Below are 72,089 nucleotides of genomic sequence, written 5' to 3'. Positions count from 1 at the left end.
TACCACACGCATTAATGGATCTGCCTAGGTTGCTGCACACCCCTAACCATAACACAGTTCTCTCGTCGGGGAATCTGAAATCTCGTTGCCTTAAAGAAATGGGAGAGCTTAGTAAGAAATTCCAAATCAGGTTGTAAGGCATGGGTATGCAGGGCCAGCCTTCACCTTGGGAGCTCACCCAAGCAATAGTGATAGGAGTTCTAGAAGTTAAGCTGTTTGAACGAAGCTTTCCTCTGAAAACGTGCTTTATGTAACCAAGTGTAAGGAAAACAAATGCTGTATATAACTATGAAGCTTTGCCTCCTCAATAATCGTGTTCCCCCCACCCCGATGACTAATTTAACCAAGCAACGTATGCACACTGATTTCCCAATGCGCTATCATCCCCACGTAAAACTTGAATAATGCAAAAATAAATAAATAAACAGAATTCCACTGGGATTTTTCTGCACGGGTTACCACTGAGGGCCAGTTTACGCAGTCTGCGGAAACAAGCAGTAAAGCTTTTTCAGGACTGTACTAATTCAAGCCACTTGTGGGGGTGGTGAAGTTGGGGGGGAGGAATACCCCCCCTCCGCAGTAGCCTGTCGAGCAGAAGGATTTGACCTAGCGTCCCCCTTCCACTGTTATTGTTCTCCACGTCTTCTATGTGCTGCAGGAGAAACAGCCCCCTCCCAGTCTGCAGCCCAAAGTGAGACAACGGTTCCCACTCTGTCTGGCTGATGTTATCCCCTGATCTGCTCAAGGAAACGCCGCGTGGCTCTCTCGTGCACCAGAGGAGCTGCGCCCGATGCACCGCGCTCTTTGTGCAGACCGGGCCCAGCCGCTTCCTGAAAGTAAAGGGATAGCATCGCAGAGCAGGAAGGGCGGAGAAAATACCTGAGCACCATTTCTTTTTCTCTCCAATCTATCCAAATGCAGTATATGCCAAAACACATCCATATTTCCCCCTCAAATAACTATGGAGAGCCAGCGTGGTGTAGTGGTTAGGAGCAGTGGTTTGGAGCGGTGAAGTCAGATCTGGGGAACCGAGTTCGTTTCCCTGCTCCTCCACACGAAGCCAACTGGGTGACCTTGGGCGAGTCACACTCTCTCCACCCCACCTACCTCACAGGGTGTCTGTTGTGGGGAGGGGAAGGGAAGGCGACTGTAAGCCGGTTTGAGTCTTCCTTAAGTGGCAGAGAAAGTCGGCATATAAAAACCAACTCTTCTTCTTCTATCCGTTTCGTTACAAAAAAGAGAAGAGCCCAACAACAACAACAAAAAGTATTCCAGGCTCAAAAACCTTTGAATTTGGGGAAAGTTAAGCACCCCTCCGTTTCTTAGGGCTGGTTTACATGTGGAGCGTGACATACAGAAATGCCTCCGTGGAGTAACCTGTCCCCATTATTGGGGTAGCACCACTGATACAGGCATCCTACTTCCTCATCCTATGGAGCCTACTCATGCATCTCACCCGGGAGGAAGAGCCACTTATCTGCATCCTGGGACCAAGAAAAGGGGGGTGCTTGCTGGGGCGAGATCCAGCCAGGGAAGAATCTCTCGTGTGCCTTCACATCGTTCTTCTCTGGTACCGCCATCTTCCCCTCTTTCCTTTGATATTGCCCCCTTCCACTATTAAAAGCCAGCTGGTAAACTCATTAGGTTAAGGACTTGTCCTATTTTGAAAAAATGTCACTTCTGAAAAGCGTTTGGTATGCCGATGGCATTGAACACACAACGTAACGGCACGGGAGGGAGGCAGCGCAGTCAAAGGAATGACACAGACGCATTTCTGTGTGGCAAATGCAACATGTCAACTGCCCCCCCCCCCGCCCTACCACTGTTGAAGCTAAAACTATAGAGATATAGTTACAGGCATACCTCGGAGATATTGCAGGTTTGGTTCCAGACCGCCGCGATAAAGCGAATAATGCAATTCACACAAATGTTTTGGTTTCCCAGTGCATATAAAAGTTATGTTTACGCTATACTGTAGTCTATTAAGTGTGCAAGCAAGCCCCACGGCGCAGAGTGTTAAGCTGCAGTACTGCAGTCCAAGCTCTGCTCACAACCTGAGTTCGATCCCAACGGAAGTTGGTTTCATGCAGCCGGCTCAAGGTTGATGCAGCCTTCCATCCTTACGAGGTCGGTCAAATGAGGGCCCAGCTTGCTGGGGGTAAAGGGGAGATGACTGGGGAAGGCACTGGCAAACCACCCCGTAAACAAAATCTGCCTAGGAAATGTTGGGATGTGACATCACCCCATGGGTCAGGAATGACCCGGTGCTTGCACAGGGGACCTTTACCTTTTTTGCAATAGCATTATGTCAAAAAATGTACATATGTTAATTAAAATACTTTATTGCTAAAAAAATATATATGTAACCATCACCTGAGCCTTCAGCAAGTCGTATTCGTTGTGCTGATGGAGGGACTTGCCTCAGCTGTAAAAAACAAACCCGCAATATCTGCGAGGCTCAGTAAAATGAGGTATGCCTGTATGTACTCTCTAAGCTTGAGTACACAACTGGAAGAATGCAATATTCCAAAGTTTTCCGTATATCATTTCCTCAGTATGGGATGAAAGAAAATCCCTTTTCTTGTAACTTTCTCCACCTCAGTTCTCACAACAGCACTTTGGCGCATTCATGGGTCACTTTTGTGGATTCTTTTCTTCTTCCATGAATCACTACATTGAAGTATTGCAGTTGTACAGTGGTAATCTTGATCTCGCCTTACTTTGCTGTAATCTTTTGTTTGTTTTTTAATGTATTTTGTACTGCATAGATTTTATATATTGTGAAAATGTTCCTATGCAACAAGCGGGGGGGGGGGGGACACACCCAGACGACTAACAAATGTCAAATGTCAACTTATATGCATGGTTAGTGATATTTGCATTTCTCAATAAAATTAATGATCAAGAAAGAGACATTTATTGACGTGGGCGCACAGATCGGGTATCGAATCAGGCACATGGGGTAGATCCATTCTCTCTTCGTCATTTAATACTCTTCCCCCAGTGACCCTGTGAAATATACTGACGAGGGGCAGAAAGCTACAGATCTCTAGCAGAATATTTCCGGTGACAGACCCTATAGGGGGAAGAGGTCGTAGCTCAGAGCATCTGCTTGGCATGCAGAAGGTCTCAAGTTTGGCCTAACCATGGTGATCCATGCGACGGTCACCTCTAGGCTGGATTACTGCAACTCACTCTACATAGGGCTGCCCTTGAGACTGACATGGCAGCTCCAGCTGGTTCAAAATGAGGCGGTGAGGCTCCTTACGAGAGCCTCGCCCAGGAAGCGCATACAGCCAGTGCTTTACCACTTGCGCTGGCTCCAGCTGGACCATCGAGTCAGGTTCAAGGTGCTGGTTTTGACCTTTAAAGCCTTACATGGTCTGGGACCCTCATACCTTCGGGACTGCCTCTCCTGGTATATCCCCCAAAGGATGCTAAGATTGTTGGATCAGAACTTGCTGGTGGTCCCTGGCCCTAAGAGTGTGTGGCTGTCCCCGACAAGAGTCAGGGCTTTCTTGGCTCTCTTGCCCTCTGAATATGGATAAATAACATGGACTGGAAGGAGTGATATCTGTACGGCGCTCACAGTATATTTTGGTAATCGGTGCGCCATCTTTGTTGTGGGGTACTAGGGTTTCACTGCTGATTTTATAAGTGATTTTATGTGTTATTGATTGCTGCGTTGCATTATGTTTTTAAACGATGTTACCCACCCTGAGCCGGCTTGCTGGGGAGGGAGGGCTACCAATCTGAAAAATAAAATAAATCTCCAGGATCTCCAGTTAAAAGGATCAGGTAGTAGGTGATGGGAAGGACCTCCACCTGCCCTTATGCTCTGAGTAGACAATGCTGACCTGGATGGACCAGTGGTCTGATTCAGCATTAGGCAGCTTCGTGTATTCAAATACTGTGAAGAGGCAAATTTATCTGGAAGACCTTCTGCGCCAAACCCAGTGAGATCAACGAAAGCCATGCGAGAGCATTTCTGTGCCTTTCTTTCAATGAGACTTGAACATTCAGGCTACTATCAAAGGGCCTTGTACTCAAGGGAACACACTTCTGGGTGTTGTTTCCTGGGATAAGAGGAACAGGAATTCTCCTTTCTAGAACTCTTTCTTCCATGGGAAACGTCCGAGCGCGGGTTTCCTCCACTATCGCAACCCAGATACGATACAGCTCGCAGCTTCCACGCCCCAAACACCCACACATTTGAACACACACGCCGTTGGCAGGGAGATCAGTGTGAGTTTTTGCCTTGCCCTTGACTCAACACTTTATCATTAACTGCCGAGAGCTTTGGCCCGCATCCATCTGTGCCGGAGATAATGAACGTGGGACTGGCAACGGGGTGTTCCGTAAGGTTAGCTGCGCCTCTGGTTTTCAAGGAAACAGCCCCAGAGTGTGTCCACCTGCTGATCACTGGAGACCAATTAAAGCTACAAGGAACACAACAGTACAGGAAACAATGATGGAACATTGGAGCGGAGACTGAAACACAATGGAGGTGTGGGGGGGACACCACCACAAGAGCTCCAACCGTCTCAGCATCCTTCCCCAACTGATCAGAAGGGGGAGGAGAGCTTGAATGGGAGAGCGGGCCTTCCTCCTTGGGGTCGGAGAGCAAGAATGATCTTGTGGGGAGCCAGAACGCAACCTGCCTAAAGCGGATCAGCAAAGAGAAGCTGAAGACCCCCACCCCTCTCTCTCTCTCTCTCTTTCACACACACACACACACATAATTGTAGGGCATTCAGGAAAGAAAAAAAGACCTGGAGGCTAATAAACACAGCCCCGCTAGAGGTGACTTGGCATAACAATCAATATAAACTTAATTGCTCAACATAACAAGAGAGAGCGTGCGCGCGCTTTCAAAGCATTGTAGCTGCCACATCAGAAAGTTAACCGCACTATTAACCTGCCCAACCTGATCAGGGCAGAGGAGGCTTTCGAACGGCTTTGGCTGGCTCTCTTTGGCAGAAGCAAGCGCTCCTTTGGGCACCAAAGGGCGGGGCAGTGGATGGGGAAATGGGAATGTGCTGAGGAACAAAAAAACCCACAACCACTCAACTGAACTGGCACACCTTCTTCTACCTTTTGTGCCTACGTTAACCACTTGGAATCTGTTAGAAACATCTGCTCAGTTTTCCCAGCATGGTGTCGTGGTTAAGAGCGGCGGTTTGGAGCGGTGGACTTTGATCTGGAGAACTGTGCTTGATTCCCCACTCCTCCACATGAAGCCAGCTGGGTGACATTGGGCTAGTCACAGCTCTCTCAGCCCCACCAACCTCACAGGGCGTCTGTTGTGGGGAGGGGAAGGTGATTGTAAGCTGGTTTGAGTCTCCCTTAAGTGGTAGAGAAAGTCGGCATATAAAAAACCAACTCCTCTTCTTCTTTCCTTTTCTTTTGCCATCAGGTTTCTGCCGACTTATGGAGACCCGTTGGGGTTTCAAGGCAGGAGATGAACAGAGGTGGTTTGCCATTACCTGCCTCATCACCCTTTAAATAGGAAAAGGGGGGGTAAATGTACAGCAAACACCAACCTGCCCTCTAACAGTTGCAGGGAGGACTAGGGGAGTTTGGGGAGGAGAGGAACCTCAGCAGGGTATAATGCCACAGAGTCCACCTAGCCATATTCTCTAGGGGAACTGAGCTCCATAGCACGGAGATCAGTTGTAAGACCAGGAGAGCTCTAGGTCCCACTTGGAGTCTGGCAACACTAGCTTTGGCACCCACCCACCCCCAGCTATGTGAAAACACTGATCTAGAGCTCTTGGTCTTGGGAAATCCAGTAGCTTTGCACCATTTCTTCTTAGCTAGTGGGTTAATGTGTCTTTGAGAGGTGAATGTTTGCAGTTTCCCAGGCTTTGCTCTTGCGGGTAGCTCAGCAAATGAGTCATTCTTGCGAGATCCTGGAGACAAAATTGCATGGACACCAAACAGAACAGAACAACAGCAACCGGAGGTTATAAACCCCTCCCCTTTCTCCCCCGCTCCCCGCTAACCTCCTATTACACAAAGCACATTTCATATAAACGTTCTTTACATACCAAAAGAGTCCAAGTGGGACAGAAACAAAAGTCAGCCCAACAAGAGCTACTTGGCTTATATTTTTCCAGCACTGTTTGTCCGACTTTCCCCGCAGCTGGGAAATCGGCCAAGGGGCACATGAGATATGATCTGTCCACCAATTCCCCACGGTTTCCCCCCTCTTCTGAAAAACTAAATTTGTAGCTTCTGATTTCTACTAACAGCCTATATATTTACGCTTGATTATAAGGCACAGGGGAGGGGATGTGGCATGGAATGGCCCAATCTATATCTCGTCAGATCTCGGAAGCTAAGCAGGGTCGGTACTTGGAAGGGAGACCACTGAGGAAGTCCAAGGTCGCTACGCAGAGGCAGGCAGTGGCAAACGGCCTCTGCTTCTCACTTTCCTTGAAAGCCCCTCGCTGGGGTCACCATAAATCGGCTGCAAATTGACGGCACTTTACACACACACATATGGCAATGAGGGGATAGAAAGGCATAGAATCATAGAGTTGGAATGTACCACCAGGGTCATCTAGTCCAACCCCCCGCACAATGCAAGAAACTCACAACTACCTCCCCCATACACACCCAGTGGCCAGAAGATGGCCAAGATGCCCCCCTCCATTGAACTGCCCAAGTTCATGGAATCAGCATTGCTGACAGATGGCCATCTAGCCTCTGCTTAAAAACCTCCAGGGAAGGAGGGTTCACCACCTCCCGAGGAAGCCCGTTCCACTGAGGAACCGCTGTTAGAAAATTCTTCCTAATGTCTAGACGGAAACTCTTTTGATTTAATTTCAACCCGTTGGTTCTGGTCCGACCTTCTGGGGCAACAGAAAACCACTCGGCACCATCCTCTACAAGACAGCCCTTCAAATACTTGAAGATGGTGATTATATCCCCTCTTGGTCTTCTCCTTTTCAGGCTAAACATACCCAGCTCCTTCAACCTTTCCTCATAGGACTTGGGTCTCCAGACCCCTCACCATCTTTGTCGCCGAGGGCTGGGTCGGGGTGGTTCTCTCCCCCCCCCCCCCCGCACAAGAACACAGCAGGAAATCTGGCGGGGCAGAAGGAGAAGGATTCTGCCCTGCGAGTCAATATTGGCCTTTGCATTTATCCACTCCAGGAAAAACTAGTATGGGAAAGTTAGTAGGCTGTGGAACTTTCCCTTTCCCTCCTCCAGCAAGCGCACCATTACACACCTTGTTTTCATAGTGATGCGTCATACTTCTTGAACACGAAACTATCCCTTCTCAGCCCGGCAATCTCAACGGTTTTGAAGAGGACATGAAACGTTTCATTTGGAAGACAGAACCTATCTCCCCTCATCTGTGGCTAAAAGAATACTTGAGTTAACTGTTGGGAAGGAAACAGAAAACAAATCCCGAGGAACATTTCTCCTCTTACACACACACACACACAGAGGGCTTCCTCATGGATTAATTGCCCCAAGTTCAATGTCTTTTGGGGAAAGGATTTTTTTACCCTGCTTCCTCACATGTCATAGTGCATTCGTGCACTTTTGGGGTTTCCTTGGCTTTTCTCTGATCTTTCTCAAACCTGCTTTGCTCCAAAGATCACAGAAAAAGGGGGAAATCACAGGGGGGAACCTTGGATGGTTGCTATGTGGGTGGAAAAATTTAGATTTTCCAGCCCACATTGCAGCCATTTTCCCTGACCCTGTCTCTAAGGCAGTGATTTCTCCCCACCACTGGGGGGTCCCAGCGAACGCCAACGCATCTGTTGGAGAGGGGCCATGGCTCAGCAGTTGAGCAACTATCTTGAATGCTGAAGGTTCCAAGTTCAATCCATGGCTTCTCCAGTTCTCCAGAAACAGGTGCTGTGAAAAGACCTCCACCTGAGACCCTGGAGAGCTGCTGCCAGTCTGGGTAGGCAATACTGATCTTGACGGACCAATGGTCTGATTCAGTACAAGGCAGCTTCATGTGTAAGAACACCAAATCTGAAGGTCTCCGGTTTGCACAAGGAAAGCCTGCTGCAGCCTTGATCCAAATGACAGGGGTTGCCACCCAAAGCTACATATGGTGCAGCCCAAAGTGTGAAACCCCTAGGGTTGCCAACCTCCAGGTGGTGCCTGGAGATCTCCCAGAATTGCAAGCTGCTTTAGAAGGTAGACTCTATGGCCTTATACCCTGCTGAGTTCCTTCCCCCTCCCCCAACCCCAAAATTTCCAGGAATTTCCCAACCAGAGCTGGCAACTCTAGTAACCCCCGAAGTCATCTTTCAGCAGCTGCTGGCCAGGACAGGTTAGAAAAGGCACTTTTACTTGGCCTTTAATGAGAAGTCCATCCTAAGAGAGTTACAATAACAAAGCTATTGAGCGCTGCCCAGCAAGGATGGGCAAGGCCTATAAAATGGGCATTCTGGGAAGAAGGGCCATGGGAAAAGCCATGTCGAAAACCGTACCACAGCGAAGGAAATGAAACCCAGCTGTACGAAATCCACTCAGACCCATGATTAAGCAGCTTTTGCACGGGCGGGGTGGGGGGATTCGCTCTGCAAAAGCATATTGAGTCATGAGGGCTCCGAATTACCCGGAGATGTTGCACAAGGCCTTTTTTCCCTAAGCAGCACCGCAAAAGGGGGTTTCCTCCACGGTCTGTTGGGAGGCTAACAGCTCCACCTGGTGGGCCAAAACAAAGAATCTCTCGACTCTTTCTTACAGGAAGGGCGTAATCCTGGTCTTCCTCATGCTTGTGGGCCAACTCTCCTTGTTTACCGTCAACTGTTATCGCTCCAGCCGCTTCCTTCCCTAAAGCTCTTATCATTGCTCTGCCCTGCACTTGAAATGTACAGTGTAAACTCAATGGGGCTTGTCTATTTTGTGCATTCACGAATTCAGAACACTGGATGCCCCTTAGGGGGACGCATAGAAACATAGGACTCTTATCTCACTAAAGGTCAAGGTAGTCCCCTGTGCAATAAAGGAAGCCACAGCCCTCAATTTGCAAGGTATGAGCAAGGCTGTCAAAGATAGGACATTTTGGAGGACTTTGATTCATAGGGTCGCCATAGGGAAGCGACTTGATGGCACTTAACACACACACACACTGTGCAAGCACCGGGTCATTCCTGACCCATGGGGTGACGTCACATCCCGACGTTTACTAGGCAAACTAGGTTTACGGGGGGGGGGTTGTCAGTGCCTTCTCCAGTCATCTTCCCTTTACCCCCAGCAAGCTGGGTCCTCATTTCACTGACCTCGGAAGGATGGGAGGCTGAGTCAACCTCGAGCCGGCTACCTGAAACTGACTTCCGTCGGGATCGAACTCAGGTTGTGAGCAGAGCTTTTGACCGCAGTATTGCAACCTACCACTCTGCACCACGGGGGTCTATTCTTGTGTGTGTGTGTTAAGTGCCATCAAGTTGCTTCCGACTCATGGCAGCCCTATGAATCAATGTCCTACAAAATATCCTATCTTTAACAGCCTTGCCCAGGTCTTGCAAAAGGAGGGCTGTGGCTTCCTTTATTGAGTCAATCCATCTCTTGTTGGCTCTATTCTTATCTCACTACAAATGCTAATCTGCTGCCTCTAAGCATTTCTCCACCCTGACCTGGATGGCCCAGGCTAGTCCCATAATATCGCAAATTAATGTAAACACACACACACCCCACACACAAAAACCCTTTAATGCATATTTGTTTCATTTACTAACAGCACAATTCTGTTGGTGCAGAACCATTCCGAGTATGAACACTTCCGCATGTATAATTAGCAACCAATGGAGACTTCGATGTCTGAAAGTTTAACGGCATAATAGACAGACTCATCCTTCAGGTGGCTCGGGTAAGGACAGTCCGTCATTTCCTCTCGGCACAAAAAACGCCTTGTCGATTGTCCAAAAACAAGGATGTCATGGAAGAACTCAAAGGAACGACTCACTAAGGAGCCATTTTCTGGAGTGGCATCAAGGAGTCCAGAAGCCACAGCATCTGTTGGCACCACGTTGGGGATTCATGGTGTAAACGAATCGAAGGTGGGTTCAGGGGCTGTTGAAACCACGCTCTGATAAGTGGTTTGTGTACGGGAGCTAACAGGTTAAAGAAAAATCTCCCCCCACCCCAAGCTTTCTTCTTCCTCATCATAGTTTTATGTAAGGCCAGGTCTTGGCACCCAAAATGTGATGATAACGATGACTCAAGCACCATCTTAGGGAAGTTTCCCAATTCCACAGAAAGCTTAACCAACCTCACTGAGTCATCTGTGTTCGACGAGACAGAAAACACCCACTTGCTGGGTTGTAAACAAGGTTGACAAAATGGAATTTAAAAAACAAGGGGCATAAGACTCACACACATCCTCATTTATTAATTTCGGAGACTGTGGCAATAAATCCATCGTGACTACTAGCTAGCTGCGACAAAGGACAGAGGGAAGCCAAAAGCATAACAAGCTCTCCCTGAGGTGTGCTGGATCATCTAGCCCAGCAAAATGTTCCATACATTGGCCAGTCAGATGCCCGTAGAAGGCCTACAAGGACAGCATAAAGACCAAAGCTGCCCTCCATGGTGGTCTATCAGCATATCCTGTTATAAGGCTCCTGTCTAGAGAAGCCTGTTGAAAAGGACAGGGAGAACGAAACTGTGGCTGACGGCATTTGCTAGCAACTAAGACCTGGCCTAGGCTTCCGATCTCGGAAGCTAAGCAGGGCCAGTGCTCGGAAGGGAGGCCACCAAGGAAGGGAGACCACCTCTGCTGTCATATAGAGGATGGTGCTGAGTTGTTTTCTGTTGCCCCAGAAGATCGGACCAGAACCAACGGGCTGAAATTAAATCAAAAGAGTTTCCATCTAGACATTAGGAAGAACTTTCTAACAGAGTGGTTCCTCAGTGGAACAGGCTTCCTTGGGAGGTGGTGAGCTCTCCCTCCCTGGAGGTTTTAAAGCAGAGGCTAGATGGCCATCTGTCAGCAACGCTGATTCGATGACCTTAGGCAGGTCATGAGAGGGAGGGCATCATGGCCATCTTCTGGGCATGGAGTAAGGGTCACTGGGGGTGTGGGGGTGGGGAGGTAGTTGTGAAATTCTTGCATTGTGCAGGGGGTTGGACTAGATGACCCTGGTGGTCCATTCCAACTCTATGATTCTATGAAGACTCTGAAGAGGAAGGCAATGGGAGACCACCTCTGCTGCTTCTCACTTGCCTTGAAAGCCTCTTGCTGGGATCACCAAGGGCAAACCCCTTGCTGAGACCACCAAGGAAGATTCTGCAGAGGAAGGCAGTGGCAAACCACCTCTGCTTCTCACTTGCCTCGAAAGCCCCTTGCTGGGATCACCATAAGTCAGCTGTGACTTGCCCGCAATTATGTACATTACACACATAAGGCCTAGCCTACAGGTCCAGCAGGGTGTGGTGGAAGAATCCCGAGGACATAGAGTGGAGCGGACGTCTCTGCGCTGAGGACTGCCATTTCCCGCCCCCCTAAAATGCTCCCACTCGTTTAAAAAACAAACCAACCACTCCCTGTACTCCAAAAGGATCAGCACAAAGAAACGTCCTAAGCCAATCCACCCACGGTTGTGCTAATTTCCTTTCTGAAAATAATTTCATGTTATAGGCTCGAATCCGTCAGCTCCCTGTCTTCATTCTACACTCTCCTGCCCCATCAAAGTTCAAAGTAAATCTTTCCACTTTAAAATGTCAAGTTTCTCCTGCTGCAGACCGGATCCTGAGACCCAGGAATGGAGCAGAACGTGGCTCCATGCATTTCTTTGGCATCTTGACCCCTTTTATAGCACCTGAAAAAATGCACGCTGCGTTTGCCTGCGCCACATCAGACAAACCCAAAAACCGTTCCAGAGAAATATTGGCTTCACCTTTACTTTGCTTCCCCCCATGAACATATATAATCTTCAAATTAAAAAACAACAAGCGAAAACAGAAGCCAAACAAGAGAGCTCTTTATGGGGAACGGGTGGTTCCACTGCAGTCAGCAATCCGAGAGGGTCATCTGATCATAGGCTGGATGCTAATTCCCGGTGCCTTTATCTAGTGAATTGAGGAGTCTTCTGGCACCAGTTTAATAACAGCCTAGCGCAGAAGTCCTCCAGGGAATATTCCATGCGCCAAACGGAACCCTCCCTTGTAAATCATTACAACCACTTAACTCTTTCGTGCAGCGAATGCTCTCTCTCTTCCTCCCTCTCCTTTCCATCCTTCTTCTCTTTACTACAAATGGCACAATGCCATTCTTCTTCCCTGGAATGCCCAAGAGGAATAAAGCATGGCTCGGAGAAAGAGCTTTGACAGGTTACAGGTTGGTCTTTGTGTCCTGCCAACAGGGACCCAGCTTGAGTCTGCAAGATGATGAGAGGGAGGGCATCTTGATGAGGGCAGATGATGAGAGGGAGGGCATCTTGGCCATCTTCTGGGCATGGAGCAGGGGTCACTGGAAGAGGAGGTAGTTGTGAATTTCCTGCATTGTGCAGGATGTTGGACTAGATGACCCTGGTGGTCCCTTCCAACTCTACGATTCTAAGATCTTCATGGTTGAGTCTCTTTCTCCACAGGCAGGTGATCAGAAAGAGGTGCCAACTGTAGCAGGAACCCTTTGGGAGTTTCACAAGCATCAAGATTTTCTTCGGTGGTCCTTCTCAGGAAGATAAGGGGTGATGATTACGGGACAGGTATTTTTGAGGTTGGTGCCACACCTCTAGAACATCCTTTCCCCAAGACTTTTGCCAGACACCTTTGCTGATGGCATCTACTAGATGCCAAGCGAAGACTGTTTCCTCCCGCTTCAGCCACCCTTTGGTTGGGTGTTATTTTGGAGGAAAGGCAAGAAGGTGGGAATGAATGACTGGAGAGGAAGGAGCACCTGAGGGAAGGAAACGAGAAAGGCAGGTGGGAGGGATGGAAGGAAAGACAGCAGAGAATGTGGAAATGGCATGTGGAGGGAGAGAATGAGATATACCCAGCTATTTTAAGGGTCAGCTGCTTTGGACAGCTTTATAACTGGGAAAGCATGATAAAAAAGACTTTTAATAAGGAAGTTTGAAACAGCCTTCCCTAGAGAGGTGAACTCAGCATTCTTTCTTTATGGAATATCACACACAACTGCACCAATAGAAATATGTGCATTTTGAACACTTACAGCTACTTTGTTAATTCTTAATAGGATCTTTCTCTGTCAGTCAGAGTCTCAATTTATTAATGTTTTAGTCACAGACCTTAACAATGTCAGAGACAGAATGCTTAGAAAGGCCATACAGTAAAGACACACCAGATTTTCTCCCAAAGCTGGGACCCACTTTGGGAAAAGGGAAGACGGAAGTCTTTGTAACTCATATATATTACATATATATCACACAGACACACAGAGACGGATCTAGATGAAACTGCCTAGTACAATGTTGGATAACGAATAAGCAAATACGTAGCCATAAAAAATTTGAATCCATACAGGTCTCCCAGCTCCATGCTTAGGCTGTGACAGAGCAAAAGCAGAAATGTGAGGATTTTTTTAAACACAAAAAAGTCCTCATTCCCAGAGTCACAAAGAGACTGGTAACCAAGGCCCTGAACCATTTCCCTTCCCTTCACCAATGGAAACTCCACCCAAGTAAAAAATTTCCTCCTAGAGGTACAGTTGCTGTTAAAACACATACACACCCTTTCCAAACTAACAGGAATAGTCTTACGAATCTCATAGGTCTGGCCTATACCAGGTCTCGCCCCAACCTGACCTCAAAGTCCTGATAATTCTGGTATTTAAGAGGGGTGATTCTGGTCCCCCAGCTGTCTGACAAACTCTCACCTCTCTCCTTGTATGACCCTTTCTCGTCATGGCTTTCTGGGCCACTGTAGAAGACCCAACTGTTGATTTGCAGTTGACTTCTTTATCTTGGGGTTCCAGGGATCTGCAGACAAAGCTAAACCCCTACGGCTACCCTCTGAGCATTATAAAAAGGGAAGCAGAAGAGAAGAAAAATATTTTCGGCACAGGAATTATTTATACAAAGATGGCTCTTATTTACAAAATATTGGAATAATATTAAACAAAAAGGATCAATGCAGCCCTGGGCATTATCATTTCGAGATTTATATTTCAATTTAGAGGTTTGGATAATATTATAAAGATGTTTGTCTATTTGTTTTGATAACATAGATTTCTGTAATAGAAAAATGGTTGTAATGTCTTCTTAAATAAGCTTTATCAATATTAAAATTTAATTAAAAAAATAAAAAAGAACTCACACAAGACGATATTTTACAAATAAGTTAATTTTATTGAATAGGTATCGGAGCTTCTCTCTATTTCAAACAATGGAGAAGCCAATCACACAGATTACAGATCTATCAGCAACTTGTAGCAATCTTTCATAAAAGAAAGAAATGAATTAACAGTTCTATAAAAAACAGCGACAGTCATAACTGGAAGTTTTTTTTCTTTCCTGAAACAAAAGCCAGATTTCATAATGACTATTGCAAAAAAGATTGGTTTTAGTGCTCTCGTATTTTACAAAACGATTCCCCACTGCTAAAAACGGCTCATACACATCTTCTTTTTGTCAAAGAATGGAGCATATTAAAAAATAACATTTAATCATAACCAGAAGGAAGATTGCACATATAAAAATTTCAAGGAGACACACATCCCACAAGAAAAGCCACATTCGTTACCTGTTTGTATTATTTAGCGTCCTCGCTTCTTTGAAGAGTTAATTCAGTATGATATGAGGTGACATAAAAAACTAACGCACTTTGGCTCAGACCCAAAGAACTGATTCGTTCAAGATACCCAAAGGGAACCTTTAAACTTCAGCTCCCCCATCATTAGTACTCTGTGCTGTATAGCACACCTCCTCAAAAGTAGTTTGTGACACAGCTTGGGGTGGGGGGTGTTCCCACAATTTACAGGGAAGAAGTCAACAATTCCACTGATCTTGTCCGATCAATGCTTTGGATCTGAGCCTTTTTGAAGGGTAACCATCTGATAGGTCGTAGACCGGCCGAAAGCACTACTGGGACATTCACACTAGCGTTCCAGGTGCGAACCTTTAGGAAAGGGGCCGAGAGACTAAGGAGAACCAATCAAACTTCTTCGCAAGGATTAACGTCCATCTAGACATAATGAAGTGCAACGTTGGCAGAGAACCTCAAGAGGCGCGTGTTTTGCTCTTACCTTTTTTGCCCCAATACAATCCACTGCTGAAGGCGTTAAACTTCAACGAAGGCCAAAACTATCTGCTAAGATAATCTTCTGCAGATAAGGTGATTTTTTTTTTTGCACATCAACTTAATTAAAGAGCAGCTCATCTCTTTTATAACTACACATTTCTTTACAAACGCACTGGCATCTACACAGACCTTTGAACACCCAAGTTCATCAGGTCACCTCTTACTCTTTTTTAATATGGCTTTGGTGAATGGAGAACTCTAAGCTAATTGCAATAGGTATTTGTCATGAAGAATCACTGGACTGGGAGGCAGGGACACAAACATCTGATCCAAACTTGATCCAAGGGTGAGCATTCTATAAGCAAATAGCATACCTTAGTTGGTAACAAGATTATCGAAGACATTTGCTTTCCTAAGAAAGGGCAGGGTATATATTCGGGCACATAATGACAGTTCCCTAATCTCCACTAGTCTGCTAGGGACCTCCTCACACGTCCATGTTTGTGCCTTAGCGGAAATGGGAGATCTCAAAAAGGTACTATGCTGATCGAGATGGGATGTCTTATTGCTCTCTATGGTTTCCAACACATGTAGGGACGCTGCAATCCCTTTGGGCAGCGCCCCCTGCCCCCCTGTTCTGGTCTAGGGCTGTTTCTGAGGGACCTTAGGCACTGAATACAGACTTCTTCCCCACATGGACATATGCTATGGGTGAAGACCTCCCTTTCAACAGAATTCACTCTCCACTGAAGACTTGCCATTCTGTTTCTACTCAAGTAAAACCACCTATAGGGGCAAATCACGGATGCGCTCTTGGGAGTTGCATTTGTATCTAAAGATCTGCAGCGTGAGCTACAGTGCATGCACCTGTCCCGGCACTGGCAAGACACATAAGGCAAATGTCCACAGGTAGCATTGGAGTTTATACGCCCCTGCCACTATAGGCAACATAACTGAGGCGTGAAACTTTGGACATGAGCGCATTCTAACATAAAATAATTCCTACGTCTTGCACAACCAGAGAGTGAAAATACCCCTAACTATCTGCCATTGCTAAGTCCCCACCCCTACTGACAACAACCTACCTACATGATTTCTGTCACCCGCTTGGGGGGGTGTCTCCTGCCACAGTGTGTGTGTGTAAAGTGCCCGTCAAGTCGCAGCCAACTTATGGCGACCCCTTTTTTGGGGGTTTCATGGCAAGAGACTAACAGAGGTGGTTTGCCAGTGCCTTCCTCTGCACAGCAACCCTGGTATTCCTTGGTGGTCTCCCATCCAAATACAAACCAGGGCTGACCCTGCTTAGCTTCTGAGATCTGACGAGATCAGGCTAGCCTGGGCCATCCAGGTCAGGGCCCTGCCACAGTGTGTGTGTCTTAAGTGCGGTCAAGTCGCTTCCGACTCATGGCGACCCTATGAATGAAAGTCCTGCCACAGTAGTTGGGGGCAAAATGACTTTGCTCGAAATTAGCAACATGGTGCAACAGAAACATACGTAAACGATTATCCTAACCCTCCCAAAAGCCCTCCTTTTCCTTTCACCTCCTCACTCTTCCAGTGTCTCTGGGATCAATGACCTTGGGCTGTCTAGGGATGAGCAAAACATTCCTGAGAAACTGGCTCCTTCTCTTGAAATTCCTCAAATGCTTTGCCTGAGGCTGGCTCCAACAAACTTTGTTCCTGGTGGCTCTCTCTACCTTTGGCTGGCCTGCTCTCATCACAGTGGGGTCAGATTATCAAGGAGGCTCAGGGCACCTCTGGTTACCTTTGGATCAGCTGCTCTGATGTCAGAGAAGGGCGTGAGCCAGGCAGCTGGTTGCTTAAAGAGGGCTTTGGGGACCTCAGAACCTGAACCCCATAGTCCATGATCAAACTTTTGCTATATTAAACTATATCATCTAAGGCACTGCATCTTTATAGGAAGGAATTACAATCACCGAGATGAAGAATTGAACCAATGCAACTGTCAACATCAACGTCAACATCTATTTCTCAAACTCGGGCACGGGCAAACACTTCACAGACTTTCCGTAGCGAATCGTGGAGAAACGACTCTACCAGAACAAACAGAAATCAGGTCACCAAAGATCTCTATAGGCGACACTGCGTAAGAAGCCAAGTTCACTTTGCCCCAATAAGGTTTTATTAAAACCAAAGGCTCACAGCCCCTGTCCCCTTCTAAAATAACTCTTGGCAATGAAGTAATGGAGCCCCACAATAGTTGGAAAGACACGCGAGGCATCCGGGCTAGGGGCTCCTCTTCCCTGGGGAGACAGCGGCCTTTGAAATTAAGAATTCCGCCTCCTCTAAAACTCCCCGTTTCCATCGTTACTAAATTATCCACCTAATTATCACAAGTCCTTTTCAAGCTCTCCTTCTCGTCCACTGAGGGTTTCAGCCACTCTGGCAGCCATCAAAGATCTGTAGCTTTCAAAACATATTATTTTTAAGCACTACACAATTAAGGGGCCCACGGAGTAAGATATAATTTAAGAAGACTATGAGCAGGCTACAGAAATGTACATGAAAGCAACACAGTCCCCCAAACAACCACAGTTTTACTGTGAGCGGGAAGAGGACTGGCGCACAGGTAAATGCATACTAGCCATTGGGAGCTCACCTGCCACACTACATGTTTCCAGGTTACAAGCTGCATGAATTGATCAAGCATATTAAACAGAGATGGTAAGCAGTATATGGTAACTGCCTTCCCTACTAGGAATTTCTTGATGTACTGACCATCTCTGGTCTTCATTATGGAAAAATCAGGTCACTACAGACTATGAAACTGGCCCTGGGAAGTTTCATGGCGGGTTGATCCGAAGACCATTCTCTTGGTGCAGGGAAGTGAGTTGTCGTTTGGTGGCTTTTTGGGTGAAGGGGCTGAATTATGTTTAAAGCCTTCGTGACACTGAAACTGCTTACAAAAGAGGGTTCCGTAGAGAAATAAAAAGTCGAAGAAAGGTTATTTCTTTTACCAAAATATATAAACCAGCATACAAAGCTTTTCAATAGAAATCATTCTGTATTTCAACCTTCAACCACAGACACTGGTGTACATAAAGAGCATTCAGAAAGCATCAGAACATTTACGGAGCTTTCTTTACAAGGTTACAATGACCAAGTTTCCCACAACGGTCTACTGAAAGGACAAAATCTCCCTATAACAAAGGCGCAAAATATTGCTTTGTAGCCCATTTTGAAATTAATATAAAAATAATTTCTTATCTCATAATTTAAACTCGGCCTGGAAAATTGCAACGTAATACAGCCTTTTTAAGTCTACAAACAGAGCTCACAAACACCTTTCGTCACGGGTTTCTTTTCTTTTTTTTAAAAAAAGGTCAGTCACGTACGCAGGAATGTACAAGTGCAAGGAAACTACTGAAGTCATTTTAGTTCTCTGCCACGTTCTGTCATCTGGCAATAACCCTACAGAGTTTGCCATTCCTTCGAACACAGAGAGTGGAGCTGGACAATGCAAAAGAATGAAACAGGGAAAAGTGACTGACAGTCAAGGTTGTAGGATCGGATCTTCCCCTCTCTGATTCCGCCACAGTTAAGTACTTCTGCTCCCCTTTACAATAAACTACTTCATGTTTAAAATTTGCATGCCTTGGACTACGGTCTATTTTGGGATGTGGCGGGAAATCAACACCTACTGGCAAAGGCAAGGCTATGATTTGTCTTCAGTGGACAAAACCGCATGCGTGGGCTAGAACATGGGCGGTCACTTTTTACTGAGTGAAGCCCAGCTTGTAGAGTGACTTTATTTCAATTTGATGGTCAACTGAATGAAACCGCGTAAGGACAATGGGGGCAATTTGACTTCAAACTGCTTTGCCGATTCCCTTGCGGCAATATAACCGAAAGCAGTTAAGACGACCAAGAAAAGCGAGACAGAGAACCCCTCCGTGTGATGGTGCCATGGCCATGAAGGTTTTACACCCAATCTGGACTCAGCATTCAAAGCAATACAAGTCTCTGGTTCCGTTAGAGCGAGTCGAAAAGATGCAGACACACTTCCTTAAGCTTCTGTAAGTCATCTCTACAAGCAGGACTGTTTGTATGACTTTCTGCCGAAGTACTGAAATTCTGCAACCAGCAAAAAACTATCCCACCTGTATAGAGCGGACACATCAAGCAAATTTGCCTAACTGCTCTTAGTTTGCATAATTTATTCTGCTTTTTTTTTTTTTTACTATTTTTGCATACATTTATTTTGAGGTTGCTAGTCATCAAGGTTGTGGAAATAGAACTCTGCAGTCTGACTTTTCGCATTTCAGTAGGCACTGCCCACACACTTTCGAGCATATCTTTGCCAACGTACAGGAGAGAAACTCCCCCCCCCTCAATGAAAGCTGTGATTCTCAGGAAGCTGAACTCTGTGTTCGATACCACATTCCACATCCCTTGCACATTTACAGAACTGTAGCGCATACATCCACAGCTCTGAGTTCTTTGGGGGGAAGCACTGCGCCTCTCGCATTGGGCCCCAAAAGCTTTTCACCCTCTTGATGGTCTATATTTTTACTGATGTCAAACACCTGTTTTCCAGGAGATATCGATGAAAACTGTTGCAACATTAAATGCAGGGGAGCAGGAACCTACTGAGCCCAGTACTTCCCCTGCATAGCTGCTGTTCAGGGTTTTCCACCTATCATTTCGATGAAACGTTTTCACCTTCTTCTAAATGTAGGAAGAAGTGAGAGGGAAGATGCATGCGGGGCAAGAAACCAGGAGTGAAGGCTGCAGGTACAGGAAACAAGATACCCATTATCCATATCATGTTGCAGCAGCCCGTTTCTGAGGACCCGATGTAAGTTGGACAGGGTGTTTTGCTCCCAATTTTAAACACAAAGTTGAATTGGAGAAAGGAAATCTTTGGATTTCAGAAGGATAGGGGCACACCCCAGCCTTGCTTTGCAAGAACAGCAATGGATTAACTGATTGGACTAGGGACGGTGGAGTGATGGCCACGCTGTTCAATAGCTTTCAGGGGCTTACCTCCTCTTGCAGAGCTTTCTGCCGACATGCTTAAAAAGCCACCTACAACACACCTTTATCTGTAAACACGAGCGCTTCACGTTTTATTCATTCATTAGCCCTTTTTTTAGACTTCTTTTAAATGCATTGTTATTACAAAGAGTGAGAATGTTTATATAACCATTTTCTTATTAACCCTCAGACCCTTTATTCCACAGAAGAAAACAATTTGCATATTTTCTTGTCTTTTAACAACTTTTGGGTTAGTGGCTTGAACAATTTCAGCAAGCAGTCTTAAACCCCCACCCCACCCCTTCCCCGATACACTTTCTTCTTCTGATGTCTATTAGCAATTCATATTCTCCGTAGATACTTATTTGTAACCATAAAGCATTTTTAAACATTTGTAAAACATCACTTTTTTAAAAACCGAGAACAGTTAGCAACACTTAATACATTCAACCACTGTTCCATGTTTTGTACTTTTGAGACACTGAACAAAGGACTTGATCCACCTGCACTCCACCTGCACAAGCCTCATTGAAATCAGCAAAGCAACACTCTTGCTTGTGTCTGGCTTCCCTTCGTTTCAATAGGGCTTGTCCAGGGGAACTTCTCAATAAATTGTGCCTCTGCTCTACTAAAAACAAGGGCTTCAATCCAAGACCAAAATCCCCCTGCATACCAAGGAATCTAATCTTTGTCCAGGCCTAACTTCCTGACTTGGACCAAGCCCCTTACCCCACCCTTTAGCCCTTTACATATCGAATGGTCTTCAGTACCTACTTACCACCCCACCGAGAACCCCAAACCCACCAATTGCTGGCACAAGCATGAAAAACGCTGAACTAAATGAGACAGCCGGCATGTATTATATAAAGTGATACGCGTAGAGAGAGAGAGTTCAGGCAAAACCTATTTTGGCTTTCGACATCAGCACGCCACTAAAAATGCTCCCAGGAACTAGCAATTTTTTAATGGACTTTTAAATTTCTGGTAATAAAGAAGTAGACAACTGGATAGGTTTCACTGCTGCTTCAATTAACCAATAAGCAACTATTGTTCAGAACAGTTAAACCAACACTAAGATTGAGATCTTTCGTAAGTGACATCTGCCCCTTGTTTAATAAGGTCACACCCCGGTCTCTGGCTGCATTCAGATGCCTTGGCAAGCTGCAATCAAACTGCCATCAGGCACAGACAAACTTCCCGCTGAGCTCCCCACGCTCCTTCCACCTGCTTTCATGCACGCAGCATGATTCCCAACTTGCAGGTTTGGTCACACTCCAATTTGCTTAGACGTCCAAACACAAATGCCTTGGCAAACCGGAGTTTGCTTACTCCCCCACGAGCTGGGATTCAAAACCTCGGTTTACTCCCAATTCAGAACCGTATTTTATGGAATGTAACAAGCTCCAGTTCACAGATGCATGTTCATTCAGATGGCACCGCAAACAGGAGCTTGATCAATCCAGGAATGCAAGGGGGAAGGGGGGGGGGACTACACATCAGTACAGCCCCCAAGCTGGGCATCAACTCCTGGTGGTTTAACTGCAGCTTGCTGTGATATTTGAATGCAAGTGTGCGAACCACAGGATTGCCACAGATCCTCGCCACCTGCAACTTCCTACCTTGCGACAGTATGATAAAAGAATCAGCGGTAACTGGCCAAAGCAATTTGAATGTGCAAACCAGCCCAGTCATTTCTCCGGCTCTACAAGGGCCTGAACAAAGAACCCTGAAACTCAGATTGAGGTACTGATCTTAACCTACTGAACTACCATGGGGTTGTTGTTGTTTTTTACACTCCAAACTCAGGCATCAGACGACTCTGGAATTAGATAAAGGCACAAAGCCTCTGGAATAGCCAGGCCCGGAAGAAACACAAGGAACCTCCTCTTCTGCCTTTGCGTAGTCAGCAGAAGAGTCCCTGCTGCACACCTGAGACCCCAGCCCTCCAGGTGAAATCTAACAGCTGACCTTTTGAGGTGACGGATACTCATGTCATGTCTGGATCTGGATTCAGTCACCCAGGCCGTCATTCCTCCTTATACTTCTGTGCCGGAAGCATCTCAATTGCAGAGGGTGGGGAAGATGATTTAAAGCCTTGTGAGGTGCCCTGCTACCTAAATTAGGGCTGTTTCCATTCCATATCTAAAGGTTCTTGCTTGAACTGAGGAGCAAATGGACCCCACCCACCAAAGCTACTCATCGCTTCTCGGCCTTTTGGCTAAGATCAAGTGTAGTATCGTATTTCTATGTGTCTAAATGGTTTCAAGATTAGGGTCTCAAACAAGGACCAGACTGGAGTGCGGGTTCCACGAAAACAACCAGCTCTCAGGCAGCACAGATGTGGCATTGATTTAAGCAGCTAATCATAGTAATGGATATTGAGGTCTGGGCAACTCCTCAAGGTGGAATCTCATTTCTCTGGGTTCTGTTTGCTTTTTAAAAATTATCTAGTACCATGTTAGCCTAAGCAATTATTCTGCTTGCTAAAAACTTAAATTTCCTGACACAGATTGCTTAGTAATGTTTTTTTTAAGTATACTACACTGCAATACTTTTTAAAAGTAACACAGACAGATCTTTTTAAAAAAGCTTTCTATCCAAATATACCTGAATCACAGGGGAAAACAGAAATTGTTGTTAGTGGCAATTTTGTCATGCCTATCTTCACCTAGGGAAGCATTCCTGGGAATATTCCTGGGAATATCAAGGGCTACTCTTAACACTAATGCATTAGTAATCAGTAATATTTGCTTTCTTAAAACAAACAAAAAAACAAAAAACACCATTCCTGATTTCTCTCTCTCTCTCTCTCTCTCTAACAAATACAATCACAGGTAACTCCATCTGATACCACAGATTTCTTTGGCCAAAGAAACAGATGAGCAAATGACCACACCTTACCCAGCCAAATCCAGCAATACAGTACTGTATAAAAGGGAGAACAAATCCAAGATTGTTACAACTGAACCACACCAAAACGTTAAGGGGGTTATAATCCACACAGGAACCGCCCGCCGCATTCACTTTGCACATCGGTTCTCAACAGGAAGCACAGAAAGGGCAAGGAAAAGGGTCCCTTAAAGGAGGAAGGAGGGGAGGGAGCCCCGTGGAGCCCCCCCCCTTTTCCCTGCTCTGAAATAAATGGCAATGCTGGCCATAAAGACAGCCAATACGCCAAAGTCAGGGCCAACCCGCCGCTGATCCTCGCCTTTGTGGGGGCGTCCCACAATGGAAGGAAGACCCGCGTGGCGGCCAGAACCCCTCTGCACACCCATTGTAAAAAATCTCCCTGTGTGAGTGTACCTTTAGGTGTGGGAACACAACTTCCCCTGGGAAAAGAAGGGATCCTAATTCAGAAGCACTACAAAGTACTGCAGATTCCCACAAACGTGCAAACTACAAGCCTGGATTCACGGAGAGCTGTTGGGTAAGCAATGTTTTATATGGTCCCGTTTCTTCCCCACCCTCCCACAGAGATTCTTCTGAAGGGGCCACTGGTTTCATTTCGTACTGAAGGGTCGCTGCAACGAATGTGTATGTTTTTGTCCGTATCACCACCTGTTTTTTTCTCCCCTCTTCCATCTAAAATAGCTCACTTATTTGTTTGGAAGGGAGAAACCGCACCCTTTTATTTTCTGACATAACAATTAAACCAGATCTGCTCAATTTATGAGTCACATGTAAGGAGAGGAGAGAGGGACGTGGGGAAGAAGAACTGACTTCATTCCAAACATCACAAACACCAGAGGTTTCCAGTACATGTGAATCATGCCTGTACTGCCACGAGCAATTTTTGTTTCTGTTTTGTTGTTATGATTCACTATGTTACGGGGGGCTTTTTTTTTTTTTTTTTTAAGTTGTCCTGAACTTCTGGTTGAATGTGGCACTAATATTTTCTTAAGCAAACCAGCCTCTTCTCAGCAACAATAAAATACATTCCGCAGACTGGTACCCATGTACGAAACTGACAAATGAAGTTGCCAAGGGATACATGCTTCATGAATAAAACTTTTTTGCAAGGGACTAAAGGGAAGGTTACTGAGAGCCCACCCCAGGCTAACCTCACAGTGTCTTCCTGCCAACTGGCAAAGATCCCACACATAAGTTCCTCTGGTTCTTCACCTTTTTTCTCCTCCCACTTCCTGCCAGAAGTCTTGAGAAACTACCACAAACAACACCCACCGTTTCCCTGAACTGGAAAAGGCCGGGGCAGCAGGTTGTTGGCTTCTGGACTCTCTCTACCAGCTTTCTTGGACTGTGGATCACGCTATTTACAGCCTCGGCAAGTAGTCTGCCAGGAAAAGATTCTAGGGGAGGGAAGACAGTGGCCTCTACAAATGACAAATGAAATCTGATCCGCAGCTGCATTTTCAGCTCAATGAGTTCTAGAGATTATCAAAACAATCTGACTGCTGGTTCCCAAACAACAGCAGTCCTGGCTTTGAGATTCTGCAATACCGCTTAAATGGAACTCAGATTTTGTCCTCAATTGAATGTATTTGAGAAGGCTAAAATCCGAGGGCAGCTTTTCCAAAATAAAAATTGAACAGAGATGCATGTACAAATAGAAAAGAGCTAAATGGGGTGTGTGTGCTCTACTAAGTAGCAGCAGCTCTTCATGAGGCTGGATCGATAATTTAAAAAAATAAAATCTTACATGCATCAACATTCCACTGTGCACTTAGGAATTGATGCAGCTCATGAATCAGGGATCCAACAACCGGTATTGCTAAAACCTGCCAGGGCACTGAAATGGGACTTGCATGGCTGCAATCGTTCCGCCACGAAAGGCTGCACCACACTTTTAAATTGCGAAGCGCCTATTTTAAACACGGGCCCCAGAAAACTGCTCAAAAGAATAAAACAGGTGTTTGGCTTTTTTTTTTTTTTTACCAGGGGTATGTAATTTGGAGGACGTGTTAGGTGGAAAGCCCTTTAGGTTCTTGAAGATCCCGCAAAGTACAAGACTAGAATTTGATTATATCCATCCTCCCCGAGAATCTGCCTGACTTAAGTAAAGCCGTGCTCATGAATCCAGGCCTTCATTTGTATATCTGTGGGGAAAAGTGTAGTACCGAAGGAATACAAACACTTATAGGGTAAGGGTTTGAGCATGTTAGAATGTACTGTATGCAAAATTACCAAGCCCCCTTTTCTTTGAAAAGAGGGAAAAGAGCAATGGGAAAGTTACATTAAAAAAACACAAAAAACAGCAACTGAGATGGCTCTATAGAATGAGGCATACACTATCTTATTACAATACCGTATTCTCCAGTTATGACTTTTTCCCTATCTTTCTACTACCTGAGTGATGTCAGTGTAAATTCAGGCACCATTAGTAAAAATTTGACCACACATATACACAGCACTGACAAAGGAGTACACAACCTTTCAGCTCACCAGTATATGTATAAAAAAAAGACACTGACAAAATGGAAAATAATAAATTCTTTATGATAAATTAATCCTTCCCCCCCCCAACTCCCCCAGAGAAGGGGGGGGACGAGCTAGACCTTTCTCCCCATAGATCCTGTTTTCCTTCTTCCTACAATCCATCATCACGCACTTGGGTAAGTAAGAAAATGGAGGAAATAAATATTCGTGGGAAGCGCTTCACTGTCTTCAATGCCGATGGCCCTTGCTTTCACGCTCCCTGCGCTTCAGCTCCTCCTTATAGCAGTAGGAACAATAGTTCTCGGTCTCAGGGCGACCGTAAAAGGAGCAGTTCTCCTTCTTGCAGCGGTTCTGCTGGATCGTATAGATCGGGCAAACGGTGCTTCTGCCTCGGTTTTTGTCATTGTTCAACCAGGTCTGAGGGGCCTCCTCGTCGGCGTATTCTAAGCAGTCCCTAATGTCATTGGTATTAAACCCGTTGGTGTATGTCTGCGACTTGTGGTCCGTGGGCATAGCGTAGGTCAGGGATTCTACCGTGTTGACAGTACGGATGCCGGCTATCCGGGCCGGACTGTAACTCTGCGAAGACAACGACCGGTTCTGTTGGGGATACGTGGCGCATGTTTTTAAGGTGCCAACCACCGGCTTGTAGGTATCGTCTTGGAAGCTCGACGGCTTGGAGTTGACATCATGCAAATGGATGACACTTTGCCTTTGAACGGGAGGCGTATGGCTATAGTGGGCAGATACGGGAATGGGTCCGCTTTTCTTTGCACCATTGCTAGGCGAAGAAAACGACACCGGCGTGGGACTAGTGCGGTCTTTAAACTTTAAGACCAGTTGCGTTGTATGGCTTTGAGGCAGGACGGGTGACGCCCTTCCCTGAGGAGATGAATCCAGCTTCTCTTTTGAGTAGGCTTCTTGCTCCAGCTTCCGACAAGACAACCCGTTGAGAGCAGCCTTCTTCTCCGCCTCTTTCCTCTTCTGTTCCTGTTCAGCACTGAAGCGCTCTTGAGCACTGGTCAAGTAGTAGCCAATCATCTCCTCGTGGAACTGATGTCTATGGCTGGTCAGAAGGAGGCCAGCGAAAATGAACTTGCGCTCCCCTTGCATGGCCGCTCGCAAAATGTTGAGGCTCAGCTTCACATCAGTGCTGTACTTCCAGGGGTCCGATTGCTTATCTGAAGGAGATTTAGAGTTCGTTTTTTCCACAGGCGAGATGCTCGCCTTCTCGGTGGGAGAGGGAGTGGTCTTTTCGGAGGGGGAAGTGCTTGCAGACTGGCCGGAATCCTCTTTGCTTCCTTTCCGTGACTTGGACTTTTTCTCTTTGACTTTTTCGACTATCTCCCCGTTTTTCCCGTTCCCCGAATTCGCTCTGCTCATTTTGCCGTGCACCAGTCCCCCCAGCCCCCCCATGTTCTTCTTCAGCTTGATGCCGAGGGTTTTACTGAGACTCCCGAGTTTGTTCGCCACTGAATCGGCACGGTTTTTGTCTTTGTCCTTCCTCTGTTTTTCTTTTTCCTTCCCGTTTTTGCCGCTATTGCCGTTAGAATTACTACAAATGGAATCCCTGTCAGAATCCATGGAGTCAGCCAGAGACTGAACATCTTCTCCAGCTGACGCTGTGGGAGACTCCGGCTGAGCTAGAGGGGCCTATCGGGAGAAGCAAGTTAACAATTAGAAACAATGAGGATTCCTAACACAAAGGGTATCTTTGATAAGAGTCCCATATCTACATTCTAATGTGATGTCTACATAGGAAAAATGAAATAATCTTTAAAAGCCTGGCTCCACACACAAGGTTAATGCCCTGATGAACCAAGACCAGACTAATTAATTTAAATCTGATCTTTATGAGAAATTTCCTCGAGACCGTAGATTCCCAATCAAATGTCTTTTGGAAAGTTACTGTCTTGAAATTATTGCTGCTGTATGCCCTGTACAGGAGGAAGCAAGATTTAAGCTAATTTTCCCTCTCCTTAATCTAACAAAGGACAGCTCTGAGAAAGGGAGGCTGAGGAATCTCCTATGGGAAGGGTCAGCCCAGACAATGAAACAAGTAGCTAAATTCTGTGCTGCAATATACAAGATCCCCCAAAGCGGGGCTTTGGCAATCTAGCCTAAAATGGAAAATGTTATTATTAATTTGAGGGTTTTAGCTCATAGTAACTTGTTCATTTTATTTAAGAATTATATATCCCATAGTTTTAGATACTGTACCTTTTAATTCTATTTTGTAATTGATTTGAATATTTTAATGGCTTTGCTGTTTTAATAAATCTGACAGATCTAATTAATTTAACTCTGATCTTTATGAGAAATTTCCTTGAGACTGTAGACTCCCAATCGAATGTCTTTTGGGAAGTTACTGTCTTGAAAGTATTGCTGCGGTGTGTCATGCACGGGAGGGGCTACGGCTCAGTGGAAGCGCCTCTGTTTTGCACGCAGAGGGTAACAGGTTCAATCCCCAGCATATCCAGTTAAAAGAATCAGGCAGAAGGTGATGCAAAAGACCTCTACCTGCATTGTGCAGGGGGTTGGACTAGATGACCCTGGTGGTCCCTTCCAACTCTATGATTCTACTAAGTCAAACCCTTGGTCTACCAAGGTCATCACTTTCTACAGTGATTGGCAGCAGCTCTCCAGGGCCTTCTTTCACACCACTGACTACCTGATCCTTTTAGAGAATCTTAAAATGGCATCAGCCCAGACGTCGGGCTCTGTTGCCGCACAGGGCTGGCTCTAGCGACCACTAAGGTAAGTTTAAGGACCTCTTGGCAGCCTTGTCTCGCCGATCACTTTCCCATCTCCCCAAAGCCCACTGTGCAGCATGCACCCTTGTGCCAGAGCTTCTCTGGAGCGATACCACAGCCGCAACAGAGAGAGGACACAACAAACCCGCTTGTACTGGGAGACCCGTGCAGAATCTTGTGCCTCCCTGACCTCCACCAGGAGCACAAACTCACACAGCAGGCTCCCATTCCCTTAAGCAGTTGACGCGGGAAAAAAAAGCAGAGGTTACCCGTGTTTCCGAAGGTATGCGTATCCAGGTTACATTCATGTAACTGTGCAGAAGGTTAAGCTTTGCCTCCAGAGAGAGAATCAAACTGAGAAAGGGGGAAGGGGGAGAGAGACAGAGAGATAAAGAGAGAGAAAGAGAAAGGAAAAATCCACACACCACATGATTACTGAAACAGTACAGCCATAGAACGCTTGCGCATAATCAAGAGGAATGGAGACGCAGCGTTTTTCGCAAGGGCACATTCAGACTGCAGGTGCCCGCTCTGCTGGCTCTCCAAAAGGAAACATGTCAGCAAAAAACAGGTGGGACTTCTCTTGGACTGGTAAGAGTCTGATCTGGAGAACTGGGTTTGATTCCACATGAGCGGCGGAGGCTAATCTGGTGAACTGGATTTGTTTCCCCAGTCCTACACACGAAGCCAGCTGGGTGACCTTGGGCAAGTTACAGCTCTGCTAGAGCTCTTTCAGCCTCACCTCCCTCGCAGGGGAGGGGAAGGTGATTGTAAGCCGGTTTGAGTCTCCCTTAAGTGGTGGAGAAAGTCAGCATATAAAAACCATCTCTTCTTCTTCTTGGCAGACCTTGGAGCTCACCAGGGAAGCCAGCTCCACACGAAGCCCGGCTAGCGCCAGGCCCAAACTTGCTCTTGTTAATCACAAGGGCGTCAAGGTGGGCTGAAGGATACCATCACAGGAGTGTGGAACTGCACGACCCACCGGCCCTGCAAGAACCGTGTGTGGCTCAAAGACCTCTGCGCAGCTTTTTGATCTAGGGCTGCTACAGAGAATGCGTTGAAACAGAAGGACTTTACACTGTCTCGTAACCTCTCCAGAGGGGGACAGGACTAGTGAGTCAGAGAGATAGAGGGGACCAGACACAGGGCATCCTTTCTCTATTGCTCTGAGCTATCCTTTTGATGTGTAGATTGCTACTCTTAGGGAAAACTCCCTTCCTTCCTGCTTCTTCCTCACCTCTGCACCCACACTGGCACTCTTCTCACCATGAGGGAAGGACACACATCCTGGATCTCCCTCCATACTAGTTAGCTAGAATAGATAGGCAACTATACTGTATCCTATCCAGAAATGGATTTCCTATAAAAAAGGCAGTATATTCTTTAAACAGACAAAAGGCTCCTAGCAATTTTGTTCCTGGCACACGCAGAGGTTTGGGTGAGCTTCTCTGCGCACAATAGCCTTTGTGCCCTCTGCTAACCTAACAAGGATTTGGAAATAATGAAGGCCTCATAATCCAACAGAATGCAAGCTAAGCAATGGCCCAGCTACGACATCAACCAGTAAACCAATGCCTTTCCGTTAAGCTGATGCTGAAATCTTATCGATTAAAAAAAAGAATAGGTCTTACTTGGCCAGCTTGATGTTATCATTGTCATCCTTCCCCCACTCCCAGTCTTTCCCGGGATCAACCGCAAAGTGCAAAGGCAGTAACTTGTGTTCAGAGTCAGTCAAAGGGATCACCGCTGAAGGAAAGAAGAGAAAGGCCAGAAAGGAAGAAATGAGTTTAGCTGGGACAGGTGGAGGAGAAATAAGAATCATCAGGAGAACAGTGTGTGTGTGTGGGGGGGGGGAGAGAGAGCATTTTAAAAGCATCGCAAGGTCAAAGGGGCTCTCTGCTTGGTGTCCAACCTTTCTTCCCTTTGTCAACTCGCTCTGATATCACACAAATCTGCAGTGAAGAAAAGTACCCACCGGTTGTGAATGCGTGAAGCTGCCTTCTGCCGATTCAGACCCTTGGTCTATTGAGGCCAGTCTTGCCTCCTCTGGCTGGCAGAGGAGGCGGAAGTCTTTCGTACCACCTACTACCTGATCCTTTCCTGGAGACTGAACCTGCGACCTGCTGCATGCAAGGCAAAGGCTACTGAACCACAGGCCCCTCTCCGCAGACGGCAGTTTTTGTATCTAGATATGTTACCGACCGCTCCAACTCCCAAGACTCAGGATGAGTGACGGCAGTTTCTCATCTGGGGATGTCTCAGTTTAACACTGTGAGGCAGGCTACGTCTCCTCCCACCCAGCAGACTGCAAACGGAGGCTGATGGGCTTTCCCAGTGGCGACATCCTATCCAGTGTTCATGATTCAAATCAGATAAAAGGAAGTATTTTTTCACACAACGCATCGTTAAATTGTGGAACTCCCTGCCCCAGGATGTGGTGATGGCTGCCAGCTTGGAGGGCTTTAAGAGGGGAGTGGACATATTCATGGAGGAAAGGGGTATTCATGGCTGTTAGTTAGAATGGATACTAGTCATGCTGCATACCTATTCTCTCTAGTATCAGAGGAGCAGGCCTATTATTTTGGGTGCTGTGGAACACAGGCAGGACGGTGCTGCTGCAGTCATCTTGTTTGGGGTGCTTCCTAGAGGCACCTGGTTGGTCACTGTGTGAGCAGACTGCTGGACTTGATGGGCCTTGGTCTGATCCAGCAAGGCCTTTCTTATGTTCTCAATTGCTTTAGGATACCTTTAGGTGTTCTGTACATTCCTCACTTTCCACATCTCATTTCCGGCTCTCCTACGTACTCACAATGACTTATCCCGTGAATAAGGTCTTGTCATGGCTCAATGCTGCCCTCTGCATACCACTGGCCATTTTACACTGATGGAAAACAAGTCCCCAATCTATAGATGTCTTCCCTAGTTTTTCCCCAAAGTATAGGTCTTGAGACTGAGCCAAAGGCAGATTTGAAGTCTACAAAAGCAGCATACAAGGATACAGTGAAGAATATTTAGCTATTGGGTGGTCTAATATTGCGCACTGATCTGTGGTCGACCTCCCCTCTCTAAACCCTCCTTACCCTTCTGCTAAATATTTACATTGTTCCAGCATGGTATATTGGTTAACAGCAGTGGTTTGGCATGGAGGATTCTGATCTGGAGAACCGGGTTTGATTCCCCACTCCCTCCACATGAGCGGAGGACACTAATCTGGTGAACCAGGTTGGTTTCCCCACTCCACACAAAGCCAGCTGGGTGACCTTGGGCTAGTCACACACTCTCAGCCTCACCTACCTCACAGGGTGTCTGTTGTGGGGAAGGGAAGGTGATTGTAAGCCGGTTTGAGTCTCCCTTAAGTGGTAGAGAAAGTCGGCATATAAAAACCAACTCTTCTTCTTCCAACCGTTCCTTAAGCTTCCACTGCAGGTGTTTTGCATACAGCTTACTGTACTTAATAAACTTATCGGCCTCTAGTTAGCTGGATCGTTTTTATCACCCTTCTTATATATGGGAGCTACTATTGCTACCTCCCACCCTTTGGGGATCCTTCCAGTTTTATCTATTGTTGTAAGTAAGGTAGTCAAAACTGGGGCCCACCAATCAATGTTTCTCTTGATTAAATCTGGAGGTATTAAATCTATTCCAGGCCAAGGCATCCAGCAGATTCTCTTTTATTATTTGCCCGCAACATATCTGCTATACGCCTTTTCCTTCTCCCGGTGCCTCAATTTGTGCAGAACTTGGCCCCAGACGGTTCTTAATCAGTGAGCTTACTGAGACATGATTCTGAAGCAGAATTACAGGTACGAACGATGCGAGGAGGAGATGGTCCTTTTACTTCTTTTTAGGCATGTCTGCTGATGCTGCTTTCGCCATCTCTTCAAGTAACAAGAGGAACAAAAAATTTTGAGGTCCTTGCTTAATTCTAGCAGCCTCTTGCACGGTTTTGTTGTATAAATCACCGCTCCCAGCCAAGCAGTCTGTAACTTTTAATTTGATTTTTTGCTCTGATGTCTAGTGAATAATGCATAATCCTTTGCATAATTTTAAATAATAATTTGGTTGGACTAAAGGTCTTGCTGCAGCGAAAAAAATAAAAATCAGATGATTTCCTGTGCTATTTCCACAAAGTTCATAGTAAAGCAATGCAAAATCCTTGAGCCAAGTTTGAATATTACAAAGTACAGACAGCTCCTTGAGAGCAGCTCAACTTTTATTTAGTTTCAATTGCTGCTGTTGCTTGTATCTGACACAGGGAGCTTTGACTCTCAAAAGCTTATACCCTGAAAAACTTGTTTGTCTCTAAAGTGCTACAGGGCTCAAATCTAGTTGCTATTGAATGTGCGTCTAAAACAACTGTCTCCTGAAGAGTATTACAGGAAAAAAATAAAAGGGCGCTGGTGTTAGTTGGTGTTAGCTGTGGTTCTTAATCTGTTGTCCGGAAGAATGTATTATTACAGCATTTAAACTGAAGAGTTTTAATTTGATAGCCATGTTTTAGTTATATCGTTGTATGTGAGACCCTTCTGAGCAAGATGGAGCACATGTATGTGTGTGTAAAGTGCCGTCAAGTCGCAGCCGACTTATGGCGACCCCTTAATGGGGTTTTCAAGGCAAGAGACTAACAGAGGTGGTTTGCCAGAGCCTTCCTCTGCATAGCAACCCTGGACTTCCTTGGGGGTCTCCCATCCAAATACTAACCAGGGCTGACCCTGCTTAGCTTCTGAGATCTGATGAGATCAGGCTAGCCTGGCTCTTGTTATTTTTATTATCATGCCAATAAAGGTGACTGAAACTGAACTGTATTACAGGACATCTAAGTATCCAGACACCAGACAGAGATTTCATCCTGAGAGAACACACAAAAGTCACGGAAGAGCAGCCAATTAATAATCAATGCACCCTTTCTTTCTGCAAGTGTTTCAAGTAATACATGAAGCTGGGCAGGGGGTGGGGGGATCAGACTCCTGGAAGACACCAAAGAACGTTACACAATTCATAAGCAGCCCACACATTTCTCCTCTAGCAGCCAATTTGCAAACAAGGAACTCTTTTACAGGGTCAGCTAAAGAAGCACACCATTATTTTGGATTAATACCTAAGAGCCTGCAACACTGCTAATGTTTCACTAGGTGGCACCAGAGTGTGTCTGCTCTAAGGTAGGAAAGGGATCCTTTGAACAGCAGTATTTGCCACCTGAACAAAAGCCGTCCTAAGCGTCGCTTGGAGAGGAAATGTTGTTATGGGAGCCAACGAAGAAGCATGCAACCCAAGAGGCTCTCCCTCAGCATCCTCAGTGACGCTGCAAGAGATCTGGAGACACATATGAGTCAGACTGCACAGACAGCTCATAGAATCATAGAGTTGGAAGGGACCACCAGGGTCATCTAGTCCAACCCCCTGCACAATGCAGGAAATTCACAACTACCTCCCCCCCATGCCCCCCGTTACCCCTACTCCATGCCCAGAAGATGCCCAAGATGCCCTCCCTCTCACCATCTGCTTAAGGTCATAGAATCAGCATTGCTGACAGCATTGCCATCTAGCCTCTGCTTAAAAACCTCCAGGGAAGGAGCGCTTACCACCTCCCGAGGAAGCCTGTTCCACTGAGGAACCGCTCTAACTGTTAGAAAGTTCTTCTTAATGTCTAGATGGAAACTCTTTTGATTTAATTTCAACCCGTTGGTTCTGGTCTGACCTGGGGCAACAGAAAACAATTCTGCACCATCCTCTAAGATTGAACATTTCTGTCTGAAATAACAGCAGGTACAAAAACTAAGCTGACTCTTTCATTTGATTCCAGTGGGTTTTACGTGGTCCAGGATCTTCCGGTCTAGTAGATCTGGTCTTTGCCTTAAGAAAAATATAACATTGTTTTCAGAATTACACTGGAAGTGTCCCAAAGAAACCTGTTGGGCTGGCAAATTACTAATCCCCCCGGCATTTTGTGCGACGACTGTAGCTCTTACACAAACCAGCTTTATTGGTTTACAACTTCTCCTTGATGATGTTTGATCGTTCTTGGTGGTGGAATTGCTGGTTAGAAGTCAAGACAGGGCTTCTGTGCGCAAAAAACCCTCATGCGAGAGAGAACTCGGTGTACGCACATCAGTTTGCCGCTGCAGCACTGCATGTTGGTGAAATTATCCCTTCTGAAAACTGCAACAATATGGAGGAGTCCTGCCCAGTACTGGACTGAGTAACCTTACTTGGCGATGAAGGGGACTGACTGTCAAGCTACTTCATGTGGCTGTGAAAGCAGGGGTGGCACATATGTCATGGGGGATATAAGTCACAGGCAGGACAATGCTGCTGCAGTCGTCTTGTTTGGGGGCTTCCTAGAGGCCCCTGGTTGGCCACTGTGTGAACAGACGGCTGGACTTGATGGGCATTGGTCTGATCCAGCAGGGCTTTTCTTATGGGGGTGGAGGTGGGGTGGAGATACCATCTTTAAGAGCACAGGTACAGGTCATAGGGGACTCCGCTAACAGCTTCGCCTCAAGTCAACCCAACCAGCTGCAGTCTTTTTTAGTAGATACTGTCCTCTTATTTTCAGGTTAGTTCTCCAGAACTGCACAAGCTAGAAAATTTATAGGTCAGGTTTTTCTGATCCCACATAACCCATGCAAGGTCTCTTTAGTAGTGGTTTGGAGCGGTGGATTGTGATCTGGAGAACCGGGTTTGATTCCCCACTCCTCCACATGAGTGGTGAAGGCTAATCTGGTGAACTGGATTGGTTTCCCCACTCCGACACACAAAGCCAGCTGGGTAACCTTGGGCAAGTTACAGCTCTGTTAGAGCTCTCTCAGCCCCACCTCCCTCGCAGGGTGTCTGTTGAGGGAAGGGGAAGGTGACTGTAAGCCAGTTTGAGTCTCCCTTAAGTGGTAGAGAAAGTTGGCATATAAAAACCAACTCTTCTTCTCAGCCACATTCTACATGATTGTACCATTGAAGATTAACCAGCAATTAACAGCCAGATACTTGAAGAAGGGAGCTTCGACTCTCGAGAACTCAAACCCTGAAAATCTTGTGGATCTCAAAGGTGCTTCTGGGCTCGAATCTAGCTGTTCCTACCGCAGACCAACACGTCTACATTCAGCAACTGCCTCTCATTAAAGGGACGCTTTGTTGTATGAATGCTTCTTAACATCTATAAATTACAACTTGCTCCACTGAAATATGGTAACAGTTATAAGAACACGTGACCGGAGATGAATAACCGCTGCTGGAAATGGCTGTTTTTATTTTAAATAACTCACTTAGTTCAAATTGATTTTATGATGTTAATTTACAGGCACTTAGGAATAAACACTCGGGGCTGTGTGTCTTTAGCATTGCTTTAATAACACTTTTTATTACCTGGTGCGATAGATTCCTGCAAATAAAACCCTAAATATCTTAGATTAACCCCCAAACTCAAGACCACCGCTAAAGTTGAGGCACTAATTTTGTTAAGTGGCTCTATGAGCCTGCCTGTATGAAGCAAGGAATGCAGTGAAAACCTTTTCGATTTGATAGGCGGTGTTAAGGCGAAGGGGAGAGGCATTTTATTTCATTTTAACTACATTTGGTTGTCTAGGTTGACTTCTAGGGTAACACAGGCAAAAAAAGAAGACGAAGGGTATGGTTTTTATATTCCCTCTAGCAGTTTCTTGCAGACATGTATTGTATAAACTGCCTTTCCTCCAGAGAGCTCAAGATGGCATACATGGGGTATCAAACACCTTCAGAACATCCCCAGTACTGTAAGGGACATGGAAGAAGAAGAGCTGGTTTTTATATGCCAACTTTCTCTACCACTTAAGGGAGACTCAAACCGGCTTACAATCACCTTCCCTTCCCCTCCCCACAACAGACACCCTGTGAGGTAGGTGGGGCTGAGAGAGCTGTGACTAGCCCAAGGTCACCCAGCTGGCTTTGTGTGTAGGAGTGGGGAAACAAACCCAGTTCACCAGATTAGCCTCCGCCGCTTGTGTGGAGGAGGAGTGGGGAATCGAACCCGGCTCTGCAGATCAGAGTCCACCGCTCCAAACCACCACTCTTAACCACTACACCACACTGGCAAATAGGCCCAAGTAACTTGTTAGCTATAAGTGTACACATTAAGTACAGAACACAGTCAATGTTTGTTAGGTGATTTCGGCCTGGACTCCATAAACAGAGCCATTAAACTTGCATTTTTAGCCCGGCTATGTCGCCTGATTAAAATTTATGAATCTGCTTTGCCATCTCTCTTTTAGGGCTTCTAAAGTGTACATTGGCACGCCTATCATTAAACCCATTACAAAATGGTTCCTTTGTAAAACCTGTCTGCAGGGGTTGGGTTACTAGGGGGTGGTTTGTGTGTGTGCGTGCGTGTGTTTTGCATACGAGCAAGCCAGCCAGCTGTTATATACAATGCTCTTCCCTGCTAAGATCAACACGGTTGCCAAGCATATACCTTCAATGTCATTGGAACTAAGCCTTTAGTAGACAGGTGTTCTAAGCAGGAGAGCAAAGGCGGGTGGGGGGGGGGAATCAAAGACCAGACAGGTACCACTTAAGAACAAACTATTTTGCCAAATGTATTTTTTCCTAACATATCTTACCGCTGGTTCTCCTTTACTCTGCATTATGTTTTTCATCGCTGTTTCTAATACCACTTTTCTCCAAAATTACACACAGGTGCCGTCTGAATGAGGCTGGCAAGCGGCCCTTCAAAGCCGGGCAAGACTGAAAAGTCATGAGTCTGTAGGGCTGCCAACTTCCAGGTGCCTACCTGGAGATCTCCAGCTATTCCCACTGATCTCCAGCCAATAAGAGAAAATGGCCGCTTTGGCCAATGAACTCTACGGCATTGAATCCCCTCCCCAAACCCCACTATCCTCAGGCTCTGCCCCCCAAAACCTCCCACCAGTGGTGAAGGGGAACCTGGCAACCCTATGAGTCTGACTTTAAAAAAAAAACTCCTTTTACTCTCCACACTGTGATACATTTGGTGACCAAAATCCCTTGCTGTGTTATTCCCCATAAAGCCCCGAAGAAGGCTCCGCCGCTCCAAACCACTGCTCTTAACCACTACGCCACACTGAAAATTTAAAAGTAAAAAAAAAAAAAAAAAGTCAGCAAAGTTAAGTAGGCTTTTACTTACTTCCCTCACAGCAAAGGACATGGAAACCCTAACTCTGCTGGGGCATAAGATAGCAGAAAGCAGGGCAATTTTCCCCACAGATAGGGCCAACTTGCAGGTTGGTGGAGATGCATGTCAGATTGCCATCTGTGTTTTGCTGGCTCGGCTCCCACGCCTTTAAAGCGCCAAGCACGATGCACCAGGAAATGAGCAGGTGAAGCTTTTCCCCGGCATGGAACATAAGAGCATAACGAAGGCCCATACTGGATCAGACCCAGGCCCATCAAGTCCAGCAGTCTGTTCACACAGTGGCCAACCAGGGGCCTCCAGGAAGCCCCCCAAACAAGACGACTGCAGTAGCACCATCCCGCCTGAGTTTCAAAGCACCTACTATATTCAGCATACTCCTCTGATCCTGGAGAGAATAGGTGTGCATCATGACTAGTATTCATTTTGACGAGTAGTCATGGGTAGCCCTATCCTCCATGAATATGTCCACTCCCCTCTTAAAGCCCTCCAAGCTGGCAGCCATCACCACATCCTGGGGCAGGGAGTTCCACAATTTAACCATGTGTTGTGTGAAAAAATACTTTGCACCTTCTCAAGCTCTGTAATATCCTTTTTTAGGTGTGGTGACCAGAACTGTACACAGTATTCCAAGTGTGGTCTCACCATAGATTTGTACATGGAGATAAGCAACGTTAGAAAAGTATCATCTGCTGTATATTGGGCCACCGCTAAAGGCGCAGAAGCGCAGCCTTTAAAGAAGTGGCAATGCTCCCCTTCTGTGAGCTTGACTGAAAGTTAGTTAGAGCAAGGAAGTGAGGAGGCAGTCAAGGAAGCTTAGAGGCCGGCTCCTTTTAATCTGACGCATATTCAACAGAGCCTCTTCACGGAGATAATTACGCTTAATCAGCAAGATGCAGCTGGCTGGAGGGAGGTCTCATCCAGGGGAATTAGCTCCACGTCAGAGGGAGCACCAAAGCCATTCAGATCAGTGCCACAGAACTAAATTATATCAGGTAGAAGACAGATTTTGGAGGGGCTACACATCACACAGCAAAGCAGCAGAAGCAGCAAAATAAAAACTTTGAAAAGACATCTTAAGAACATAAGAAAGGCCCTGCTGGATCAGACCAAGGCCCATCAAGTCCAGCAGTCTGTTCACACAGTAGCCAACCAGGTGCCTTAATCTATAATGCTAGAAAGAAGATTATAGCTTAGAATTTGGCTTTTACTTAAGAAGTCTGTACATGATGCTTTAAAAAAACACACTCAATAAAATGTGCACCTTTGGAAACCTTGGTGAATTCTCTCTCAGTAACACAGATCAACATTCCTATATGGAAAGTGATGGCAGAATAGAAATTCATATGAACACAGGAAGTTGCCATATGCTGAATCAGACCCTCGGTCCATCAAAGTCAGCATTGTCTACTCAGACTGGCAGCGGCTCTCCAGGGTCTCAGGCAGACGGTCTTTCACATCACCTACTGCCTGGTTCTTTTAACAGGAGATGCCGGGGATTGAACCTGGGACCTTCTGTGTACCAAGCAGATGCTCTGCCACTGAACCACAGCCCTCCCTAAGCATGTTACGAATGTGTGTGTGTTAAGTGCCGTCAAGTCGCTTCCGACTCATGGTGACCCTATGAATCAATGTCCTCCAAAATGTCCTATCTTTAACAGCCTTGCTCAGGTCTTGCAAACTGAGGGCCGTGGCTTCCTTTATTGAGTCCATCCATCTCTTGTTGGGTCTTCCTCTTTGCCTACTGCCTTTCACTTTTCCTAGCATGACTGTCTTTTCCAGTGACTCCTGTCTTCTCATAATGTGACCAAAGTACAAAGTACGACAGCCTCGGCTTAGTCATTTTACGAATGTTAAGAACATAAGAAAAGCCCTGCTGGAACAGACCAAGGCCCACCAAGTCCAGCAGTCTGTTCACAAAGGGGCCAACCAGGTGCCTCTAGGAAGCCCACAGAGAAGACAAATATGAATACTCACCAATCAATCTTAAAAAGCAAGATGAATGTCCCCCACCCCCGTCCTTTCCTTACAGTCTCCCACAACCTGTCGGGGAATAATATCTGATCTTTCTGAATGGATCTGGACATGCCAACTGAGTAGGCCGGTCACAATCGCAGCATCTCTTTCCATGCACAGTGCATCCTTGTGCACCCGAAATCAAAGGACGCTTTGAGCAAGGCTGGAGATGGAGCCACGACACTTACTCGTTTATGGGAAACCAGCCCTTTGACAAAACAGCGCTGCTTGTGTCTTTGAACTGACAAACTCATGAATAAAGGCTTTTAGGAATAAATCAGATTTAAAAATAAATAAAAAACATGATTAAAAGAATCTCAGCGCAGCAGTTGCTTACTTCACACAGCAAGATCTAGGAAATCAAGAGGATATCAAGAGCCTTTGAGCAGTTCTGCTTTCCGCAGGAAAAGTTATCTTCAAAAGAAGTTAGAATCTGATAGAAAGTATAAAACACACCAGCGTGGTGTAGTGGTTAAGAGCGGTGGTTCGGAGCGGTGGAGTCTGATCTGGAGAACCGGGTTCGATTTCCCACTCCTTGACATAAGCGGCAGAGGCTAATCTGGAGAACAGGGCTGGTTTCCCCACTCCTACACACAAAGCCAGCAGGGTGACCTTGGGCAAGTCACAGCTCTGTTAGAGCTCTCTCAGCCCCACCTACTTCACAGGGTGTCTGTTGTGGGGAGGGGAAGGGAAGGTGGTTTGAGTCTCCCTTAAGTGGTAGAGAAAGTCAGCATATCAAAACCAACTCTTCTTCACAAACGAAAAACAAACAGTAAAAAGATATAAAATAAATGTAGATGAACGCCGTTCTAAACAATCCACAGAGACGGAGCATTTCCTAGATAAGTACTACACAGCCATGGAGCCCGGACTAGATGAGACACATTTTTCAGCATCCAGTAAACATAGCGAGAAAAATCAGGACGAAATGCTTTTACAAACAGCGAGGTTAGTGATTTTATTAGGACCTAAAAATAGGCAGTTCTAAGGATATTTTCAGTAACTGGTATATATGATTGCACTCCCACCTAACCCATTAGACTCTCTTCTCAAATGTGCAGCAACAGGATCCATTCTGTATCGTTTCAGAGCGCACCACGCATCTGTCGATGTTGCAGGGCACTCCCATACCAAACTCACTCACTGGGCCTCTACATCCCGAACTGAGATTTCCTTACAAGAAAACTCTCTGTTTACATTGCAACTTCTTTTCTTATTGCTGTATTATCCCACCCCCCACAATCCCTGAATGTTCTGGCCCTTTGTGGCCACAGTAAGATATAGAGTTTTACTTGCCTACCAACCTTCAGAGGTCATCTTTTATCTTTTCTAAAAAGCCCTCTTTGACAATCACACAATTGAGGAATGCACAAGTTCACAAGCAAAGCATCAGAAAACAGAGGGAGGGGGGTACCAAGGATAGCTTACCCATTTTGTGAGAAGCACAACACACAAAAAGGCAGTGGCGGGGGGGGGGAGAGGGGGAACAGAAGCGAAGCACCCCAGAACAGATTGCACCCCTCCCTCATCACACACCGGCCACAATGGCTAACTGCAAAGTCCTCATGGAATTTCCAGCTCTGCAAGTTGTACTGAGTGTGTTTGTTCCTCCCCAAAATGCTGCAGCTGGAGTTGTGCAAACACAGCTGTCAGAAATCCCCTTCTGCAGACGTTCCTAGTACCAACACTACAGGTGAGCTGCTGGCTCCAGCTGAGCTCTGAGCCTCGGCAGATGCACACTGCCAGCAAAGCCCCTTGGTAGCTTCTCTGACTTCCCCTCCTCCACAGACCTGTTCGCCTTCGTTTTCTACATACCTTGTTCCCTCTGTTGATCTTTTTGCTCCATGGACACAAGGGCGGAGAAGTGCGCTTGATCGTAGGCAAGGACTAGGGGAGAGCAGTGACATCGGTTTGGCGGAACTTCCAGAGGCAAGTAAATCCCACCAAATGGAATCGGTGCAAACGCTGCAAAGAGAAAAACCAAGAGTACTGTGTTCAGTTTTGGGCACCACAATTTAAGAAGGATGTAGACAAGCTAGAAAGTGTCCAGAGGAGGGCAGCAAAGATGGTGAGGGGTCTGGAGACCAAGTCCTATGAGCAAAGGTTGAAGGAGCTGGGTATGTTTAGCCTGCAGAGGAGAAGACTGAGAGGGGATATGATAACCATCTTCAAGTACTTAGAGGAGGGTGCCGAGTTGCTTTCTGTTGCCCCAGAAGGTCGGACTAGAAACAACAGGTTGAAATTAAATCAAAAGAGTTTCTGCCTAAACATTAGGAAGAATTTTGTAACAGTTAGAGCGGTTCTTCAGTGGAACAGGCTTCCTCGGGAGGTGGTAAGCACTCCTTCCGTGGAGATTTTTAAGAAGAGGCTAGATGGCCTTCTGTCAGCAATGCTGATTCTGTGACCTTAGGCAGATCATGAGAGGGAGGGCATCTTGGCCATCTTCTGGGCATGGAGTAGGGGTCACTGGGGTGTGTGTGGGAGGTAGTTGTGAATTTCCTGCATTGTGCAGGGGGTTGGACTAGATGACCCTGGTGGTCCCTTCCAACTCTATCATTCTATGATTCTAAGAATGATAGAATGGAATTTTGGAAATAAGGCACAGGGAGGGACAAGCACTTTCCTTGTTGTGGTGCCCCAATGACAATACCCCCTCCCAAAACAGAGCCGCCTGGCACCCACTTGGTTAACTGTTAGGTGCCAGACAAAATTGTTTTTGCCCTCTCCCAAGAGTCAGCCACGGCATCCGCTTTGAACGTTTATTGGATATATTATACCCTGCGTACGATAGGGTTGATTTTTGCCAAAAGGCTTTTTTTTAACATTCATTCTTGTCTTCGTCATACATAAAGCTGCCTTGAAGGCTGGAAAACCAGGGAATACATTCTTAAGACGACAAAATAAATAAATTGCCATTTTGTTGGTCAGGAGCCCCCTCCAGAGTCACTGAAATGCTTCTTTTGAGCAGATGCTTCATTAAGAGGCAAATCATCAACTGGGGTTAAAACTGTATATGCCATCTTTCTCTACCACTTAAGGAAGAATCAAACCGGCTTACAATCGCCTTCCCCTCCCCACAACAGACACTCTGTGAGGTAAGTGGGGCTGAGAGAGCTGTGCCTAGCTCAAGGTCACCCAGCTGGCTTCATGTGTAGGAGTGGGGAAACAAATCCAGTTCACCAGATTAGCCTCCGCTAATTTGGAGTGGGGAATCAAACCCGGTTCTCCAGATCAGAGTTCACTGCTCCAAACCACCACTCTTAACCACTGCACCACGCTTGCTAACCAACAGGCTTACCTTCCCCTCCTGAGTCCCGTAGCATCGTATCGGCAACCACGACGATTGGCCGTCTTAATATATGTGCTAGGACAAAGACGTGGAACTCCTCTAGGCTCTCGTACACCGGATCTTCTGAGTTGTCGACTCTGGAAAATCAAAAACCATGGATGCAATGCACATCTTGCTCATCTCAGGTTTTCTGGTATTCCTGCCCCAAGATGTTTGCTATCATATACATATTTTTGACAATCCTGTCCCTTTTAAGAGTGCTGTTGTTGTTTTTTGCCAGATTAATGCCAACCCTTCTGTGGTTATGAAAGGTAGATATATTGAACACATGAAGCTGCCTTTTACTGTATCAGACCCTTGGTCCATCACATGAACACATGAAGCTGCCTTCAACTGAATCAGATGTTTGGTCCATCAAAGTTAGCATTGTCTACTCAGACTGGCAGTGGCTCTCCAGGGTCTCAGGCGGAGGTCTTTCACATCACCTGCTTGCCTGGTCCCTTTAACTGGAGATGCCGGGAGTTGAACCTGGGACCTTCTGCATGCCAAGCAGATGCTCTGCCACTGAGCCACGGCTTACAGTATTGTCTACTCAGACTGGCCACCTAAAATAATAGGCAGTTCTCTGATTTTGCAGCACTCAGAGTTGACAACAGGTGCATTTTTCTTTTTAAAAAGAGTATTTTTTGCTCATAGAAACTTAAAACGTTTTTTAAAAAACCCTAACACACAGGTGGCAGCCTACTCTAGTTCAGAATCCACTATTTCCTTCTCTTTAAATGGAGTTTGCTTTGAAGCCAACACACCTTTGGATGTGTCAAGTTTGTTCTGACACCAAAGAAAATTGGCTCATCTATAATTCACGGAGTGATTTGCGAATTCTCTTTAATAACAGTACAGGAAAATAATTTGAAAATGTAATGCATGAAATAGAGTGAGGGAGGGAGAGGAGAACCATCCAGGCCCCAGCTGGGGCTCTCGTGCTTATCTTTAGGGCTTCAGATTTTTACCTTGGACACATTCAGCATTATTACATACTTTAGTTAAGAGATGTTTCCTATAGATTACATCCTATAACGGAGCCCCGTGGTGCAGAGTGGTAAGCTGCAGTACTGCAGTCAAAGCTCTGCTCACGACCTGAGTTCGATCCCGACGGAAGTTGGTTTCAGGTCGCTGGCTCAAGGTTGACTCAGCCTTCCATCCTTCCGAGGTCGGTCAAATGAGTACCCAGCTTGCTGGGGGTAAAGGGAAGATGATTGGGGAAGACACTGGCAAACCACCCCGTAAACAAAGTCTGCCTGGTAAACATCAGGATGTGACGTCACCCCATGGGTCAGGAATGACCTGGTGCTTGCACAGGGGACCTTTACCTTTTTTACATCCTATAATTATTCTGGGAAGGTCTGGAATATGAGGAGTGGAGGGAGACTGTACCCCCTTCCCTGGCAACCTTCCCTTAAGAAGGTTTGACTTTGAAAGCTGCGGCGTTAGATATTTAAAATATTTATCAGTGCTATGTATGTGTTTGTTTTGATTTCTAGAGAAACAAAGCTGTCAAAAGCGACTTCTCTCAAGATGGGGAGTTCTTTTTGGCAAATACATCTCAGCACATTTCTAAGTGGAGAGCACCAAGCTGTGCAAAACACAAGGCAAAAAATGTCTGAGGACAGAATGAGGTTGGGGGAAACTGCTAATAAGGTCCTGAATACAGAAGTAGCAGCATACATTAGCCACTTCTTCAAAAAAAAAAGAAAAGCAAAGAAAAGAAAAGAAAAAAGCAGAACACAGAGCTTTTTGTGATAATAAAAGTGGAAAAACAAACTACCCTAAAACAAGCTACTTACACACACACTTATATACACACATATACATACATATGTATGTGTGTTTTAAGTGCCGTCGAGTCGCTTCCGACTCATGGTGACCCTATGAATCAATGTCCTGTCTTTGACAGCCTTGCTCAGATCTGGCAAACTGAGGGCCGTGGCTTCCTTTATTGAGTCAATCCATCTCTTGTTGGGTCTTCCTCTTTTCCTGCTGCCCTCAACTTTTCCTAGCATGACTGTCTTCTCCAGTGACTCTTGTCTTCTCATAATGTGACCCAAATACGATAGCCTCAGTTTAGTCATTTTAGCTTCTAGGTTCAGTTCGGGCTTGATTTGATCTATAATCCACTGATTTGGTTTTTTGGCAGTCCACGGTAACACTCTCCTCCAACACCACATTTCAAAGGAATCTACTTTCTTCCTATCAGTTTTCTTCATTGTGCATCTTTCACACCCATGCACAGTAACAGGGAATACAATGGCATGAATAACTTAATCTTGGTGGCCACTGACACATCTTTGCACTTCAGAATCTTTTCTAGCTCCTTCATGGCTGCCCTTCCCAGTCTCAATCTCCTTCGGATTTCTTGGCTGCAGTCTCCCCTTTGGTTGATGATGGAGCCAAGGAATAGAAAGTCAACAATTTCAATTTCCTCATTGTCAACCTTACAGTTATGTAATTTTCCTGTAATCATTACATATATATATACACAGACACATATATATACATATACACACACACACATATATATATATACATATATACATACACACTCACAAATAAAAAGGTATATATATACCTTTGCATTTGCTCCATACCAAGCATACCTAGGGCAGATAACACCTTTTTATATATAAACATGTTACCTGCCCTGGGCATGCTTGGGATGAAGCAGATGCTAATGCTAAAAAAAATGTCGGTGAGTATATAAGTAAGTAGAAGCTGCAAGGCAGTTTGCAATTGATAAATCACTTCTAAAAATAAGCCCTGGGCACCCGTGCTGAGTCACTGCGACACAATGGAGAAGTGCCTATCTGTTGAAGCACATTAAGAGATCAGGAAGACTGTTCGCCAGGGTGCATTTACAGCACTCAGGCCAAGCTGCCCGTACTGAGTCGCAAGATGAAGCAGAGGCGAACCAGGTTTGATACAGACGGAGATCCAAGCTTACCCCCCTCCGGTGCCTCCGTTTTTGCTGAAGTGTGTGCGCGGTTCGCTCGAAGCCAGCTTGAGAAGTTCGTGCCATTCTCGCTCCCATTCCTCTTCTGTGTAAACGAGCCCCGACTAGAGGAGACAAGAGAAGGCATTTTTAAAAAAATATTTATTTTCCCCATTCAGTTTCTCCTGCTGTCCGTCCCAGACACGTTCAAGAGGTAAGATTCTGTGGTATGAAGGCTGCTTGCCTGCCCAACGACCAACAGGTTTTCCCAGGCTAGAGGGGCAAATATTTGGTCCTGTGTGACAAACTTGAAGCTATCATCTATCAATAGGTCAAAGATATATTCATGCTGAATGTTCCAGATTCTTCAAATATTTATCTCCTACTTCGTTAATATCCCACCTTTCCCCCCAATGGGGACCCAAGGAGGCTTACATAATAAACCAGACTTACAGTGAATTCCTGAGCTTTCAAGAGTTAAGATCTGGTATCTGACAAAGGGAGCTTTGATTTTCGAAAGCTTATACCCTGAAAATCTTGTTGGCCTATAAGGTGTTACTGCACTCGAATCTAGCTGTTCTATGGCAGACCAACGTGGCTATGCTCTGAAATTATCTTCATGGAAGGCGCCACTCAGCCACATGGAGTGGAAATCCAATGGTATCTGACGAAGACAGCTTTGACACTCCAGCGTGATGTAGTGGTTAAGAGAGATGATTTGGAGCGGTAGACTCTGATTTGGAGAGCCGGGTTTGATTCCCCACTCCTCCGCATAAGCGGCGGAGGCTAATCTGGTGAACTGGATTGGTTTCCCCACTCCTAAACAGGAAGCCAGCTGGGTGACCATGGGCCAGTCACAGCTCTCTTAGAGATCTCTCAGCCCCACCTACTTCACAGGGTGTCTGTTGTGGGGAGGGGAAGGTGATTGTAAGCCGCTTTGAGTCTCCCTTAAGTGGCAGAGAAGGTCAGCATATAAAAACCAACTCTTTTTCTTTAAGGCTCATACCCCCAAAATCTTGTTTATCTCTAAGGTGCTGCAGGACTCATATCTAGCTGTTCTACTTCAGATCAACATGGCTACCCTCTGAAACTACCTGTGACCACAGGTGCAAAGTGAATTTCTAGGCAAGTGCTCATCTCTTCACGCCACACCAACCTCCTTATTCTGCTGCGTCTGCTGCCATCGCCACCTCCTCTTGAGAGCCTCCCTTTCAGCACCACTCCTCATCATGGTATAGAGGGCTTTCCGCAGCACGAGGTCCCTGTCGTGAAACCCCCACATTCCTAAATGCAGGGGAAAACACACACACAAGTGAGCGCCGCAGATCCAGTAACAACACTGAAAAACACGCACAGAGACGACTTAAAGCTGGGTAGGCGTCTGTAATTGTTCTCCTAATTATCGCTTAACGCCCTTTCATTATTTTAAAGCTTTTCCAAATAATCGCTGTCAGCATTAAATAGGTTAATAGGAGCAATACTGAATTCAAAACAGACATTGAAGAGGCCTTTAAAAAAAAAAAAGCTTTTAGTTAGCCTGTGCTCTCTCCCGGACGCCAACTGTGCAAGAAGGAACTGAACGCTCTTGATTTTAGCCTTAGAAATGACTAGGCTTTAAAGTGCTTGTAATCACTAGGAACTCTTCTGAGTCTTCGACGGCTCCAACGGCTTGCCGTCTCCCCCAACAGATTATCTTTGTAAAAAAAAAAAATTAAACCCACATGCATAGATTCACCTGAGTCAAATCCTAAAAAATATAACCAATGGCAGTCATAAGGTAAGAGAATAATCTTGATACCATTTTTAAAAAACCTGTCTAAAGCTGTTATCCTAAGCACGCCTACCTAGAAGTAAACAGTGGAATTTATTACGGGATGAACATGGCCAGGAATGAGATATAATTATTACGAGTACCATTCCTATTACTGACTGCTCCACACACTCCTTATCTTTGCTGCACAAGAAGCAAGCCCAAACATCCTGACTGACTTCAGAAAATTTTGCACTCTGCTTCCTTAAGATGCATTTGGAATGCAGCATGATCGGCTAACGTACAGCTCTCAGTTTTCATTCACTGGGTTTAATAGTTATATGGCAACAATCATTACGCTAACAAGGAAACAAGATAAATGGGCACAGGAGACCCAAGAACGTGAATAAAAGCACGAGAGGCAATGAACGCTCCTCAAAACTCAAACCTGAGCCTGCAATAACTGCTGAAGATGAAACGCTTTCAGATTAAAATGCAATCTTTGCCTGCATCAAGCCTGGGCATTTTAGGGATATCATGTGACGGCCCTACAGGTTAAAAGTGTAATTTGTTCCTGCACCTTTATCTCAGCCAGTCCGCTAGCGGAGTTTCTGCCATCCATCAAATTGTATAGATTGTGACATATCCAAAATAACTTTATGGAGGGAGAAATCTTTAGAAAAGGCAATGTTTCCTTATCTCACAATAATTCCGTGAGACGGATCGCTGTGGTGCACGATGTATAGATGGGGAATGGAGGCTGAGAGATACTGAGAGTGGGTGACCACAGCTCTCAGTCCAACCTTACTGGAGTCTGCTATGCTTTAGTACAACAAACCATCATGGATAAGGACACTTTTAACAGCCTATTTAAACATCCTGAGGTCTTCTCCATAAGAGTTCGTGGAGCAATTCCAAAAAGTATTGTTTGAAAAGGAAAGGTGGGAAATAAATATTAAAAGTAAAGCAAAAAGAAGGAAAGATGGTGACCTCTCAGAAGGCAGCTCTGTCTGAACTAGGACCTACCTAGAGAAGCAGCGTGTAGCAGACAATTTCCGTCCCCTGTGGTTGCCAGTGGAAGAAGACGTTTACAACTGATACATACTGTGGACCACCAGTTAAGACGACCTGGGGGGGGGGGGGGGCAAAAATTCACAATTACAGGGCACAATCCAGCCACAGTCAAGCTCTTATAAACTGCATTAATTTCAAAGCTTGTTCTAACCTCCAATATAATGCAGAGATCTTACAGGGAAAGACAGCGTAACAAACATTGATCAAGGCGAGATTAGTAATATTTCATAGAATCATAGAGTTGGAAGGGACCACCAGGTCATCTAGTCCAACCCCCTGCACAATGCAGGAAATTCACAACTACCTCTCCCCCACTCACCCCAGTGACCCCTACTCCATGCCCAGAAGATGGCCAAGGTGCCCTCCCTCTCATGAACTGCCTACAGTCATAGAATCAGCATTGGTGACAGATGGCTACCTAGCCTCTGCTTAAACACCTCCAGGGAAGGAGCGCTCACCATCTCCAGAGGAAGCCTGTTCCACTGAGGAACCTCTCTAACTGTTAGAAAATTCTTCCTAATGTCTAGACAGAAACTCTTTTGATTTAATTTCAACCCGTTGGTTCTGGCCCGGCCTTCTGGGGCAACAGGAAACAACTCGGCACCCTGCCCTATATGACAGCCCTTCAGGTACTTGAAGATGGTTATCATATCCCCTCTCAGTCTTCTCCTCTGCAGGCTAAACATACCCAGCTCCTTCAACCTTTGCTCATATGACTTGGTCTCCAGACCCCTCACCATCTTTGTTGCCTTCCTCAGGACACATTCCAGCTTGTCACAGGTAAGGGATTCCCAAGAAGCTGAAGGATCAGTCCTACAAGATTCTACACAGGCAAAGGGCTGGTGTAGCGGCACAGCCTACTGTTCTGGATTTTCTCCTATCCCCAACTTCTGCTAGAAATCTGAACTTACTAAGATACATCAAGCCAGGCCTTGACAAAACAATTGGAGCCAGCTCCAAAGTTTTTAGGAGCCAGACCAAATTTTTAAGCCTTCAGGGTTTCCTATGTTAGTGACCACATTTTCTAACTGTTGCTACCATAAAACTTAATATGGAAGTATTAGGCACCGCAGTGAAATTTCCAGACACCCCGGTGATCTGGCACCTGGGATTTGCCAAGCCCTGCTTTAAACTGAGCTATGAGTTTGTTTGCAGGTTGTTTTGATTATTCGCGTCTCTTATCCACCTGACAGTCACATGGGTTTAATCCAGAGCTAGATTCATCACAGAGTACAACAGCATTGAAGGGATATACTGCAAAACGTATCAACTGTAAATATAATTACCAATCTATTTAAGCCTGCGGTCCCCAACCTTTGGAATTCTGACCCAGTATGGTGGGCGCAGCCACAAAATGGCCACTGAAGGAGGGGCACCCAGCTACAAAGTTGTTGCCCCAGGTTACCTTCAGCCTCATTATAAAGATCCTTGAGCTGTACTGGCAGCTACTGCCAAAGGACATTTAAAAAAAAATCTGCATAGACAATCAAATCTCCAGTGGCTAGTCAGAAGCCTTGCCGGGCTAAAGTCCCACCTACTTTCTAAAAACACTTGGTGGGCCCCATGATAACCACGGTCACCATGCTGGGGATCCCTGGTCTGGGTTATTTAAAAAAAACAACAACAACTTGGTCATCTTCAGATGTATTCAATAAGTAGCAGCTGGTATCCACTTAATATCCCTAACCAGTTTTATTAAATCTAAATTAGGAGTGCGCTTGGGAAGAATAATTTAAAAGTGTGCTGGACAGCCTTTGGGAAAGATAAAATTGGAAATAACATGTTCTCATTTTTAGCAACTTCTTTCTTGTGGCCTCTGTGAAATAACAACCTGACACCTGCTCCAAGCAGAATATTTTGGCAATAATGCAGAACCACTGGAAAGATAAATCAGGGTGCTGCTTCAACAATACTAACAAAACCCACATGGCAGCTATACATTTTTATAGTTGTATAGTGAAGATGATTAACAGCCAGGTAAACAGGGCTTAGATGTAGTGCCTCTTTTTATTTGTATAATTTTGGTTACATTAACAACAGTTTGTGCAGCTCTGGAATATCTGCCACCCAAACAATTATTTTTCTTATTTACTACATATATATCTGTCTGCTCTGGGAGACGATTTCTGAAAGTGTTAGGAAAAAGGAAAGGTGGCCCCTGCAAAATTATCATTATTGAAGGGTTGTCATATAGAGGAGGGTGCCGAATTGTTCTCTGTTGCCCCAGAAGGTTGGACCAGAAGCAACGGGTTGAAATTAAATCAAAAGAGTTTCCGTGTAGACATTAGGAAGAATTTATTAACAGTTAGAGCGTTTCCTTAGTGGAACAGGCTTCCTTGGGAGGTGGTAAGCTCTCCTTCCCTGGAGGTTTTTAAGCAGAGGCTAGATGGCCATCTGTCAGCAATGCTGATTCGATGACCTTAGGCAAGTTCATGAGAGGGAGGGCATCTTGGCCATCTTCTGGAAACTATGAATGATTTGGGGGAGGGGGCCACACACCATCATTCGGTGGTTCACATAAAACAGCATACCATGACCTGTTTGAGTAAGGAAAGGGACTGAACACGTGAAAGGACAAGGCGGACGGAATGTGCAAACCTGAAGCTTACCAGCCTAATGCGAAGCTTAGGCCCTGCATGGGAACCAAGCCACAGTGACCTTCAAAGAGATTATTACTGCTGATTTGTCAAATCTGTCCTTCTCTGTGTCTAATCACCAAGGACAGGCTCACATGTGGAGAGGCGGTTAATACAACTGCAAATTTCTCAAGTGGAGCCCTATATATTTAAAAAAAACCTCTTAATCTCTTATTCTGCCTAGTTAAATTATTCAGATGTTCCTCTAGAATTCTAGATTTGAGTCTGGTGGCACTGTAGAGACCAACGGGGTTTCTTGGGCATAAGCTTCTGAGAATCAAAGCTTCCTTTGCCAGATAAAAGTATGAATGGAGATCCCGGAGGCCTTATATCCCAGTCAGAAGGTGGGAGGGGTGTTGCAAAGAAGGGAGTCAGGATCCCAGAGATCCTGATGGTCTCTAAGGTGCCGCTAGACTAGAACCACTCTCTTTGACTGCAGACCAAGACAGCTACCCTCTGGAACTATCCTCTGGAGTTTTGTTTCACAGAAACGCAGGAATGTAAGGTTTGTTTTGGCTGGTTCAGTGCAAGGTCCATCAAACTCAGCTTTTGTTTCTAGTCCGGTGCCTGTAAAGGTGAAAAGCAAGGCAGAAAAGCAATCACTGTACCAGTCTGCCCCCAGTAAGTATGTTGCCCCTAAGCATGAAGACTCTATTCTGCAAAATTGCAGTTATCCTTCCTGATTCGAGTCCCATAGTAACTTAGAGCCCAACAAGATGGGGAGGGGCTATGGCTCAGCGGTAGAGCATCTGGTTGGCATGCAGAAGGGTCCCAGGTTCAATCCCCGGCATCTCCAGCTAAAGGGACCAGGCAAGTAGGTGATGTGAAGGACCTCTGCCTGAGACCCTGGAGAGCTGCTACCAGAATGAGTAGACAATACTGACTTTGATGGACCAAGGGTCTGATTCAGTAGAAGGCAGCTTCACGCGTTCATGTGGTCAAAATTTTCAGGGCATAAGCTTTTGAGAGTCAAACCTCCCTTTGTCCAAAATGATCCTTCGTAAATTTGTCTTATCCTTCTTTAATGCTACTGCGCAAATCTAAGATATTAGCCCCATCACATCTTGTGGATTCTAGCCTATGAGAAGAAACACTTCCTTTTGCTAGCCGTGAGCCTTCTGCCAACTGGTTTCACAGGAAAACACCAAGTTCTAGCTGTATAAGAAGCTCTACTTTGTTCACCTATTCATAACTGGGCTAATGTTTATCCTTTTTGTCCTCCTGTCTTGTCTTCTTTTTGCTAAAAGAAAAGGATCCACCTCTTCAGCCTCTCCTTGTAGGGAAGGTGCTCCTCTCACCTTGATTGTTATAGCTGGTCTTTTAAACCCTTTTCTAGCTCTACAATCTCTTTTATAAGAGTGAAAAAGCTGTACTGTTCAGTGTGTTCAAAACACTCACATTTCCTTCCAACGCAAGCTACCAGCCGCAGCCATAAGTCAGAGTCCCACAGAAGGTCAAATTAGCCAGACACTCAAGTATCCACTCACCGGCTTGTTCCAGAGCGACCATGGTTGCTTGCTCGATCAAATCTCGTTCAATGAAGCTCCTGAAGTCCTCACTGTAAACGCTAAGATCAGGGAGCTGGAATGTGTAGATGGGCATCTCCAACGGGAAGTGTTCATTGTTGCATTCACTGGCCACGTGGGATCGAGCAAGGGAGACTATCGCTGAGCTGGCGTGAGAAATTCCTCTGGAAAGCCTCTTCTCTGTTTGGGAAAAGAAAGAGAAGATGGGCCAAATGAGACTGAGGGTGCATTTTCAGCAAACTGTTACCTTGGTGGAGACAATTATCTCTCCTTACTTCTGTTGCTCCCAGCATAAGAAATGGAAAACTGCGACTTCATAGAATCATAGAGTTGGAAGGGACCACCAGGGTAATCTAGCCACCTCCTCAGAGCCTTCCCAGCAGCAAAAAAGGAAAATAAACTAAAAGAAACACAAACACCCCAAAAATTGGCTCATTGAAATTAACAGGGCTACGCCACCAAAAAAGGAGAGGGGCCGTGGCTCAGTGGTAGAGCATCTGCTTGGCATGCAGAAGGTCTCAGGTTCAATCCCCGTCCTCTCCAGTTAGGCAATGAGGTGATGTGAAAGACCTCTCTGCCTGAGACCCTGGAGAGCCGCTGCCGGTCTGAGTAGACAATACTGACTTTGATGGACCGAGGGTCTGATTCAGTAGAAGGCAGCTTCATGTGTTCAAGGTGGCGTAGCCACGACCCTGCGAGAAGGGGAGTTCCCAAGGCAGAAGGGGTCAGGAAGCTGCCTAAAGGCAGCTCCGCCCCCAGGAACACCTCCCAGAATGCCAGCATGGGGATTTGCGCTGCCAGAACACTGCCAGGAGACAGCACTGGTGCCTGAGCCCCGTGCTGCTGCGTCCCAGCACCATTGTGAATGTCATCCATGCTGGTGTAAGTACCCCTTATCCCGGGTTAAATGGGCACTTACGCTACCTTGGAATCGCGCCAGCTGCTAAGGAGCTTCGCCGCCCCCCTTAGGATTGCAGTCTTAGGAACTAAGAACACTGGAAAACCACATAACAGGCTTAGAACCCATCATATTAACTCTCACAAATTAGAAAAGGCAGATAAGATGCTGATGACTTGAGGTCAAGTACATTGTTAGCATCCAACTGACCCTTTCACAAAGATAGTGGACTTTAAAAGAGGCAACAGAAAATGTGTGGAAACTGCCATAATTTAGCTCCATCATGGGTGGGGGAGATAAAAGACTGCCAGAACTAGGAATGCTACCAAAGTTCACAGACCATTGTTCAAAAAACCCCATTTTGCTTTCACTTTTCTCTCGTACAAATCAAACCAGTGAGTCTTTATTATCGCGCCATTTTCTATTTCCTAATGCTGAATTTTTAACATTATATTTATGCAAATTCTGAACGCAAATGTTACATGAAGTGTGTGCAAACAGCTTTAAAAGCAAAAATGGCATGAACAAAACAAAGGAGCTGGAAGCATAATTTTGCCCACAGATGGGAAAAACAATATGGCTTGTAAAGGCAGAATTTAAAAAAAAACCAGAAAGGGCATATTTGTCAATTTGATATCAAAACATAAGCAAGTTCTACATATTGTGGAGTCCAAGGAGGGAGCTAAACATCTAGAATCAGATGGCAGAGCTAACCAGTTATTTATCCTGGGTTAAGTGAGAGAACCTTAATACGTGGAACTGCACACAGTTGTGCATGCAAGATTTCCTGAAGAGCGTCTGCTATGCAAATGTACACCTTTGATTTCCTACCGTGCCTTGTACTACTTTTTCTAGCAACAGGGAAAGGTGAGTTATTCAAGCAGTGGGGCCACCTTCTTAAACCCTGGATGTTGCCTCCATTTTCTGGAAACAGTGGGTGCCAGGGCATGTTTTAAATAATTATTCAGGATGTCACTTTCCACCTTTCTTCACATAACAAAACAAAACGGATCAAAGAGTGACCTCGGCATCCTAACAAAACATCACACAGATCAGGGTTAGCTTTAATCGGCAAACCGCTGTAACCTTCTTGCTCAAATCTAAAGAAGGAAGAGCTGGTTTTTATATGCTGACTTTCTCTACCACTTAAGGGAGACTCAAAGTGGCTTACAATCACCTTCCCTTGCCCTCCCCACAACACACACCCTGTGAGGGAGGTGGGGCTGAGAGAACAGTGACTAGCCCAAGGTCACCCAGCTGGCTTCGTGTGTAGGAGTGGGGAAACCAATCCAGTTCTCCAGATTAGAGTCCGCCGTTCATGTGGAGGAGTGGGGAATCAAACTCGGTTCTCCAGATCAGAATCCACCGCTCCAAACCACCGCTCTTAACCACTACACCACGCTGGCTAAAGACGGGTTCGGTTTCGCCGCTAGCTTCTACAGTAACAGGGTTGACATAAAACACATCATATTAAAAACAAGGGTTGCTTGCCTCATTCTGGTCAGAGGATCTGAGTCAGTTCAACTGAGCTTTACCCAGAAGGTTAAAAGCCTGTAGTATAAATACATTCCAGCATTGTTTGCCATTAGTCTGCCGTTTCTTATAGACTTCGGAATTCCCCACTGCTCACAAGCTGCTGAATGTATAGCCCAAAACTTATAAAACCTTGCGTGACAACAAAGCCGCTGGAAGAAAACGGGGTATCTGAGAAAATCGTGTTGGTCCTTAAGGTGCTACTGGACTTAATTTTTTTTTCAACTAATGAGATTGTTACCTTGGGAGTGAACCAAAGGTGAGGGTAGTGGATGTTTTGAGTTTGCTTATTACTACTTTGGAGTGTTATTTTTACAGATCGTATAAAATGCTATTACTATAAGCGGGTATGAAAGCTGGACATTGAAGAAAGCTGATAGGCAGAAAGTAGATTCTTTTGAAATATGGTGTTGGAGGAGAGTGTTACGGATACCGTGGACTGCCAAAAAACACACAAATCAGTGGGTTATAGATCAAATCAAGCCTGAACTGGCCCTAGAAGCTAAAATGACTAAACTGAGGCTGTCGTATTTTGGTCACCGTATGAGAAGACAGGAGTCATGGGAAAAGACAGTCATGCTAGGAAAAGTTGAGGGCAGCAGGAAAAGAGGAAGACCCAACAAGAGACGGGTGGACTCAATAAAGGAAGCCACGGCCCTCAGTTTGCAAGATCTGAGCAAGGCTGTCAAAGATAGGACATTTTGGAGGACACTGATTCATAGGGTCGCCATGAGTCGGAAGCGACTTGACAGCACTTAACACACACACATAAACTGCTTTGATGGTCAAACACAGTGGATAAGCACGGTAAACAAACAAAATCTTTTAAGCAAATAACTGCCCTACATAAAAAGAAATGGCAACACATATCATTGAGGAGGACATTGGTCCATCTGAACTGAGGTAACTCCATTCTGCAAAGGGCCACAGTGGACCAGCTGGCAGGCATGGGGGGCTGCAGTCCACCTCTCCGAGATTCTGCTCCCATTCCTGTTGCTCAGAAAATGGCCGCGGTCGGCCGCTTTGCTATCAAAGCTCTGCAGTTCTGAAGCATTTTACCTTGAGAAATATCATCCTGTCTTTGAAGAGACGGCCGCTCGCTCTTGTTCACCTGCTGAGGAGGCTCTCTTTCCTGCTGCTGCTTGGGGTACTTCCCTTCGTTGAACACCTGAGGAAGGTTTGCGGTATGAACCTGTCTAAGCTGTTCATAATCATTCAGGGCAGCAGACAAATCCCAGTTTTTGCCTGGAAAGAGACCCAATAATAGCAAGTGTTAATTTCCACATGCATATCAATGGACGTTGAGTATGGAAGCAACAGGAGACATGAAGGCATGAAGAGGCTTATACTGAATCAGATCATCAGTCCATCAAAGTCTGCATTGTCCACTCAGGCTGGCAGCAGCTCTCTAGGGTTCCAGGATGAGATATTTCACATCACCTACTGTCTGATCCTTTTTAAATGTAGATGCAAGGGATCGAACCTGGGACCTTCTGCATGCGAAGTAGGCTCTACCAGTAAGCCCTCCCCCCAATTGTTCTGGATTAATTAAACTGGGGTAAAAGGATTGAGCCTTATGTATGCATACCAAACAGTACTTGGCTTTAGCAGTTCAGTCAATATTCTACCTTTTGTTTCTTCACTGCTGTTCAAAACAGTTCCCTTTTAGCATCACACTTGATATCCCCACAGAAATATGAGTAGGGAGGAATGCTAGACTACTCAAAAGAGACAAAATAATAATCACTTCTGCATTTGTTATTAGATGACATAATTTATTGTGATGCAGTGGAATAGAATGCTAGGCTACCATCTAGACAAGGGAAACATATGGCAGTTCATTGCCTTAACAAAACATTGAAACATGATCAAGCAAACTGTGAAAGTCCATCTGATTGGTGTCCCAACCATAATTAAGTAGAAGGTTTTAAGGAAAAAATAATCCTTTAACACATACAAAAGCAAAACAGAACACACAATACAATCTAAAAATACTGTACGTTGTATAATTTCTAGCATCGGTTTAAGAAAAATTCTGTCTCTTCACAATGAGAGAGTTATAACCATTTTGTTGCCTTTAAACTCTTTGGTTCTCGTGTGAAAGTGGTTCCATTCATACCTACAAACACATCAACCCGGTCTCATTTTGTTCTTCAAAGGTACCCCTAACCAAAAAAAAAAATAAAAAAAAAATGCAACAGTAAAATGTTAATCGTAACAGCGTACTCTCTGAACTGTTCAGATCTAAATTGGATCTCTGTTCTCCAAAATATTATGACCAAATCTATTTTGAAGATATACTGCCCACACTTGTCACAAGAACAGAATATAACTAAAAGGCTCTCTGCACTTTAATTAGCAAATGCATTACTATCCACATGGCAAACAAGGCACAAGCTGAATCCATTCAAACGGCTTTATTTTCTAATTAAACTGAAGAATATTCCTAAAATAAGATGATACATTTTATACACTAGAAGCCTGATCAGAAGAAGAACAAAGCCTGCTAAAAATGGCATTTTACTATTCTGCCCTCTTCATGAAAATGCTCGCGCTGAAATGATTTCTCCGTTGTTGGTAAGATTCCCAGGCCGGGACTCAGCGGATAGGGTCACGAAACTGTTAAGCGGTGAGAACCCTCAGGTTACAACTCAGGTTGCCAAATTTTGTGTTATCTCTATGAAGCTGCGTAGACCTCTGCTAGAATGATGTCATTGGCACTTGTTGCACCTTTTTCTACTCCAAGTGTTTTTCTTCTTTAAGTGTTCTTAAAATTTATATAAATATGTCTCTTTTTAAAAAAGTTTTTTAATATTGTTCATGCGAGGTTTATTGTTGTATAGTTTTTACTGGTCTACTTGACTGTACCAATAAATAAATAAATAAATACATATATTAGAACACTGAACAAATACTACGATTTGTAACTGGATATTTGTGTTTGTGTGTGTGTATAGTGCCGTCAAGTCGCAGCCGACTTATGGCAACCCCTTTTACTCTCCACCAAACCATGATTCTCAAAGGAATGGCAGGATTGTAGGATAGGCCAGAGAAAATCCCACTTCACACCACAAATTTGAATACCAAAATTATTTTTTTTTTAACCAGCTCGCTCCCTATAGGATTATTTCAGACTGTCAGCATCAGGGAAACTTTTAGAAATACAGACAACTCTTTCCTGTGGCTAGGTGGAGAAAGTCGGCATATAAAAAACAACTACTTCTTCTAATGGAAATAATTAAATTGTCACACAGAGAAAACTGAGGTGACGGAAGGGAAATGCAAAGGATTGTCTTTGCTATCACACACAGGAAGTGACGAAGAAGCTATGAAGGCTTTTAATAGCCCCCAGTTATACAATCAGAGGTTTTTTGTTAAGTTGGCAAGTTCGCATTTGAGCAAACAAAGGCATTACAGAGTTGCCCTTGGAGTGAAACCATCTTGCTGAGGACCGCAGGTACACAAATCTAACAGGGAAAAAAACACAGGCTCCTTTTAAAAACCAACGAGGAGGAAATGCTGCAAAAAAAGTTACAGAAATGTTAAGAACACCCTAAAACCTAAAGTCATGAAACTCTGCTGGGAGCCACTTATTTTTTGGTTGAGGGCAAAAAATAATAACATTATCCTGGGCAAAGTACTGCAGTGCCATCACCAGGCTTTCAACACAGCAAGAGGCGCGGAGCTCCTTGCTGTCGTGTGTGTGTGTGTTAAGTGCCGTCAAGTCGCTTCCGACTCATGTCGACCCTATGAATCAACGTCCTCCAAAATGTCCTGTCTTTGACAGCCTTGCTCAGATCTGGCAAGTTGAGGGCAGGGGCTTCCTTCATTGAGTCCATCCATCTCTTCTTGGGTCTTCCTCTTTTCCTGCTTCCCTCAACTTTTCCTAGCATGACTGTCTTTTCCAGTGACTCTTGCTTTCTCATAATGTGACCCAAATACGATAGCTTCAGTTCTAGGGTCAGTTCAGGCTTGATGTGATCTAGAACCCACTGATTTGTTTTTTGGGCAGCCCACCGTATCCGTAACGCTCCCCTCCAACAGCACATTTCAAAGGAATCTACTTTCTTCCTATCAGCTTTCTTCATTGTCCAGCTTTCATACCCATAACATAGTAATAGGGAATACGATGGCATGAATTAACTTAATCTTGGTGGCCAGTGACACATCCTTTCACTTCAGTATCTTTTCTAGCTCCTTCATGGCTTCTCTTCCCAGTCTCAATCTCCTTCTGATTTGCTTATTGTTACTTCCAAGCAAAAGAATCCAAGCAAGACTGTTAACATCACAGACCGGTAACACTGATTCTAGGAGCTACCCAGGATAAGCTACCTTTGCCAGAAGAAGCATCCAGAGAAGTGGCATATGAGTAATTCTTGGCTCCCCCAAACCCAGATGATGATGATGATTAGCTTTCATCAAGGCAGAATGCCTCCAATTTTCTTTCTACTGAACCAGGGCCATCGCTTACGCCAGAAGGATGGAAGCACTTCACAGTGTTTCAAAGGACAGTCAGAATTTGCCAGATTCCCTCAACGCCACATGCTCTTGAGAATGCGGTCTTCACAAACAGCCTGCCAGTGAGGCAGTCCACAAGACCCTGCTGACATGGTGACTTTTCTTTTAAATGGCACTTTCTAAAAAGCTGGCTAACAGAGAGCAGTTGAATAGATTCTTCAAGCCACCATTATTCAATTGTTACTTTCAGTTCATTTTGGTACCTTAGATACCACCATGCATTCCAGGTTTCAAGTTGTTGCTTTTAATCTATAGTCACATGTGGATACTAATCAGTTTTTAAATTTATCCCCCCTTTTTTTGCCCTCATCAGAGTCACCAAGGGGGCTAACATATCTTAAAAACCATTAAAACTCGACACACACGTAAGTGGCTCAGTGGTAGAGCATCTGCTTGGCATGCAGAAGGTCCCAGGTTCAATCCCTAGAATCACCAGTTAAAGGGAACAGGCAAGTAGGTGATGTGAAAGACCTCTGCCTGAGACCCTGGAGAGCCGCTGCCGGTCTGAGTAGACAGTACTGACTTTGATGGACCAAGGGTCTGATTTAGTATAAGGCAGCTTCATGGGAGGGGAGGGGCTGAGGCTCAGTGGGAGAGCATCTGCTTGGCATGCAGAAGGCCCCAGGTTCAATCCCCGGCATCTCAAGTTAAAGGGACTAGGCAAGTAGGTGATGTGAGAGACCTGTGCTTGAGATCCTGGAGAGCTGCTTCTGGTCTGAGTAGACAGTACTGACTTTGATGGACCGAGGGTCTGATTCAGTAGAAGGCATCTTCATGTGTTCAAGTTAGATTCCAGCTCAGTAGCACCTCAGAGACCAACAGGAGCTTCAGGGTATAAGCTTTCAAGAGTCATAGCTCCCTTCGTCTCTAAGGTGCCACTGGACTCAAATCTAATAAAGAAAACCATTAAAACCAAGCTAACATACACATATGAAAACAACCATTAAAACACTGGGCAAGAAGGAGGGATCACTGAGGGAAAGCCAGATGAAACACAAAAAAAGAAGTCTTCACCCGCCCGCAGAAGATGGCAACGGGAGGGGACAGGCGAAGCCTCCCTGGGAAGATAATTTTCTGAAGTTAATCATGTGCTGCCCTATTTTCCACTAGCATAGACTTGCCTTGAGAAGATATTATGCCCCCTGCTCACATAATGTATCAACAGACATCCTTCTCTTTCCTGTTTCTGCCTGGCCCTGTTTGGTTAGCACTGAACTTTATCATTATCTGACACATGAAAAACCTATTTGCATTAGGCAGTTGTGTGCGCTCTGTTTTCCATCTATCAGCTCTGCGTATTCTGGATTTCTATGACACTGCCAATTGATTTTTTAAAAAATCATGCATTTATTCCCAAACTCTGGTATAGAGAGATGAAATTTAATGCACAAGTAGCTTCAAATACAACATAGAAGACAATACTTTTGTGCCAAATAGCTGGCAGGCAAATGCCAATATTAATATTAAGAGAGGGGTTGTGGCTCAGTGGCAGAGCATCTGCTTGGGATGCGGAAGGTCCCGGGTTCAATCCTAAGGATCTCCACCAGTTAAAGGGACTAGAGAAGTAGGTGATGTGAAAGACCTCTGCCTGAGACCCACCACTCTTAACCACTACACGCTGGCTCTCTCTGCTCAAGATTAGCCTCCTTATCACTTCATTAAACTTGTATAAGCCTTCTTTGTTTCTTTTGATCTACTCCTTATCCATTTGCTCACATTCAGTTGCTATCTGCGGTGCCAGCCTAACTGCCATACAGCTATTTTTCCATCTCGGTTTATTCCTGAAATAATGGGACTTCCCACTTTCGGATAATTAGAGGAGATTAAAGGCTTTCTGGCATGGCCAAGTTTCCTTCTGGCACTCTCTCATTTCCATTTTGCTTTTATTATGGGGCAGGGGAGGGTTGAATCTGGCTAGGAAACTTCTTTCTTGGGGGCTCGGGACCCTGAAGCTAGGCATGCAAGCATCTCTTGACAGCTCGGTGTCCTGTCACATGTGAATTATTTACGCTTTGATGTCCCCCGCCGCCCAATTCATTCCATCAGGTCAATCATTAAAACCGTGAGTCATAGAATCATAGAGTTGGAAGGGACCTCCAGGGTCATCTAGTCCAACCTCCTGCACAATGCAGGAAATTCACAACTACCTCCCCCACACACACACACCCAGTGACCCCCTACTCCATGCCCAGAAGATGGCCAAGATGGCCCTCCCTCTCATCATCTGCCTAAGGTCATAGAATCAGCATTGCTGACAGATGGCCATCTAGCCTCTGCTTAAAAACCTCCAGGGAAGGAGAGCTCACCACCTCCTGAGGAAGCCTGTTCCACTGAGGAACCCCTCTGTTAGAAAGTTCTTCAAGTGGGAAGGACCCAAAATAGAGTTCCTTCCAAGCAATTCAAGAGGAAGGCTTCTGAAATTGGATTGCGTCTGTTATGTATACATGTGTGTGTGTGTGTGTGTGTGAGTGAATCAAGGGACTGAAGCTCCTTGTAATTGCATCAGGGGAAACCCTGGGCAACTTGGAGTTCCCCAAGGCTCCTGAACTGTATGCTCCCATTGGCTACTGGGGTTTCCCCCCACCCCCAATCACAGTTGTGGGGGGAGCGGCCGCAGGCGGCCAAGCGGGCATATAATCAGGGGTCTGGTCACTGTAGTTAGTTCTGTTCTTGTTCGTACAATAAAGCAGTTGCTGTTGGAACTCCGTCTCCGACCTCGTGTGTTCCCCCATGCGGACTTAACAGCATCCTCCTTCGTAGTTCTGTCACAGCACTTCCCTATGCATTTTGGCATGCCTGCTAACAAGCAGCTTTTTCCACTGACAGCAGTGGATTTAGCATCGTGGGGGGGGGGTGACGCCACAGAGGAGGCAAAGAAATGCTGAAGGGGACAAAAAAACATTTCCAGTGTACGAAATACAGTGGAAATTCCAGGACAACCAGTGGCAACACGATACCCTTCTCTGCTTCCACCAAAAGCTTGACTTTCCAGCAAGAATGCATAACTGGAATGACATCTCTAAACAAATGAGAAGATGCCACATGAAAGAAAAATCAGCGCAGCTGTGCAAGACTGCTTTCATATCTTGGTAAATGCAAGCAGATCCTGCTTTTTTCTTCTTCTTTTTTGTAATAAAGGTGAGAGCCTGAGTAATCTTTGAACTCTATGACTGGAAGAGACATTACCTCATATGAGGAAGGCCTTCTGCAGGCACCAGCCTACAAATGGGCAAAATCGACAACTGCCCTTACACGTGCCTTCTCTGTTGTGGCCCCCGCCTTGTGGAACGGCCTGCTTGAGGAGGTCAGGAAGGCTCCCACACCCATGGCATTCCGCAAACTATGCAAAACTGAATTATTCAAGAGGGCTTTTCTGCACAGGCAATGGAGCTGCACTGTACTAAATGATTCATAAAGTTACTTGGATGAATTATTAGGGAATGAGGTCTGTACTACTGTGTATAACTTACTGAAAGTAGGATCCTACTATGCAATTTTTGCATCAATTAATACGTCATATTAAAAACAATTGAAGAAAGCTGATAGGAAGAAAATAGATTCCTTTGAAATGTGGTGTTCGAGGGGAGTGTTACAGATACCATGGACTGCCAAAAAAAAAAAAACAAATCAGTGGGTTATAGATCACATCAAGCCTGAACTGACCCTAGAAGCTAAAATGACTAAACTGAGGCTATCGTACTTTGGTCACATTATGAGAAGACAAGAGTCACTGGAAAAGACAGTCACGCTAGGGAAAGTTGAGGGCAGCAGGAAAAGAGGAAGACCCAACAAGAGATGGATTGGCTCTGGAAAGGAAGCCACAGCCCTCAATTTGCAAGACCAGAGCAAGGCTGTTAAAGATAGGACATTTTGGAGGACGATGATTCATAGGGTTGCCGGAAGCAACTTGAAGGCAACTTAACACACACACACATTAATACTAATGCTTTGTTTCAGTCCTGTCTTTAGACTTCTAGTTGGTTCTACAACTCTAATCCAATTGCATTGCTTATTGAATGTCCCATCCTGTCGATTGCATCGACTCGCTTTGCGTAATCCGCCTTGTGTCCAAGTGAGAAAGGCGGATTGTAAATAACACTAATAATAAATAAACAGAACTACAGTACAGCAACACCACGTTCTCAGTAGTATGAATTCAAAGTTTGCTCATAGATCCTGCCAGATATTTCCTAAAGGCTTGTTGACTCACGCACAGGGCTAACTTCAGTCACAGCACAGTCAGATAGGAAAACCAAAAAAACCCAAAAAATCCACCTCTAACGTTTAAATACAGCTTCAAAGAAAAATCTTCGGATCAATTGTAATGCCAAGGTTTCCTGCTACAGAGCTGATGTTAATTTCATGCCTGTCAAATAGCAACTCAAGAGATCTGTCAAGCTTCCCTTCCATCGCCAAAATGGGGCAATTATAAATCTCACAGGTTATTTGGCATGCATTCTTCATGGCTGGATAGAGAACAGATTCTCGTATTGAGTGAGTAAACCTTAAAAAAGCCGGCATGGTGTAGTGGTTAAGAACAGTGGTTTGGAGCAGTGGAGTCTGATCTGGAGAACCGGGTTCGATTCCCCACTCCTCCATATGAGCGGCGGAGGCTCATCTGGCGAACTGGATTTGTTTCCCTGCACCTACACATGAAGCCAGCTGGGTGACCTTGGGCAAGTCACTCTCTCTCAGCCTCACCTACCTCACAGGGTGTCTGTTGTGGGGAAGGGAAGGTGATTGTAAGCCGGTTTGAGTCTCCCTTAAGTGGCAGAGAAAGTCGGCATATAAAAACCAACTCTTCTTCCTCTTCTAAAAATGGCACTAATACTGTTAACTCGAGAAAGGGGGATGGGCGGCAAGTTTCATAATTCAACTTGTTCGGCCTCCATAAACCTCTGAATCGCTAACATGAGGGTCTGCTTCTTCACAATGCGTAACTGGGCCACGTGCATATATTTGTACCCTAAATGTCAAGCCTAGAAGACCATTCTAGCAGCAGTGTCAGAGACCTCTGTATCTACGGCTGCCATTAAATAACTGCCTTAGAACTGGCTCATCCAACGGAAAAGCTTTTTCCAGCGCTGGCTTGCCCCTAAGTATCTGACTTAAAAAAAAAAAAAAAAGATAACTACCAGATCACAACAAAATGGTATTTTTTTCATGCGCAGCTTCCATTGCGCTGATTGAGTCCAACTTATTGTCCACTAAAACTCACACTACCGTGTTATCTCAACAACCGTGGAGTGTTGCATCAAGATATACTGCCAAACCTGGAAAACTGTGTGGTCTTGATGTAATAATTGTTCTCATCAAAACGTGCATGGCAGAAAGGGCTAGTTCTCAAGGCGCAGAAAGAGCTGCCACCTCGTATAGTGGTATTATTAAGAAATACATCAGAGTAACTTAATTTCTACTACGGTCTAAGTTCATCTGGCAAACACATCCTTTTGCACTTTTTGGGGGGTCAAAATTCCCTCCCGTATGGGTTGTATTGTTTTCCTCTCTCTTTTAATCTTACTGTTCAATTTCTAGCTTTTTTTTTTTTAATTTTCACAAACGATGCCATCATCCTACTCAACTGGAATCCCACTTACTCTATGGTATAGATGGCAAACTCCCAAAATACTTCTGCGCTAATTTAATCACCATCAACACTCACAAATGCTCTCTGTTGTTGGCCATCTCCCACACAAAACTATTTTCAAAACTGTGCTATACTAGATATTCTTCTATGAAATCTCTGATGAGATTACAAAGCCTGAACATTGGAGACATAAATATCTCCATACTAAAGGCAAAATATTTAAAAACGCTGAAGTTTCTGAGAGAGTGGGTTCATCTCCAACACCTTTGAAATGTTGCCAAAATTTATAACTGATTTAGGAGTATTAAGACTATGCACCTCATCTCACACACTCTCACACCTGTATTTTCTTCCATTGCAAATTTTTTTAAATGGATATGGAAACAGAGGGAAATTTCCCAACTTCCAAATTTCTGTCCCAAATTAATCATACATACACACACACACACACACACACACATATATCCTCCAATTATCCTAATCAGTCCAAACTATTACATTAAAAGATTTTCCTGTTTTTAAAAAAAAGCATTTCTTAATTTATAATCTTGCTGAAGAACACTGCAGGAATTAATCACTGTTAATTTGGAGCACACAACAGACATGAACTTTAGAAAAGAAAATATCAAAACGTTGTACGTATGGTTAAACATACTTGCCCTAAAGATGACTACACATAATGGACTATTGCTGGACTAAAAACCTTCATCACCTCATGCAGAATACTGGGAGAAGCATGTCCAGACACGTATGATGTGATATATTTGGGATCGTGTATGTACATCAGGATTCAGCAATTAGTATCAGAAGGTAACCTACATGCCATCTGGTGCCTTGGTACAGACAGCAAGATTCACATTACCAGACCTTCACTAAGAAGTTATACATAAGCTAGACTTGTACCATGAAGTTAAACATAACCTAGAATTGTACCATGTGTTACAGCCCTTCAATTGCTGAAAGGCAGTCACTGCCCACAATCACATTTTTATGGCGTGATGTTGCTTAGAAAGTTACCAGGACTGAGAAGAAATTGTTGTTTTGCATATAGCAGGAGTTGTGGAGGACATATGAAAAAACTTGAGGACACGACTACTTCCCCACTGCCATTTCAGCACTTCAAAAACCTCTACTAGGATCATTTCTCCTGTGCTAGGGTAAACAGAACTTGGTGTACCATTTTTATAAATAGTTTACTATGCCCAAGGTAACCTAACTTAAGATACGTACAAACACAATCACAACAATGTTGATACAACTTTCCGTGTTGTTATTATTTATCAGACATTTTTGGCTGCCTAATTCCCCCCCCGATGAACTTATTTAAGTAGACAATTTCAGAATGTGTCATAATCCATTTCTCTTCTCCCCCCCCCCTTGCAAAACTCTATGACTCAGTGAAGAAATGACATCACGCAGTCCTCAATGTAAATTTACACACAGGGCTAGCACAAAACATTTTGCCGCATAAGGTGCAACATCCACTTCCTCCCAATTCATTGTGGGTCACAACACACTAAGACGTTCTCCTCAATCAACCTCACTGCAATAAAGAGGGCCAATCAGACACTGTGCCTAAGCTAGGGTTGCCAACCTCCAGGTACCAGCTGGAGATCTCCTGCTATTACAACTGATCTCCAGCCAATAGGGATCAGCTCACCTGGAGAAAATAGCCGCTTTGGCCATTCGACTCCGTGGCATCCCTTCCCAAACTCCACCATCCTCAGGCTCCACCCCAAAAAACCTCCTGCCGGTGGTGAAGAGGGACCTGGCAACCCTAGCCTAAACTCACGAAATTTTCTAACCAAGCTTTCACTTAAAAACAAGCCCCTGCCAACCAACATCCCACAACATCCTCAAAGAAGGGAGGATAAAAATCCTAACCAAGATCAAAGAAACATCCTTCCTGATCCTCAGTGGGTCACATCCAAGGCACCGAGAACTAAAAAGTTATCCTTCATAAATGTGTCCAAATCACGCTGACCCTTTAAAAAAAAAAAATCCTGTACCACAGGCTCAAGAGAATAACAGAGGACATTTTCATAAGACAGGAGGAAAACATTTTCAAGTTTCTGAGCTTACCTTCCAGCAAGTCTCTGGCCAGACCCGGTTCTGCCCCTGTGGACCGAACAAAGTCTGACAGGACCGCGTCCATATCAAGAGTCATGTGATCATCTAGAAGTGCTGCTAGAGATGCAGCCGCAGCAGGACTTGACAGTAGGCTACAAGACATCCATCTGTTAAAAGAGAAGAAAAAAAATAACTGTACAGAAAACTACTGAAAGATGCTTAGACGTCCAGTTCCTAAGCATGGAATATAGAAAAATAAACTGAAGGTTATGATTATATATTTGAAAACTATCCTCAGACAGTTACTACGGCCACAATTTCAACAGAACCAAACCTGCATTCTCTCTCCTTCACCCCACTCATCGATCCTTTCTACATAATCCTCCGGTGAAAAATGAACTGCATAAATAAATTCCCATAATCAGTCAGCATGCATAGGAGCAGGCCCCACTGATTTATAACAAGAGAGTTCAGGACAGAAGGAAGACCGATTATACGTTTAAAAGCAAAGAACTGCAGCAATCAGCGCTTTATTCATAGCTTCGTACGCTCAAGTTCTGCAAGCACGCTATTAAGTAACGGCATGTGCAATGTGCATATTTCAAGTAACTGTTATTCATTTTCCAAGATACAGGGTTTTTCTAAAAACTGAGACCTTGTGTGTGTGCGTGCACGCGCCATGCATGCATACAAGGTGTGCAGTGAGGCTCAGAGGGTGAAAAGACAAGCTGAAACCCTCATCCCTGAACACTGAAGTCCTGCCCCAAAGTCTCCCATTTCTTAGAATCACAGAGTTGGAAAGGACCACCAGGATAATGTAGTCCAACCCCCTGCACAATGCCAGTGGCTGTACCAATTATCACTCAAGTGTTTAAGACTTGAAAGTCTACACAAAGTCTAAAGACTTTATTTTCTGTTGTTATTGAAGAAGGGAAAAGGGGAAGAGAAGAGACGAGACGAGAAAAGATACTAGCAGGTTTCCAGCATTTTTGCCAGGTACATAAGCCTGTCCTTGAAGAAGAAGAAGAGTTGGTTTTTATATGCCGACTTTCTGTACCACTTAAGGGAGAATCAAACCGGCTTACAATCACCTTCCCTTCCCCTCCCCACAACAGACACCCAGTGAGGTAGGTGGGGCTGAGAGAGCTATGACTAGCCCAAGGTCACCCAGCTGGCTTCATGTGGAGGAGCGGGAAACAAATCCAGTTGACCAGATTTGCCTCCGCCGCTCATGAGGAGGAAGAGTGGGGAATCAAACCCGGCTCTCTAGTCTACCGCTCCAAACCACCGCTCTTAACCACTACACCATGCTCCATAGCCATGCTGTCATTTTGGCTATTAAAAGCTCCCTTTAAAGGGGTCCACCAACACACAACAGTGACCATTACCGTGTGTCGTTTTTATTTTTAAAAAACTTGTACAACTTGTACAATTACTGGAGCTGTTCAAATCTCACCTTGATCACAAAACCACTAATCAGCTTTGATAAAGCTTCTGCCTCTGGACTACCTTGGCATGGGCAACAACATGACAGCCTAACCAGGAATAACGTAAAAATTACAGAAATCATTTATGTGAATAGTTTCAAACTATCAAAGTAATACATAAATGCATTATCATCACATTTGCCCCATATATTATTAGGCTTTCTAAATGTAGTATTATTCTATTTGGCTCTTCGTGCCTGGATAAGTCACTTGAATTCAATTCCAAGCCATCGTCATCGCCCTCTGGAATATGACAACCACCACCTGAATTAGATTCCAGATTCTTCTCCACCTTCTCCGGAATAAAACAGTCACTTGAATCTGATTCCAAATTCTCTTCCTCCAGAATATGACAACCACCACCTGAATTAGATTCCAAGTTCTCTTCCTCCTCCTCCGGAACGTTACAACCTCCACCTGGATGGTTTCCCCTCATCTTCTCTGAAATATGACAGCAGTCACTTGAGTATGATTTCAAGCTTTCCTCCACCTCCTCTGGGGTATGACGACGTTTACACCTGTCCCGCTCTGAAGGACAACCATCCCCACGACAACTGCTGCTGCTTCGCTCACAGCACCCCTCTGGCCTTCTGTGATCTTCCTCAGGCAGAATCGGTGACGTCTGCCTTGTCGGAGAGGACAGGATCACCAACTTTCTGTAGAACTGGAGCCAGGTGAATATACCAATGATGGCGGCTACAAAAAGAATGCCGAATACAATTCCCAATGTGAGCCCTAGGTGGTTGCCGCTCATATTCAAGAAGTGAGCAGGCCGTCCACACCAATTGCTTCCAATTGTGAGATGAGTGTCTTGAGGGCCCCAATCCTGTTTGCAGTGGCCTTATACTACTCCTGCTTTCCCCTACTGGTGTCATAATCAAGCTCAGGAGCAGCGTGACACATCACGGCGTGCCAGCAGATGACAAAAGGCACCCAGTAATGAAGAACAAGAATGAAACTAACACTCTTTCAAGATAACTTTTTCCTAAAAGTCACCATCAGATGTCTACAGCAGCATCTCCACTTTGATTCCTCAAAACAGAATGGAGCAGGTGCAGAGGTGAGCGACGAGGATGGTCAGGGGCCTGCTATGAGAGGCATAAGAACAAAGGAAAGCCCTGCTGGATCAGACCAAGGCCCATCAAGTCCAGCAGTCTGTTCACACAGTGGCCAACCAGGGGCCTCTAGGAAGCCCACAAGCAAGATGGCTGCAACAGCATTGTCCTGCCTGTGTTCCACAGCACCTAATATATTAGGCCTGCTCCTCTGATCCTGGAGAGAATAGGTGTGTATCATGACTAGTATCCATTTTAACTAGTAGCCATGAATACTCCTCTCTTCCATGAACATGTCCCCTCTTAAAGCCTCCCAAGTTGGCAGCCATCACCACATCCTGGGGCAGGGAGTTCCACCATTTAACTATGCATTGTGTGAAGAAATATTTCCTTTTATCAGTTTTGAATCTCTCACCCAAGGCCTTGGGCAAATATACAGATCTAGAGGACACAATGCCATAGGGATGTCACTGAAAATGGTCTCTGTGTGGTGAACACTCCCTATGCAAGCTGCAACATGTGGGGGCTATTTAGTAGGTGCCCCTATCTATTATGGCTGGGAAGAATGGCCACAGGGCTTCCCCATGGCAACACATTCAACAGAATCATGGGAACAGCAGCAGCCTCCCATTGCTTTTTTGCGAAGACAAAACGCAGCCTTCTGATGATCAAAACATTGCCTCTGAAGCAGAAAAACGACATCCACAGCACAAGTATTCCCCCTTCCAGCAAAGTGATATAAATTTGCACAGTCTTTTAAATGAAATTAATATAGAAAGCCTTAAGCGAGCATAAAATGCCCTACATTCACTAAAATGCACAGAACACACTAATCACAGGCATAATACAGTAAGGAAAATGACCAGTTAATCCCACAACGCTATCCGTGAGTAGAGTTCTTTCTGAAGAGGTAGGAAGTCCTGTTTTTCTGGCGCACAATGATCCGGTTGTTCTGAATTTAAGCGATGCAGTGTGTGTTCGGCAGCTTACTGCCAGCTGTCTGTACCCATCCAGTTGCTGAGAAAGGCAGCTATCATACCAGTGTGTGACTCACTGGCACAGGGGCCGGTGTGTAGGTAGTTAGTGGAACTAACAGTCATAGCTGAGGAAATACAAATACATTCTTGTTTCCATGAAGATAACGGAACATTATTTTATACAAGCTGGAAGGTAACCACCACCTGTTTTTCCCTTCACACAGTTCTGTCTCTCTAGCTCACACATACACATACACACACATATATACTTATTACTTACACATCCTTCCCAGCCCTGCCTCTAAAAGAAACTGTATTGCCGGAGTCCCCAACCTTTTTGGGACTTAGGGCACCTTTGGAATTCTGACACAGGGTAATGGGTGCAGCCACAAAATGGCCACTGTGGGCGGCGAAGTCAACCACACACACAGAGGAACAGGGGACAAGAAGAGCAAATTTTAAAACTACACCAGGAAAGAGGAGTAAAGAGAGAGAATAAAACCAGCATTGTAGCGGCAGCTGTCACTGAAATGAAATAAGAACATAAGAAAGGCCGTGAGGAATCAGACCAAGGTCCATCAAGGTCCATCAATCTGTTCACACAGTGGCCATCCGGGTGCCTCTAGGAAGCCCACAAGCAAGACAACTGCAGCATCAGCATCCTGCCTGTGTTCCACAGCACGCAATATAATAGGCATGCTCCTCTGATCCTGGAGAGAATAGGTATGCATCATGACTAGTAACCATTTTGACTAGTAGCCATGGATAGCCCCATCCTCCATAAGAACATAAGGAAAGCCCTGCTGGATCAGACCAAGGCCCATCAAGTCCAGCAGTCTGTTCACACAGCAGCCAACCAGGTACCTCTAGGAAGCCCACAAGCAAGACGATTGCAGCAGCACCATCCTGCCCATGTTCCAAATTTTAATCTGCACAGCCAATCAGATCTCCAGTGGGCACTCAGAAGCCCTACTGGGTAGGAGCCCATCTCACCCCCATCCACTTTCTGGAAACACTTGATGGGCACCAGGAAAGGTGTTGGTGGGTGCCATGCAGCCCCCGTGCATCACACTGGGGAACCATGCCACATAGTCTAGGCTCAAGAAATGATCTAATACATTTTTTATTCCACATTTTTCCTCGAGGAGCTCAGGGCAGCATGCCTGAGTCTCTCTTCCCCAGTTTATCCTCGAAACAACCCTGTGAATTTAGACTTGCAACTGGCCCAA

At 45.3% G+C, this 72,089-nt stretch overlaps 1 protein-coding gene and 1 pseudogene across 1 annotated transcript; one reads left to right on the top strand and one right to left on the bottom strand.

Annotated features, from left to right (window-relative positions):
- Nucleotides 1-22,373: 22,373 nt before the first annotated feature.
- LOC130492344 (U2 spliceosomal RNA) lies at nucleotides 22,374-22,446 on the top strand (annotated as a pseudogene).
- Nucleotides 22,447-25,700: 3,254 nt separating this feature from the next.
- On the bottom strand, nucleotides 25,701-67,504 carry OTUD7A (OTU deubiquitinase 7A). Its single transcript, XM_056865870.1, has 11 exons — nucleotides 67,354-67,504; nucleotides 56,226-56,411; nucleotides 52,697-52,915; nucleotides 48,526-48,627; nucleotides 46,906-47,033; nucleotides 45,762-45,874; nucleotides 42,773-42,900; nucleotides 41,290-41,439; nucleotides 29,954-30,068; nucleotides 28,592-28,676; nucleotides 25,701-27,222 (listed from the first exon to the last, which is right to left on the bottom strand). Exons 1-11 carry the CDS (start codon nucleotides 67,502-67,504, stop codon nucleotides 25,798-25,800), a joined length of 2,802 nt encoding a protein of 933 aa, XP_056721848.1. The 3' UTR covers nucleotides 25,701-25,797.
- Nucleotides 67,505-72,089: the final 4,585 nt, after the last annotated feature.

This window comes from Euleptes europaea, chromosome 20 (genome assembly GCF_029931775.1).
Source record: "Euleptes europaea isolate rEulEur1 chromosome 20, rEulEur1.hap1, whole genome shotgun sequence".
NCBI lineage: Eukaryota > Metazoa > Chordata > Lepidosauria > Squamata > Sphaerodactylidae > Euleptes > Euleptes europaea.
This window is presented reverse-complemented; position numbering and strand designations above follow the sequence as displayed.

Coding starts and splice junctions, on each gene's coding strand:
- OTUD7A (XM_056865870.1), bottom strand. CDS start 67,504: ATGTCTTGTAGCCTACTGTCAAGTCCTGCTGCGGCTGCATCTCTAGCA. Junction 28,677..29,953: donor GATAACATCAAGCTGGCCAA/GTAAGACCTATT, acceptor CCCCTTTCTCAG/TTTGATTCTCTCTCTGGAGG. Junction 27,223..28,591: donor GCATACCTTCGGAAACACGG/GTAACCTCTGCT, acceptor TTCTCCCGATAG/GCCCCTCTAGCTCAGCCGGA.